The sequence below is a fragment of the Apodemus sylvaticus genome, chromosome 11 (genome assembly GCF_947179515.1).
Source record: "Apodemus sylvaticus chromosome 11, mApoSyl1.1, whole genome shotgun sequence".
Classification (NCBI taxonomy): Eukaryota; Metazoa; Chordata; class Mammalia; order Rodentia; family Muridae; genus Apodemus; species Apodemus sylvaticus.
The window spans coordinates 98,870,401-98,942,489 of NC_067482.1; the positions used below are offsets into that span (position 1 = coordinate 98,870,401).

Here is a 72,089-nt window from a genome sequence, read left to right on the forward strand (position 1 = left end):
GCTTTGGGGACCATTGCTTCAGGAATTGGTGGCCACAGGGATTCCACAGAGTGCAACGTCTCAGAGTCTCTTTATTACTGGCAGGGTGCCCGTGCTCTCTGTGCCTACCCTGAGTCTGGGAGTGCCCAGGCTCTGCGGCTGGCCCAGGCTTCAGGGTTCAGGCTCCCGCCCTCCCCTGCACCATCCCCGCAAGCCTATGCTTTGTAAATGTTACTGCAGCTGGGAAGTTTAGTTTTCCAACGCTGGTGTGAAGGAAATAACACTCTTCTTGACTGTAAGTCAACTTCAGTCTGACACTGAGCTGGCAGGAAATTAATCTCAGAAATTGTTGAATATCCTCCTGTTGTAGCTTCTTTTCTTGTTGCTGAGACTAAATATCTGACCAAAACAACAACAACAACAACAAAAAAACCCAAAACATCCCAACCCAACCCAAGCCCCGCGTAAGGACGGGTCTATTTTGACTTCCGAGCAGACAGGGTAGCAGGAGTTTGGGATGGCTGCTAGCTCTGTTGCCTCGACATCAGGAAGCAGGGTGGTGGCCCCTGGTGCTCAGCCAGCTCGGTCTTCACTCACTCCCTGGGGTTACCCAGGCTACCATATCCAGGGTGGGTCTCCCCTCTTCAGTTAAACTGTTTGGAAGCGCGTTCACAGGCACACTCGGGTCTGCTTTCATGGTGATACTAAGTCCAGTCGGGGCTGATGACGAAGATTTACCATTATACCTCCTTTGGCCAGAAGTGTGCCAAGGCTCCCTCTGGGATCCCTGCTAGGCAAAGCTCTGGTTCTCACTAAGGGCTGCAAAGATGTCCCCTGGTCCAGCTGAGTCCAGTTCAAGGGTCAATATCCTTGAATATTAGAGCAAAGGCATTTTCTGCGTGCCCCTGGGTGGCTCGCCTAACTGTGTCTATCACTGTGCTCTTGAAGGCTGCAGTGACACAGTAGCACCTGGACCCCAGCCCTTGGACACTTGGCTGATATTTTCGCTGTCAGCTCCAGGGGCAAGTGTCTCCGTCCACGCAACAATAGCTGCTGCTTTGACCTTGTGTTGTAACCAATCCAGAAAGGACAGCACAGGCCTGGCCACCTGCTCAGAATGCAGAGGGAGAGAGTACAGCAAATTAGCATATGCAAATGTGGGGGTGGGTGGGTGGGTAGTGATCTGGTGATCAGGACTTTAACTTTTCTTTTCTGCCCCTCAGTTTGTAGGAGGCAAAGATCCACATGCAGCTACTGACATAGACTTGATCAGAGACGTGATTTTGGGTCGGCTTCAGCTGGGCTTGCTCCACAGTCCAGCCCATCTAGCAAGTCCAGAGAAGGTTCTGAGGGTGTGGCGGGAAGGATCTGAGGAGAAAGACCAGGGGCAGGTCTGTGTGGGCTCCACTGTCATCTCCAAGATGGCCAATTAGGTAAACCCACTTTGGCTTTGGGTTGCAGTGAGGGTTCAACCAGCCAAGAGTTTTTTTTTTTTTTTTTTTTTTTTTTAAAGAACCGCTTTCCTAGAGCTGGGATTCCTGCCCCATCCCCAGTGATCTGGAAGGGTGGTGACTGGTGGTGAAATCTAGAGGCTCTGGACCAGCATTTCTCCTGATCTGTCACGTGTTACCACATGGGGGCGCCAGACAGTGCTGATTAAACACCAGGGATCTGAAGTCAGGAGCCTCTGTTCCCAGCCTCCTCTGGTCTTCTCAGAGTTGCTTAGTGATGTCAGTGTTTGCCTCAGAAAGGCACGCATCATCTTCTACTCTTCCCCTCAAGTATTTTGGAGGCAGTGCCCATCCCCTGCCCCCCAAAAAAGGGCTTCTCAAAACTTGGCTTGGCTTCCTCTTCCATCTCTTAGGTGGCTCACAACAGCAACCTCATCTCTTGGCCTCTCTTTCCGTCCAGCATCCATGGAAACTGGAGCTCTGATTACTTTCCCAGCCAAACACATCCAGTACTTTCAACTGGTCCTTCCAATGCTATCTAGTTTCCAGAACATTCATCCTAAACATATATGGAACAAGTAGGCTGGTGACTGCTGAATTCCCTCTGGCTGCAGCGGCACAGCCTTCTCAAACCTCTGGTCCCTTTTCCCTTCCTCCTTCCCCCCACCCCCTCACCTGCTGACCGAGGTACACTGACTGGTTGCTGAACTGACAGGGAGTTTAGTGGTGCTTTCCTCTGGGCGTTCAGCTGGAGGCAGGCCGTGAGTGGGCCTTGCTGGAGGAGCCACTGTTGGTGCGACCTCAGGGCCTCCTGCAAATCAGACTTGATCGCCTTCATTTCCTGTGCTCTGGGAGATTAGATACTGCCTAAACAAGGTCGATTTTTTTCTTTTCTTAATATTTGAAACTACTAAATACCAGTTACCATCCAAGTGGGTGGTGTTCAGAAATCCCCACTTTTCTGATGTTTGACTTGTTGGTGAGTTTCAAGAAACCAACCTATTTGGAAAGAACCTGAACTTAGTTCTTTGAACTGCTAAAAAGCTCTAGCAGGAAGTACGCTGGAAACAGGGTTAGACAGTCTTGCCCCATGCCCAGGAGAGGCAGGAGGAGGGAAATACAGGTGCAGCTGGTATGGGTGTAGCCTTACGCTGTGGCACCCTCCCTATGTATAACTGCTTACAGATCAGTTGGATCAGAAGTGGGGATGTCAACATACAGATGTTTACATCACAAAATGTTATACTCTGGTGGAGCATCGGCTCAGCCAGATGTTCTGGGTTCTGTGCTGGGTGGTACAGGTGGGTTTGCTAAGTTCTCTAACCTGCTGTAGTATATATATGAACTTTGTAATAATTCATGAGTTCTACTTTTTCCCCTACAAATACAGCAGCTGTTTTCTGAAAGGCTTGGTGACAAGGTGTTCAGGAGTATCCTCCAGGCTCAACGTCAGCACCTGCATGAGTTCAGCTGTGCCTGCTTGGCAAAGATCATCACAGCTGGGCCTGTTGATTGTTGCTCCCATGTAGAAGATTGGGGGGATGGTCGTGGAATCCTTACCAACAAATTGTTTACAATTACTCCCCAATTGCATGTGGCCTCAGGGAGGTGCCGGGAAGGACTAGGGAGAGGGGCTTCAAGTCTGCAGCATGGCTGGAGAGTCATGCACACTTGCTGCGTGGATTCCAGTATGGCTGTCTTAACATCACCTACTCTCCTGTTTGTAACACCTTACTCTGTTTATAAGTCTAATAAATGGTCAGTTCTCCCAGAGTGGATCTTGGTGGAGCTCTGCCCTAGTTTGTCACTGGAACCTTGTGAGATGGAGAGGAAGTAGATGTTGGCTAGTTCCCCACCTCCGATTCGCCAGGGAAAATTCTCACAAAGCAAGAGCATCTCATGGGAGGTGGCACTCTATCCAGGCCGGCTGGGGAGACGGATGTTGGCCTTGTTTCTTGACTCTTGGGCTGGATTTCTTGGAGAGGAGCTGTCACTGTCAATCAAGTGCCATGTTATTCCATGTGTCTCCAGAGTGATTTGTTGAATTCTGCTACATGCCAGAACTGTTAGATTTCTTCTTTTGATTTATTGAGCTACTTTTTGAAGTGGTGGCCTTTTATTATAACCACCATTTTTAGAAGAGAAGACAGAGACATGAGAGATGAAGTAGCTTGTACAGTACTTCATAGTAAACAAGTGGATCTGGGTCTGCGATCCAGGGCTGGATCTGGGCCATGGCCGAGCAGCTACAAAGTATAGTGGCATACTGCTCTCATTTCAGAAAGGTATTGTTTCCCACTGTACAGTTTAGTAAACTACAGCCATCTCAAATGCACTGGTGTGCTGGCATTAGACACATGATGCTGCTACAACTGTTGTGATGTGGGTTTTGGGATTTGAACTCAGACCCTTACACTTGTGCAGCAAGTGCTTTACCCACTGAGCCATCTTACCGGCTTCAGAACCTAGTCCATTATGGAAAACACAAGCAAGCATACCTACCAATTAGCATGCAAATTTGCATTCAATCTTTAATAAATGGTAAAATTGCATGTGTATCAAGAGTTGTTTAAAAATACATTTATGATTATCAGTAAATGTTTTATATGTATACTTATTTTATAGGCATATATAAATGACACAGGGTCTTGCTATATAGTCTGCTGGTTTTGAACCAGATCTTCCTGTCTTCTGAGTGTGAATACAGATGTGCCCTTCTAAATGGCATGTGTATACTCTTGTGTACTGTAGCTTTAGATGGGTTCTGATTTTATTACCACAGATGAGGTGTTCACTCACATGCAGTCCTCCTTCATTTGAGGACAGTTCAGTATTTTATTTACATTAAGATTGTCAGGATGGCTTAGCTGGTAAAGCCTGAAGACACAAGTTCCATTCCTGGGACACACATACGCATGGTTATCTGGAAGGATCTGAGGAACTAATATTATTACATAATAATTTTTACTGCTGGAGCCCTATAATCTAGCCCACTTGAGCAAATCTTCACACAGCATTGTTCTTCAGGTCAACCCTGCCCCACTCTGAGCACTGATGCACTCTGACCAATATTAAAATGTCTCAAGTTAATGATTTTTTTGTTGCATATTGGCTTTTATTTGGAAGCATCAAAGTCACACAGCTCTTAGTGGAGAGCAGGCACAGCACACCACCATTGGTCCTGACCAGGATCCTGTAGGGCAGTGTAGTGTCATTAGGACTTGACAGACACTTCTAGCTTTCTTCCTAACTTGGAGATACTTCTGGAGTGTGCTTCTGAATAGTTAGCATTTGGAGATGGTCAAATTGTCTCATCAGGACTTAGTTTTCTCATTTGTAACACAGTTAGTTATCATAGAATAAGGGTTGTCAGTGTTGTAAAGGGCCCATTAAAAATGCTTAATCAATGACAGTTATAAAGTTGAGAACTAATATTATTACATAATAATTTTTACTGCTGGAGCCCTATAATCTAGTTTCTGGACTTTGTGGGGGCATATGAGACATGGGTACAATGGGATTTTGAGTGAGTTTCTTGTCTCTCACATAAGCAATACTGTAATAATTTATTTATGTACATTTGTGGTTTGTCTGCATGTGCATGTAAGAGGATTTGGATCCTCTGGAGTTGCAGAGAGTTGTGAACTGCCATGTGGGTGCTGGAAATTGAACCAGGGTCCTCCGGAACAGCAGCCAGTGCTCTTAACCACTGGCTGGAGCCATCTCTCCAGCCCACTTGAGCAAATCTTCACACAGCATTGTTCTTCAGGTCAACCCTGCCCCACTCTGAGCACTGATGCACTCTGACCAATATTAAAATGTCTCAAGTTAATGATTTTTTTGTTGCATATTGGCTTTTATTTGTTTTGTTTTTTTGAGAGTTTCTCTATACAGCCTTCGCTGTTCTGGAACTACTCTGTAGACCAGCCTGGTGTGTGTCACCACCAGCACCCTAGGACTTTTAAAAATATAGGAAATAAAAATAACTGGTATCACAATAGTAAGGAAAGCGATTTCTCCAGCCTAAGACATTCTTACACACACACACACACACACACACACACACACACACACACACACACACACACACAATTTCATATGCACATATATCCACATATGTGTATACACAGCCATTAATATTTGAAATGTACTTCTAAGGTTACTATTAGAGAAGCACATTTTCATGGCCTCTAAGTTTTGTTTGCTTTCTTGCATCTTAGTCCATGAAGTCTTTCTTTAAAGTAATTGTATTGACACTAAGCAAACTCTGCTTCTCTCTTTGGAGGGCAGCCATTTTACAAAAGCAAAGACGCATGTGTTTTCTTCTTCACTGTCCTCTTACGTTTTCTCTGAGGGAGGTTATTGTTTTTTCCATGAGACAAGGATGTAGCCCAGGCTGGCCTGGAACTATATAGCCAAGGATAACTTTCAACTTCTGATCCTTCCTAGTGATTGGATTGTAGGTGTGTGGCACCAGGATGAAACCCAAGGCTTCCTGCATGATAGGCACGTACTCCATCAACTGGGGGGCATCCCTAGCCAACCTCTATAGAGAGATTCTCAAATAAAGGCCACGTGTTAGCTTGCTTTCTATTGCAGTGATAAACAACATAATTATTGGGTAAGGGTAAACAAATACATGAACTGAGTGTTACACAAGTTTGAATCATTTAAGTGTTAAGAGGTACAATAGAGATATACTTACTGTCAATTTTTACCAAGGGAGATGTAAGAACATATAAAGTCCTTATGTAACTTGTGATTCTAGGTCTGGTACCAAGGCTGATTACTGACACTTGTGTTTTCACTTGGAGGCTTCTGGTTTCCAGAGTGACAGCATCTTCAACACTTGACAGATACCTCAAGGATTCCCTTGATGAAAGTACACACAAGGCCGCACAAAAGGACAAGAAGCTGGTACTTCTTTAAATTTAGATATTTGCAAATTATTACAGTTTGCTACTAAATATTGCTAATACGTGATTGTGTATGAGATAAACTGAGTCTGAGCTTTGCTTTCCTGTTAAGTAGCTAGGAAATACCATTTTTTACCATAAACAACCTGAGTCGTAAATGACTCTCGATTGATGTCAGTTTAAGAAATAAGTAGACAGTCTCCTAGCAGTTCTGAAATACTCTCAAATAATATCAAACATCGCCTATTTATCAAAAAAGTTTATTAGATTACTTATTCCAGACAAATGAAGCTCATGTGTACAATTATAAAATAAGACAAAACTAACATGTACCACACAACTATGGAGAAAAGAGCAGCAGCAGCAACCATTCTGTGAACACTCTGACGAGATGTAGCACCTTGTACATTAAAGATATTCTCTGTGGGTCTTTTCAAAAGTCAGTTTAAAAGGCTGTTGGGATGGCTCAGCAGGGGGGAATCTGGCTGCTCTTCCAGAGGACCTAAGTTTGGTCCCCAGCACCAGAATTGGGCAGCTGACAACAGCCTATTACTGCAGCGTCAGGGGCTCTTCAGGTGCCCTCTTCTGGCCTCTGTGGGCACTGCACTCACATTACACACCCACAATCACATAGTCAAAAATAAGTCTTTAAAAATTTTTAACAAATTTGATAATCTTGTGTTCACTTACCTTCAAATTCAAAATTATTAGATTATTTCAAAAATAGAAAATGTGGAAAGGACCTTATATAATTCCCGTAGAAAATCCTAAGGAAAAGTTGTCATTGCTGAGACTGATTTCCTTCAATCATTTGCACAAATCCTAAGTTTTGTATGATTTACTAGGTAGTAATTGATTTAAACATAAATTTGTTTATACAAAATACATATGTAAAAAAATCCAATGCATTTATATTTATTGGTAAGTTTAGTGTGTTCTGGCCTAAAGAACAAACTTGGAGGAGCAAGTGAAAACATCAATGCATGGGACGCAACGAATTCTGCTCTCTATTTTTCTATCACCTTTCAGGATCATTCTAAGGTATTCTATTCTGAGTGACCTTGATAATGAATCTAAGTTAGCATAGGAAAGTTGATGGTAAACAGCCTTCTAAATACCAACCACATTAAGTTCCACCCAGGGTATATAAACTACCTAATGAATACGGTATTTCTGAGGCCCCTCATAGCCCACCTTGCATCTAGAAATCTACTGCAGCAAAATCAAAATAAAATCTTCTAAGACTGTTCAATCCTGGTGGTCTCAACCCTTGGCCTCCTTTTTTAGGGCATGGACTAGTCCGAGAAAGCTAACTTCCCTTGCCTGGAAAAATACACAAAACCTTATACACAAGTCCAAAGGACTGTCTGGTACTCCTGACCCTCAAGCTAGAAATTCCCATTTTCAGACCAAGAAACAAGCCAGGTGCTGAGGAAGGAGAATTGCCCAAAGCTGTAAGCTGGCAGGATCTAAACAGCGGGGTTCAGGCCAGCGAAGGTTACAGAGGGGATCTTAGGGGATGCTGTGGAAAAAATGTTGGCCTGTTAGACACTGTCCATTTTCACTTAACTGCAAAATTAGTAAGCTTTTACTAGCATTACTGAATGGCTGTCTTCAGACAAAATTAGATTTATTTTAAGCATCAGTAAACTTTAAAAATTAATTCTTCTCCCAGTTTTACATGATGTTAAACCAAGTACTTTCGCCCGGGTAGTGGTGGCTTTAGTCCCAGCACTTGAGAGGCAGAGGCAGGCGGATTTCTGAGTTCGAGGCCAGCCTGGTCTACAGAGTGAGTTCCGGGATGTCCAGGGCTACACAGAAAAACTCTGTCTGGAAAACCAAAACCAAAACCAAACCAAAAAAAAAAAAAAAAATTCCAAGTACTTTCAACATGAAATGGGTAAATTTCTCAAAGCTGAAGCTTCCAGGTGTGTTCTCCTTTGTTAGTCTCCAGAGCAGTCACGGAGAAATGAGCACGTCAAAGCCCGGGTCCGTAGGAAAATGAACATTTGTCTAAGTGCTGCAGGTCATTTGGCTTGGTAGAAAAATTTCTAGCTATAGCTACATACTTGCGAACAGCCAGCAACGATTCCACTGAGTCCCATACTTTTTACTTACCTGGCAGCGGTCCACACAACTCCCACAATGTAAGGAAATGTACGAAGTCCTCCCTACCGTCAGGGTGCGTTCACTTGTGAACAGCCCACCATATCAGATCATCTAATTCCTCAACTGCCAGACTGGCTGATGCAATAACTCCCTCTCTACAGAGTCTGGTGCTGACCTACTGACCATGCTGAATGGACCCTTGACCTACTACAGTGCTGGCTACGCTTCTTTCTCAGACCTAAAATCTAACTAGGCCTCCTACCAAGTCATCTTCGTAGGCTCAGGCCGGGTGACAGTCCTTCATAATCATCCAGCTTCATGCTCCAGAGTATCTGAAGAACAAATCCCAAACATTTAGCTTTGCCAGGGAAGCTGAGACTCCCTGTGGCCTTTGATGGAGAATGTGTGTAGCAGAATGGCCCTTCTTTTTCAGACCTTGCTGGTTGCTTTCAGCAAGGTTTTTCCATTTTTCTTTTGTATACATTAAACACTAGAGCCTGCCTTTCACACACCCATAGATCAGAAGAGGGAGGAAACAGAACTCTGACAATCTAAACTTAGGAATTTAAAATGGGTGGTAAAGGTTTGCAGGTGAAACTGGAGTGCTATTCCTCCACTGACTCTGTGGCTTCCCATGTGTCCTACGGAATCCGCGGCCATGTTACTTCTCCTGCAGACTCAGTGTACCCCTCCCCTCCCCTCCCTGCCTGCCCTCCTCCCGCCCCTTGCCTCTGCACAGCAGAGTGAAAGCAGGAGGCACAGTACTCCTGATACGCTTCTGTGTTCCAGTTTAAATCTATTAATCAGGTGTATTTAAAAAATTAAAGACAGACAGTAAAGGTTTTAAAGTTTCTCTTTGAAAAGATGATATGTACAGTACATACAAAAATACTCTGAAAATACATACGACTTCATTTACAAAACACGGAGTCAACAGATTACAAGAATTACATGGTTGTGGATTTTAATAAACTGAGCATGCATTCATGAAACTTAAAAAATATTAAGAAATGCACTGAAAAAAGCAGTGTAAAAAAAGGCAACTCATAGTTAAATAAAAACTACAAAGATCCTGAGCCAATTAATGGATGGTAACAATGTCATTCAAAAATGCCTTAAGGTTTCAATAAAATCCACTGCTTATTTCTGCATGCCTAATCCATGAAGAAACTGCTGGCAACTGTGGGATGTTATGGTGAGGGATTATCATGCTGAGTTACTTTTATACTTCAAAAATACAAGTCTGCTATATTTAACGGGATCTTATCATTGATGGTGGAATGACTTCTTCCTCTGTAAAAAATACCAATCAACTAACAAGAATGTCATGAGATAGTAAGATATGTAACAATTTCACCATTCATATACTGACTTTCAGTATCCTGGTTATAGTTTGATTTTTAATAAAGATGCATTTTGAAGGCCTCCATGGGAGGCAGAACATTTATGGTGCCCACCTCTTGTGTAGTCACTGGACTGATCCTCCCCGGTAACTATGCAACATTTGGACAAAAGCACAAAAAATAGTTTAAATATTTATGTGCCAGTTTGGAAAAAATAATTTAAATAAACAAAATAGATATCTACACAAATGAAGGAAGCAGAAAAGATATCTCACATTCATTAATCTCGGGTTTTACAAAGTGGCTTCAATGCTAAAGTAAACACATAAACATTTGGAAAATTACAAGACGGGTTTTTTTTTTGTTTGTTTTTAACTTTTTCAGCTCTATACAATGATTACACATAAGACTTAAAAAAAGAAAAAAAGAAAAAAACAGTTCAGGACTTGTTTTTATCAGAGTCCAAGGCCAAGAACTGGTTCCCATAACAGAGAAACAAACATCAAAAGTTAAGGCAGTAAAACCTCAAAATGCAAAGCCATAATATTGTAGGTGACGTTTACTAGCAGGTATCCTCAGAGTGTCGCAGCAATCAGTGAGAGAATGCTACGTCATCTCAGGGTTCGAGTGTCAGAGTTCAAAAAACACTCCAAGGTCATTAGGCTGCTGACTGTCCCTGTCACCTATCTGTGTGGCAGCTGGCTCCACTCTGAAGAGCGGCCGCCATCGGTGCACTGCAAGATGCATGCTCACCTGAGGCAAGAGGTGCTGCCATTACCGATTAAGGGTCAGGCGGATGGAGTTTTTGATGACTCGGATGTTGTTCGCTGGAACTGGAGATGATGCATCTGGCAGTTCTTTACTGGGTAGTCTCTGTTAGAAAGAAAGAGACAAAGAAGTGTGTACATGCCCATGCACTACAACGCTCATGCGCACTCCCCACACTCCCACGTGTGCCCGACATCTCCTTCCTCTTCCCCTAGTCATTCTAAGTACACTTTTGCTCTTGGGCATTTTTTCAGACAGTCAGAACTGAGGAGCAGAGGAGTAGGAAGAGTAGAAGCGGCAGCAGTGTGAGGAGGACCCTGGAGAAGAGAGCTTGGCTAGCTCAGTCTCCACTGAGAAATGCATAAACGACTCAGCCTTCTCACAGCTGGGCAGTGACACTGAGCAAGTCATGGTGACAGCCGAGGAAAGCCTTGATAATCTCAAGTAAAACTGAGGATTCAAAGGACGATCTGCTTCCCGAGAGCTATGTCCTCACTTAGCATCTGGACTGTAAGAGAAACAATCGAAACCTTGTCCATAGTCGGTGTGCAGAGGATTCAGTCAGGGGTGGACCACTTGTGAGGCATGCATGAAGTTCTGGGTTTCACCCAGCACCATAAATAAATAAGTAAACAACTGGTAAAAAGTTCAGGCATACAAAAATTTTTTTTGTAGGGCAATAAAATGTCTCTAGCATAAGCAAACCTGATACTTGCAATTCTGCTCACTCACACTTTATCCTTCAATGTTTTTGGTTTGGTTTGAACATGATTTTCTCTATGTAGCTCTGGCTGGTCTGGAACTCAGGCTGGGAGTAAAAGCATGGCCTCTGACCAGACTTGAGATACTTTAAAGCAGTCATGCCATTCACTGTTCTGCATTTTAATATCCACTCCAATACTTTCTTGGATTTTCATATTTAATATATATTTGTGTAACAGTTTTATAGTGAGAGTTGTGTAATTGAAACTGCCCATAGAGATATTACCGTGTTTTCAAAGGCCTGACAGGGCCAAAGTTGATTATAAAGAAATGCACTTTGCTCTTTCGAGGAGAGAAAATACAGTCTCAGAGAAGAACTTCCCATATCTTATACAAAGCTCCTTTCTTGGTTTTCTATGCGTAATAATATTCTATTTATTAGTTTTAATGGTAATTCTTCAAAGAGTAAATTTTAAAATTCAATGCTAGAATCTATTTTTTTTAAAGATTTATTTTATGTATATGAGTATACTATTGCTATCTTCATACACATTAGAAGAGGGCATTGGGTCCCATTACAGACGGTTGTGAGCCACCATGTGGTTGCTGGGAATTGCACTCAGGACCTCTAGAAGAACAGTGTACTCTAAACCTCTGAACCATCTTTCCAGCCCCAATATGTTGGATTTCTAATAACTTAAAATTTGAAAGTCATGTATATAAAAAAACTATCTCTGGTATTAGTAAGAAACTCCTGTGTTGAGTCAACAACTGTTCATAGATAAATAAGACAGATTTAAATCTAAGAAAGTCAGGAGCTTTCTTAACCCATTTTCTCTTTTCTAGACTTTTGAGGAATGCCCACCAGAACTGTAAGCTACTTGTCATCTGTAGTCCTAACAAACCACACTGCCTGTCTCAAAGATTAAGGACATAGTCACACCCCTTTCTGATCCTAGGATTTGTTTCTCTGAGACACGGTTTTACTCTGTAGCTCAGGCTAGATTTAATCTTGAAGTGATCCACCTGCCTCAGTCTTCTAAATACTTGGATTTAGTTTTAGTTTCTTAATACATTTTTTGTACTTGTTTTTACCTATAAAGATATTACCTATCATATCATCTATTACCTTTTTGCGTGATGTATCAATAGTTGGAATAGGCATAGATTCTCCACCAATCGAATCCTAAAAACAGAAGAATTAAAAATACAGGTTTAAATTTTCTTTCTGTATACAACACTTACTCCTACTTAGAAACTCAAGCCCTGAAGACTGAGACGCTTCCTCCGCACTTTTCCCACCACAGCTCTTTAGCTCTCGTCTGAGCCAAAGCCAACTCATTACCATTGGTTTTCTTTTCCTATCCTCGGCAGCACGGGACTCCTTAAATGCCGTCTCAAGTCGGATGAACTAAAACAGAAATAATAAAAAGTGAGTTGCTATTTCGTATCTGCAAAGATCATACAAATCTATATAAATCATGAAACACATTAGTCTATCATCAGAAACTACAATAATTAAAGACTTCAATTAACTACAACTAAATTGAGACTGAGTTCAACTGCTACCTTTAATTTTTGCAACTGAAGTGATCTTTTTGGTTAAATCAATTCAGATTCTAACAAAATGTATTTTATTAGCATCTGCTGGAAGCAGAGAAGAGCATGCGTAACAGCAGAAACAGTATGAACACCATGGTCATCACTAACCTCCTCAGCTTTTGTGTAAATCACGAAATGTAAAGCAATCAAGCAGTCTTTTAGGCCTCAGTGATTTGAATTTGAGGTGAACAATTACTGTTTCTTAAGGGTTTTAAATACTCTTAAACAGAACAAATTGTCAGCTTCTTTACTATTATCTTAACTTATAAAAATAAAACAAAACAAAAGGCGTGATCATCACTGAAGGCATAATGTTACCTTTTCTATGTCTTTCAGTCTCTTAGAAGTCCCATCTGTAGGTGGTGAATGGGATCTTTTGGGTGTAACATTCTTAGTAATATTTGATATCCCATTTAGATGTGGTTGTCCCTGGACAGGGTTGTGGGGTGTTGTGAGTCTAGGAATAACATTCCGTCCTACTACAGTAGGAATGGTGCATACAGCAGGGGAGGATACAGCTTTCACTGTAGGGTCAACCTCTGAAAAGACAAAACCAAGTTTAGTAGTCAAGGACTTAGGTAGTGGAAGTGTCAGCGGGTGGCAGGAGCTGTGATACCTACTTGCACCAATGACAGGAATGGACAGCCCCTGAGCTGGGGGGACACTTGGCAGCCTCTCCACAGTCACAGCCACAGGCTCAGCACTACTCCTAGTAAAAGTGTAAAGTTATCCGCATTAATTTCTTTCCTCTTACGGATTTAAAGCTCTCACCTTTAACATTTTAACATTACTTCTTTCTAGTATTTCAACCTTACTCACTAGAAGAACAGAGAAAGTCAGATAAGGTAGTGAAGCAGACAATCTGTGCATCCATTTATACAGCACAACTCCATTAAGTCCTTAATCATGGGGCAACTCCTGCAGTACTACACACATTGTCAAGCATTAACTAGTAGCTACCAAGAGTAGAAAAATCTCTGAATGATGAGAACAGGTCTTTTAGGAAAGGGACAGAAAAGTTCTCATCATCCTTTAGTAAACAGACTGAGAGGACCTACCTTCCTGCTTCTCCTGTGGGGCTCTCTGGGTTGGAAGGCTTGTTTGCAGACACTGGAGAGTTCAAAGGTGTTCCACTGTCAGTGTCTCTGGAGCTGTCCAGACAACTGCTATCCAGAGATAATCTTTTGGACTGAAGGCCCCCTACACTCCGACTTACATCAGAAAGACTCTGCCAAAGGAGAGAAAGGCTGTTAGGGTTTCAGAGACAAATGGGACTACAAGACTACCTTCAGTTCTGAAGAACACAAAAGCAAATTATCTTTGTGATAAAAGAGACTTCAGACCTATTGTCTACACCCTCTTTCCAAATAGGTTTAGAAGAGGTTTAAAGTTCAAATGTGGCTTCAAGATCAACTGTCTCAAAGGAACCATACTGGAGACTTAGGATAACAGACACACCTTTTTTTTCTTCTGAAGAATCTCTGATGGTAGGTAATGATGAAGCTGTTTTTTCTTTACATGAGTTGCTTCAATTTTCATTCCATCCTTTAGCATATTTATATTGTTTGCCTGCCTGTACACTGTAAAAATGTTAGTATGATAAATGAGACATTTCTTTCTTAACCACAAGTTGTTTTCCTTTTCTGAAATATATAGACCATCTATGCCCCACTAAAACCACACCCTCTTGTGGGAACAGATATTTCTAAAATACTTGCATTGTGTTACAAATAAGAATTGATTGATTTTATGTGTATATCTTCTAAAAGCTTTCTTATAGACAACCCTTATTAACAAAATAAATATGCAGCAGATTATTTTCCCCCCAAATCTTGTTTGATATTTTCAAAAAGGCAATCTTTCTTCTAATTACTTGTATGAGTCTAAGATAATTTTTTTCTTTTACACACACACACACACACACACACACACACACACACACACACACACACACACGTACGTACGTATGTATGTACGTACGTACATGCTGGGGTACCAAGCCTTAGGCTCCTGGGAGAGCAGGCAGAACTCTGAATATCTACAACTCCAAATGCAACTCAAGTTCTCCTTCTATCCTGAGCCTGTTTTATTAGTGTAGCCCACATTAGATATAGAACATGGGAGTTCAGAACAATCTGCAAATCTATCTTAAGTATATAGGTGGAACATTTGTCTTAGAAAGCCTGGAAAACCTTGACTGCATCCCAAGACATGTGGCTCTAGATTTCTGTTCTAGTGTTTTTCAAAACTGGTAAAGACTAGTTGTATTACCAAAATTAAGGTAGCTTGTGTCTAGCCAATTAGATTTTAAGTCCACTGAAGACAGGGAGAGAAGGGCTATTTCTCAATGCAAATACTATGACATTTGGCATGAATGTGCACATGTGGAAAAGAATATTTGAAAAATCTTAGAATATCTCAGCCTTCTCCTTTTTAAGACATATGATCCCAATTTATACTCATAATTTCATTGAAGACTGCTTATGGTTATCAGGAGTCCGTGTTCAAATTGCAGATTCTAGGGTTCCTTCCTCAGAGTGTTATTTAGTGGTTTGAAGGTGAAGAAGAGCAATCTGCACTACTCTGATAAACATGAGGACTAGCTGAAGAGAACTTAGAAAACTCATATGTGCTAAGAATAGTAACAACATGAATGTGCAGACTACTACAGACCAGTACTAGCCCAATTTATAATGGACATTCCAGAGAGATGTGGTTGGGGCTAGTTATGAAGGACAATTTTTTTCTATTACTCTTGAAACATTTTCAGCATTTTCTGTATCTTCAGAAACATTTTCAAAAACATTTCTGTATCTTCTGATAATTATTTAAGATGAAAAACATAAAAAATACAGACTGCAATTATAAACTTTGGATGAATAAACAAGAAAGTCACCTGAGGAGCTTAGTTTTATTTTAAAATAGAAAATACACTAAGACGGTACAACATGTAGCTGATTTAGGAGTGTGTAGGGTCTTCTCACTACTGTCCCTAGGCACACTGGTTGGTTCCCAGACCAAGCAACCAGCAGTGCCTTAAAAAGAAAAAATCCTGCCAGAGATATCCTCTGCATTTGTAAGTTTGTTAAGTACCCTCTGTAAGATACTCTGCAATGTTGAAAACTGCTTAGTTATTTCTTTCCTTTTCCTAAACAGCAGCATTAATTTCTACAACAGGGGTACCATTTAATTTGACTAAATTAGGAACTAGAGAGTATCTCCAGCTAGACCCTGAATAGAGGAAGCTGAGTTACAGTCAGGGTTGAGAATCATTGCCCCACGATTGCAAAGTCTTACCTGTATCAGTAAATGACTGTATATCATATGTCAAGTCTATGTTAACACTTTCTGCATTTTCTACTCTCCGAAAAATTATCCCGAGGAACCACATTGATACGTAATTGTTGCTATAAAGTAAAATTTAAAAATTTCCATTAATTTTTTCCATCTAACAAATGCTACTGGACAATTAAACTTGGTTTCTATTTCTCTACCTTATTAATAGATTTCAAAGATGTGACCAAATTCTTAAAACTACATCGGTGAGAACATTGGTGTAGCTGCTTAATAATGTTTTAAAAGAAGATTAAGTCATACTGAAGAGTGACTTGTTGACCATTAAGATGATGTTCCAAAAACTAATATGGAGTTTTTGCTGAAGTTTACTGACTACTGCAGTGTATACTTATAAATAATAAATATATGTAATAAATACATAAATATACAAATATATAAATGATAAGTACATGATCACTCATATTTGAAACATACATCATTCTTTCACCAATGCCTGTTAAGGACAGTCTTGAAACTTATTTGAAACAATGCATATGTCAAATCATATTTAAAAAATTTATTTAGGGACAACTTACGCTTTATGATGTTCTTTATTTCCTGGGAATGACTGGGGATTCACATGAGCAAGAGTAATAAATTCATTCCGTTCCAAGTTTCCAACAAGAACGCGGATTTTAGACTCTACTAATCCAACCCTGAGATGTACAACAAGATTTCTATGAAGTCATATAGAGTCTGACAAACTATTCTGAAGTCAACCAAGTAGTGCATCAGCTATGAGGCTTTCCATGTTCACTTAAGAAGACAGTCTAATTATAGTAGGGATCTTTACAGATACCAAATGGGGCAGCAGTGTGGCTCATAATGGGTCAAAGCATTTGCCACGCAGGCCTGACAACCCGAACTGAGCCCTGGAGTCACGAGGAAGGAAAGAGCTGTCTCATGGTCTCCATACACATGCTGGGGCATGAACACACTCTCTCACACACAGTAATAGTGATAATAATAATAAAGGAAGATATCAATCAGGAAAATGTCAAATTTAAGTTGACTTTCTGCTTAAAAGGTACTGATCTAAATTTCATGCATTTCTGACTCTAACAATACCCAGTCTTGGTTAAGACTAATAGCTGGGACTTGATCATAAACAAAAGCTGTTATTTAATGTGGTCTTTAATATTTTCTAGTTTCATATCTTGACATGTAAACGCTAAGACTAAGCTACCTTTAAATAATATGAACAAGAACAGCTAATGTAGGCACACAACTCCTGAAAGAAGTTCAGGACTGATTTTTCACAAAATACCAGATTTTGCATTTCAAAAAGTCACTAAATTTATATAAGCTATTACAAAAACATAAAGGTTTTGCCAGATTTCTACAACTTAATTTTCTCTCACTTAAAATATATAACTGTCAGCTATGTATTTATTAGTGACTGTAAATCAGAATAATTTCAAGAATACTTTTAAATATTTTCACTTATAAAGGCTGACATTATAATTGTGTTTCAAGAGGAGATGCATGAAAATCTAAATGAGAAGTAGGTAGCAATTTTCTATTATGTACCAAACAGTGGTTTTGAGTGGTATAGTCTTTGTGCAACTATTTACTTTGCTATATAGCAAATAGTAACATTTAGCAACGTTTAATGAAGGATTTCCCTGTCCTAGTAAGATCTCATTACAAGTGGTGTTCTGAATTTGTCATAGGCTGTAGTTTCCTGACTCCTCACCCAGACACATAGTTCAACAATAAAACAAATTACCAGAGAAATAAAAGCTCTTGCAACAAGTCAGATTGGAAGAAATTATAAGTAGCACACCTCCTGCCCAGTGGGCCCAGGAATGTGACTATACTGGCTGTAGAGAGGATGAATTTACACGCACTCGAAGATACCAAAAGTACTGCTAGTGTCAGAAGATCTAAAATCCGAAACATGTGCCACCTCCTAGGTTAAGAAGGTACATAAAGTGCCTTCTTCCCTTTTGAGTTTGATGAGGTACAATAATAGTGAACTGCAGAGTACTTCAAAAGTTTGATTAAATTTGACTCTGAAAAATAGCAAGAAAAATCTGCTTCCTCTGCCTTCTATCACTGGCAGGCTGAAGTCAATGACATAACCCTGTGCTCCATCACGTACATCAGTCACTGATAAAATACACTGATTTTGAAAGCCAAGCAAGACGCTATTTTATAACTGGTGTGGCACTGTGTAACCATTGTTTTCAACAGACATAAGAGAAGAGAATGTGAAACATAAGTCTTACCATTCTAGATGGTTCTCTTCTGTTGATGCACTGGCAGTCAGTACTATATAATGTCTACACAGGATTTGCAGCATGATCAAGGAGGAAAACAGCCAGAAACATCTGTTAGTCTGAGGGTTTTTTTTTTTATTGTTTCCTTTCTTCTTTACAAAGAACTAAATAATACAACTACACAGTTTCTGAAAGTAACAGATTCTATTTTCACAAAACTATATACTCCACAATTAAGAAATAGCTCACTTTAACAACTATCACTGATGCTAGACTAGCCACTGCTAGAATGAAGGCTCCCAACTCAATATTTCTCCTGCCTATTCTCCTCCTTGTTTAAGAAATGTGAGTAACACTGTCATCTATCGTAATTTGCTTTCTATATTTAAAGCCCTATTGGACATGTGCTAGCTCACACCTAAAATCCTACCACTCATGAGGCAGGAGAATCACCCTAAGTTCCAAGTAAGTTTGAGGTCAGCCTGGAATATAGTGAGCCTTTGCTCAAAAACAAAGCAAGGGTCCTGCAGGATGTGTTAGCAGGTAAAGGCACTTGTTACCAGGTCTCAGGACCTGAGTTTGATCCCTAACACCCACACACTATACAGAAGGCAGATCTAACTTCTCCAAGTTGTCCTCTGTCCTCCACTCGGGTATTACAGCATGCATGCCCACAGGCGTACACAACCTAACCCTCTTAACAAAAGATGTAAAGCATACAAACAAAAATAATAAACACGAAAAAAGTTAAATATTTTTTACCCAGATACAAATATACCAAGATTATGAAAGTTTAAATACCTGTATTTTTGAAAGAAATTTGGTGGCTCTAATAGTTTGGACCAATCTGATTTCCCTTGAAGAATTTCATCTGTAACTGCAAGACCTAAACAAAAAGAAAAAACAAAGGGTTTTTAGAAACTAGGCCTGATTTTGAAAAATGCCCAGCTCTTGTGTCATCTACCTAACCATCTAAGCCAGCAAATGCCTCACTCCGAAGTGCAAATACACTATGCTGTTTCTGAGAACACAAAGGTCAAAGTCCACCATATTGAACTGGTTCAAATTCTGGCCTTAATATTAAGTATTTTGGAAAGCATTTGAAGTTTTACAAAGAATTAAGGGTTCCAGAATTCTAACTGACAATCAATAGCTACCAATATAGACTAAAACTGTCTACTAAAATCTTGGGAATATGTAAGGGACAAAAGGGCCAAGCATATTTACCTTGTTTGAATTCTTCTACCATTACTGTTCGAGTTGATGTAGACACATTATATGTAGAATTCTGTTGTGGGTAGGCAGGGGTAATTATTGGCATAAGGTGATACCTGTCTGACGGATTTACCTGTGAAATTAGAAGCAGAATAATTAATTACCTATTCTTCTATTTAGTAGTCCTCACTTTATTTCCCCCTAATTATGAAGAATATGAAATATAAATTTAATACTAAATTTATTTCTCTCTCAATTCTAGGAAGTATATTTATCTTCTGAACAGCATTTCTTCCTGAAGTCAGACATATTTAGTTTTTAGAATCCTACAGAAGTTAATTTCTCCTCAGTAAAGTTATTAAATGATGCATCTTGTAAGCAATACTTTTTCAGAATTATTGAAATAGCTACAGAAATATTATCTTCAATGTTATATAGAAATGAGTGCCTACTTTTATTAAATTGGAAGCTATGTGAGAATTATGAATCTGCTTTAAGCTGTACTACAAAGTATTACTTTTATATATTTCAGTACTTTATTATAAGCAACTTCTTGTGAGACAATTTTTTTTACCATGGATTTTGATACTGTTTGATACAACCATTTATCTGGTCTTATATGAACAATTTTTTAATGATATAACCTTTGAACTATGATTTAAAGAAAGGTCCTACTCCTAAATGATTGAATAAAATTCCATAATAAATTCCCTTACCCGAGGATCCCAGACAGGCAAATTTAAGTTGCTTTCTTCTGGTTGCTTCAATAGCACAGGATTTGGCCATTCCCTAACATGAATAAAGTAAATTAATTCACAAACACTTCAGATGCCATATAAAATTATTAAAAGTAATAAGTTGTCCCAATCTTCACATGGCAGCATATGATGTACAAGGAAGAGTCTGTTTATTTCCTCAGAAATATCACCAGTCCTTTGTTTCCTTCTCATCTGCCTTCAGACTGGATTCTGATGACACAGTAATGCAATAACTAACATTTGTGACAATACCAGCACATGAATGATGCAGCTGTGATTATCATCTCCGTTCTCCTAGGTGAGCTTTATGTAGGAAGCCCACATCTATAGGAATGGTACTCTCTTAAGATGAGGCTCATTCACAAACTCAAGTGCTGCCTTGCTGATTTACTTAAGAGAGTTATGAGCATTGAGTGTCAGAGAGCATAATGGGACAGACCTAGGCTCTCTGCACATATGTAGCAGATGTGCAGCTGGGTCTCCATGTGGGACTTATAATAGCAGAAGCTACTGCCTGCCTTTGGATCCTTTTTCCTAACGTGACTGACTTGTCTGGCCTTAACAGAAGATGTGCTAGTTCTACTCCAACTTGACATTGCCAAGGCTGGTTGAGATCCAGGGGAGGCTTCCCCTTTTCTAAGGAGAAAAGGAGGCATGGATGGGAGGTGAGAGGAAGGACAGGGAGGAGAGGAAGCTGTGATCAGGATGTAAAGTAAATAAATAACTTAATAATAAAAAAATACAACTAAAAACACCACAACAAAACAAAACAAAGCACCCAGAGCACTGATTGCTTATCCAGAGGACCCAGGCTCAATTCCAGCATCCACAATTGTAACTCTGTTGTTCCAGGGGACTTGATGTCCTCTTCTGACCTCTACAGGTACCAGGCACACAAGTGGTGAACAGACACACTTAGGCAAAACACTACACTCATATACATAATATAAAATCAAAAAAGAAAAAGAGAGTCAAAACAGATGTGTGGTTCCACTATTTGGAAGGCTGAAGCAAGAGGAATTCAAGTCGTATATAAGCCTGGGCTACAAAGTTAAGCCCTTTTTCCAAAACACTGGTGGGGAGTGGAGGTGCGGGGAGGGACAGTCAAGAGAACCACAACAAAATCATGTCATCTGTGATAACATGGATGGTATCGGAGGCCACTGCATTAACTGAAATAAACAAGGCATAGGAATTTTCCTTCACTCAGTAGAGGAATCTGAAATGTTGGCCTCACAGAAGGTGGAAGTAGACTAGTAGCTAGCAGAATGTCATCTGGATATCCCATTCTCAGATAAATACATTTTAAAGCTTTTAATGAATATAAAACAACACAAATATCTATGCATAGGTTTGTTTTCCTAATGATCTCTCTCTATAGCCAGTACTAAAATAGACTATGGAGCCCAGGCTGTCCTTAAACTCAAGGCAATAGTCCTATTTAAATCTCTCAAGTGCTAGGATTACAGGCAACTATGCCTGCCTGGCTATAGTTCTTAAAATTTCAAAACAATTTTTTACACATTCATAGGAGTTAACAATTAATCAAAATATATATGCTTACCATTTGGAAAAAACTAAAAAAAACTTGTGAACTAAAGTTGAAGCTGCTGCGTTCGGATACAGTTGGCAAGTTCTGGCAACCAGCATTGCCCAGGAGACTCCACCAAGGAATCCCAGCATGTTGGAATAAATACCACGGCCTAGAAATACGAACATTTGTTAATTATTCAGATCTATTATGCTTGAAATACAACTGAGCACAAAACTGAAATGAGTAGCAGATCCTAACCACTAGGCTCAGTCGGTCAGCAAACTTTGGTTTTGACTTCTGACTCTCTGCTTTGTCCCCTAATGTACATACAAGGACCTCAGGTCCCTGCTTTATTGACAACTATCCTGAATAAGTCTACTGAGATTATTCCTAAATCCTCCTCCCCCCGCCTCTCAGAAATATCTGGAGTTAAAGAGAGAAATAAATGGAAGGAAAGACATCTGGAGGTAAGTATGTAAGAAAGAATATTTCACTAACAATCATATACATGAGGTGTATTTTAAAACCGAGCATAAAATTGGCAACAAACATCAGTATTTCATAGAAACTGGATAAGTTTCCATTGTGAATGATATTAGACTCACCTGTGAAATGACATTTTTATAGAAATTTTATATTTCTATGGAAAACTATTACCATATCTCATTAAGCCTAATATTAATATGTTCTTATTATCCAATGTGCTATTATATCCCACATAGAGAGGGGGGAAATCCTATAAAAATGACATTTAAACAAAAAAACTATGCATGTAAAAACTGAAAAATACAGTGTTTGGTTTATAAAGAGAGAAAAAATTTTCATGCTATTCTTTCAATACAAATTACATTATCCTATTTAAGACAATAGGCAAAAATCACCTGCTTAAACTCATTTAAGTCTGCCACTGTTCAATATGGTAGCCACAAGCAACACATGACTATCTGCCCTCACCCCGTCCCCTGCAAACGTCACACACCATAAAACTGATTCATTTAAATTATACAATTCAGAGTTGTGCAACCCCACAACCATGTCTAGGATAGTTTATCATCTCCAAAGAAACTTAAACATACCACACCCTTCTCTGGACCTGGAGACCTAAGCAACCACTCACCTACTCTCTGTCTCATACATCTGTCCTAATTATGGACATTTCCATATAAATCAAAGTCTATGTTGACTTTTGGGTAACTTCTGTCACACTTAAAGTGGTGTCAACATTCATTTATGTTGTATCATTTGCACCAGTACTGTGTCCCATTTTATTGCAAAGTAGTATCTGACAGTAAGGATATACCATGTTTTTATATTCATTTATCAGAGTATGAAGATGTGACTTGTGTTTACTCTTTGGCTATTAGGAATGATAATACAATATATGTGACAAGATTTTTAGATGAACATTATTTCACCTTTCTTGGGAATCATTTAATTTTAATAACAATGAAATAAAACACAAATTTAAAAATTCAGTTCCTTAGTTGGACATTTCATGTGTCTCATTAAGTCAGAGTTAACTGGATTTGACAATGCCATATAAAACATTTCCATAATCAAAGTTATATGGAGAGATCTGTTTTAGGGTTTGTGAACCTGGTACTTTAGTACAGCACTGCTTCAGTGTAGTCACAAGCCAAATAATGATGCCAGTCAAGGAACAACCACATACACAATGGCAATCCCTTAAAATTAATTATAATGAAGATGGAAAAAAAGGTATAGCTGAAGAGGAGATAAGAGAAAAGCAAACACCAGAAAAAAAAATCAAGAAAATTGAGAGCAATTTTGGACTGGAAAGGAAGCTGGCTTCCCACTCCTGAGCTACTCTAGGGCCCATCCTCAGCATTTCAAGTACCTGGGAACACTGGTGGGAGCCATCACTGCCTGCACAAATAGGTTTTGTTTTTTAAGACAAAGTTTTGCTGGCTTGAATATGTGACCCTCCAACTTCAGCTCACTGGACAATGGAATTACTGGTGTGCCACCATGCCCAATTTGTGTTATTACAAAGGAATTAAAAAACTTTAAAAATTTAAGTTTAAAAAATTATAATAAGTTAAATATATTGAAGAAAGAAAAAGCTTTTTATAAGTTAGTGAGTCATAAAGCTACAATAGTGGATATTAATGTCCCAGGCATTTGCAATCATTCACTGACTCATTCAGATCAACTTTTGGTTTCAGTTAATTTCCATTTATCATATGTATCTCATCCAGATCATACTTTGTGTTTTTGCTGTATGTTGTTATATCTAGGTATCTTCTATATGAAAGTACTTAGCACTGTGTTACAAAGGCCTACATTATTCAGGTAAAAGGCTATATAACGATTTTCAGTTTAGGATCAATAGCTTTCCACAAACCCCAGATAAATGGTAGGCTGTACCAACTACGTTTATGTGAACATATTCTATTTTGTTTACACAGGCATGAAATCATCTAATGATTCATTTTTCACATCATATCATCATTCTTATTTTACTTTTAAGATCGTGTATGTGTGTGTGTGTGTGTGTGTGTGTGTGTATGTGTGTGTGTGTGTGTTTATGTAGTATTCTTGAACATGTGTGTACAGGTACATGGACATGTAGGGCAGAGGAGGCCTCTGGGCATCTTGTTCTAAATCTCCCTAACTGATTCCCTTGAGCTTTACCTCAGTGAACCTGAAGCTAGGGTATCAGGCAGGCAGCGAGCGTTAGAGACCATCCTGCTCCTAGCTTTCCAGTGCTGAGGTGAGGGATACAGGCACACACAGCCATGCCTCATCTTTTGCACGTGTGCTGGGGATTCAAACTCAGACCATGCACCAGGTGCTCTTACCATTGAGACATTGCTTCAGCCCTCATCTCCCCATTGTTAAGCACTGTCTCACTATAGTTATAAACAATACAGAATGTCCTATATCAGATCAGAACTAGGCAAAGGGCATTTTATGAGTTATACACAAACAGACCCACACTCTCTCATATATACACATGCATGCAAACAGAGAGAGACACACACAACACTACACCTGAGAAATAGCTTGTCTGAGTTTACAGACCATCAACCCTCAACAACATCAATAAGGTCAGAGTTTCCATACGTGTTTTAATTACTAGTAACAGAAAATTTAAAAAGACACATAAAGACTTGAGATACTTACGCTTTGCCCATAATTTGACAGCTCTTAGGGTGAGTCTAAAAGTTTCTTTATTTGGCACTAAGTGCAAAATTTCATCAGTTACTCTACATCCTGAAAAAGATAAAACATTAATTTTTCACTAAGGAGTAAAACTCAGTTAATTCAAATGATCTCCTAACCTTCAGACTCTCAAATGAAGAACAGACAGGTCTCTTCTATATTTGATTTAATCATAATGTCTTCAAGTTATAAAACTTTCTTAATAGAAACCTTTCCACAAAGAGGAGAAATTTACTATCACATTAAATAAAACAAAATAAGCTGGACATGGTGGTGCTTGACTTTAATCTCAGCACTCTTGAGGTAGAGGCAGATACATCTCTAAGTTTGAGGCCAGCCTGGTCTAAGAGTATGTTCCATAGAAAAAAACATGTTTCAAACAAACAAACAAACAAACAAACAAACAAACGTGTAAGGAAAGGAGAATATACATCAGTGGCTCTTAAACCTTTAGGAGCAGTGAGGTTAAACCTACTTTTTAAGAGGCCTCATCTTTCCTTACCATTTTCACAGTGTGCTAACATTTGCATGGATGGAGCACCAGCAACCACAGTGTTAGAGGCCAAACAAGGCACTGGCAGCAAAGTATACAAGTGTACAACACACTTCACTACTCTCACTGGCTCCCGGTTAAACAAAAGCAACCAAAATGAAAGAGGTGCGTCATCATTTCAGCAGTATGCTAAAATAGCCTTATTTTCAACTGGGTTGCTTGAAATTATGACCAAAGATTAAAAAAAAGGTTACACAACTGGGTATTCAGTAGTCTCTGAAAAATAAACTAAATACCTTGCCTCAAGGAAAACAATGATACTATTTATTGTGGATAAGAGGTAAGCTTTCAAGTTAAATTAGTTATAAATCATTTTTATCTACTATTGTTAACCTGACAGCTTATAATACTTTAAAGACTCTCATGACAGAACTGGTACTAATATTAATTAATCAATATAATTTAAAACCCATTTTATAATGAAATCTGTGTTAACATTTGGAAGATTAAAAACAACTTTGTGAACTAACATTTTCCAAATGGCCAGAGTGTGACAGTTAAAAACAAACACCCAAAAAACAAAAATACAACAACAACAACAAACCACAATAAACCAGACAAAGGCAAAAAGGTACATTTAAAGGACAAGAGAGGGTACTAGATATTCATGTGATAGAATAATTTCATTTCTTTTTATATTTTAACAAAAGCAAGGTATTAGATAATACATTAACTATAGAAGCAGATAGGGTAATCTGAAAAAAGGTCCATTTGATATATAAAATTATTAATTTACAATTGCTTTTTATTTCTAGTGGATTATAAAATATTCTAAACATTTTTATTCATAATATGATAAATATTGACATATAATCCAGATGAAAAAATATTTTGGGGTTCTCAATAAATCTTATAGGTTTACAGGCCTCCTGATACCAATGTTTATGAATCACAATTCTAAATATAATCTTTCAAGAATATTTAAAAATAATTATTTATGCTATTTTTATAAAGAAAACCATGGCTTTAAAATCTCTGGGGTTGGTGGTAGAATGCAAGATCTTTCCCACTAAGCCTGTGCTCCAACACTGAGCTATGCTCCATTCTGCTCTAGATTTTTAGTTTGCTCAAGTCTTTAAAATAGTCCATTAACAATTCTGCAAAAGTACTTTTGTTTTGGATTTGGTTTAATGCTTATATTATGTTAAAATTGCACAAGAATCCCACACGTAAGATGCTGAGGGTCTCTGCCCCCAGTTGGTTCTGATTGGTGAATAAAGCTGCAGGGCCAATGGCTGGGCAGGGAGACAGAGGTGAGACTTTAGGATTCCCAGGCAAGGGGATGGAGAGGGAAGAAAGGACATGACTGGGAAGCAGAAAGATCAGGCCTGAGAAGTGCAGGAGAGAGACAGCCAACATCTGTAGCCCTGGAGGGCTGCAGGCCAGAGCAGCCAGAACAGAATTTAGGTTTAGTAAGTAATAATTCAGGAATATCAAAGGGGAGAGTGTGTTAGCCTGTGGAGCTTTGGGAGTGGTCCCACCATTGAGCTGCTTTAGAGCATATTAAAATAGAAAGCTGTGTTTGTGTCTTTCATTCGGGAATCCAGACTGTTGGGGCAGGTAGTGAGGAACTCCCGCTGCTGCTGCTGCCAGGGCAATCTTTAGAGCACATTAATCAATTAATCATCTACAACTACAGGCTCTATTTACCAAGTTATTTTCAAGCAGGTATCTAAGATTTCTTTATAGAAACTTACCATTTAAACTTCTAATGCACCGTATATCAAGGCTTCTCAGGCGAGAGTCATCTCTTAGATCTAAATTATCTGATATGGTTTGTATTGCCAATCTTGCAAAGACTAGATCAATCTTTGGAAAAAGATAAAAAAGAAAAGAAACTGATCTTACTTTTCCTGGTCCATTCTCCCCAATCCCAACTCCAAACATAAAAAGTTCTAATTATTAGTTTGGGACAGTCTACTAAAACATCAGGAGACCTATGTAGGTGACCAAATGTGGGACAATCACTGCATATCTTAAAATAAAGATGGAAGGTACTTTTACTTCCTCTTGAAACTCAACTGAGATACTGGGAAAAGTTTTGGCTTTGGTTTAGTTTTCTTTGAGTTTATGGCATAACTCGCTAGGAAACTGAGACAATAGAAACATTAGCAAAGGTCATGGAGGCAGGAGAGCAGGCGAGCTGATGCTAACAGACCCAGTGATGTAAGGAAACAGATTTAAGCATTTTATTTGGGGAATAAACACAGGTAGCTATGAATAAATACATAGATAAATTTCACATATAATACATAGATAAATTGGTATTTTAGAAATTAAAAACAGGACAATAGATATTACTACAAAGCTTGAAAGACAGGAAAAAAAACAAGAATAATAAAATATTAAGAGGTGGTTAATTAGCCGGGCGCTGGTGGCGCATACCTTTAACCCCAGCAGTTGGGAGGCAGAGGCAGGCAGATTTCTGGGTTGAAGGCCAGCCTGGTCTACACAGTGAGTTCCAGGACAGCTAGGGCTACACAGAGAAACCCTGTCTTGGGGGTGGGGTGGGATGGAGAAAGATGTGGAAAGGAGAATTGTGTGTGCTTTTATTTATTTTTAAAGAAAGCTGTTCTCTGGAGACTCAACACACAAATTTTAGGGTTCCATGAAAAAAGACCTGTGTGTAAATAAAGGTAGGAAACCCAAAAGAACTCAGTGAAAGTTCCAAGAACTGAAGGCCTTTCCATTCTAAAAGAAGACTATTGAATGCCAAGCACATCAGTTAAAAACATGAACCAAAGCATATCATCATCATGAATTCTACAAGTATGAAGACAAAATAAAACCAAAACAACTAAATAAAACAAGAGACAAAACTGACCATACACACACACACACACACACACACACACAGACACATACACACACACAAAGAAAGAGTCAAAACAGTAATATACTTTTCCACAGTAGAGGCCACAAGACAGCACAGGCCTTAGCAGATGCAAACAATCATTCCCTATCTAGATTCAGGCCCTCAGCAAACCTATGAATTCAGTGCTTTTTAAGCATGCAGGATAAAAAGAAAACAAATTCTTATTTAGGCATCCAATAGTCGAGCTCCAGTAAAATGGTAGTGTATCAAGAAAGAAGGAAACTCTCAAGGAGGGAGAGAAAGTCCCATGAGGACCACACTGAGATCGACAGTATGACAGCTGAGAATAGGGCGAAGACCCAAAGGATGTTCCCTCAAGATGCTGATGACTCTTAGCTTAAAGGAGGTTATGATAACCATAGGAGACTGGGTTTAAGTTAGACATATGCATAACAACCAAGCAGAACTGAATAGTCACTCACATCTCCTGAGGGAAAACCCCGTTATAGACAAAGGAATTGTAATAAGTCAGAAAACTCAGTACTAAGCTTCGGAAACTGTTCTTAAGATGATAATGTAAATAGAACACTGCTCCAAACAAAATTATAATAGTGCAATTATTTTTGATGATTATAGGAATGAGAAAGGTTGTGTACAAAAAGCATGAGGAAAGAAATGGAGGTTTGCAAGTCTTCCACGATGAGTGGTCAAGAAACATAAGAAGAAGGTGAAAAGACTACTATTAAATTCTTTAAATTGTGGTTAGTACCAGGCAAGCATTCAGAAGACCAGCTAGAGTTACACAGTGAGATTATTTCAAAACTCAAACCCAAAACTAAACCAAATAAAACGTGCCTATGCGAAGTCTGATTTTGAAACAAAACTTACAAGTTAATTATTTCACTTGTAAAATTAAAAATATATTAAACACTTACTTCAATACCATCAAATTCAAATTTTATAACAGGTACAAACGCATCTTCTACAGCCTATAAAAGAGGAAGACAAAAAAAATAATACATGGGTCAGCCTTTTTTCTGGCCACACAGGTCTTGCCTCCTACTTAACTTATGCTATTAAGAATATCTGTCAGAGCTGGGCGGTGGTGGCGCACGCCTGTAATCCCAGCACTCTGGGAGGCAGAGGCAGGCAGATTTCTGAGTTTGAGGCCAGCCTGGTCTACAGAGTGAGTTCCAGGACAGCCAGGGCTACACAGAGAAACCCTCTCTTGAAAACCTCCCCCCCAAAAAGAAGAATATCTGTCAGAAACTGGAAAGCAGAACTACTGTTATCTTGATATTATTTCTAGAGTTGTAACTGAAAATTGATTATTTACAGAAAGTATTAAGTACAAAATATATGGTGACCCACACCTATAGTCCTGGTACTAAGGAGACAGATCAACAGTTCAAGGCCATCGTTAGCTACAAAATGAGTTTGAACCTAGGATGCCTGCATCTCTTAAAAAATTTACAAAAAGCATTAGTGTAAAATTAAAAAAAATATATTTATCAAACACGTGTGCTCAGGGCTGGCTCAGTACCTGACCTGCAGACATGAGACAAGAGTTCAATCCACAGATCTTAATGCTGGGCACAAGGGTGCATTAGGAAGGAAGCAGGAGGATCCCTACGGCTTATTGACCAGTAAAAGTGATTCTAGGCCAGTGAGAGGCTCTGTCTGACAGAAGGTAGACAATGTCTTGAGGATGATACCTAAAATTATCCTGTGGCCTCCATAAGCACACACACCCAAGTGTATGATGACCTCCATACATTTATAAATATGTACATACAAAATTATACTGTTAGAACTGAGGCCAGTGTTTTATAGTTTGCTAGAATGGAAATGTTACTTGTCAAATGAAGGGCTAGATATACTCATTAACTGAACCTCACACATATCACTCACAATTGGCTATACATCAATCACTTAGCAGATATTACAGTAAGAGGTCTGATTCTCAAAACTAGCTTATGAATGCTATCACCAATTCTCTTCTTTGGAGATGGAAAACCAAGCTCAGACAGATCACTGCTTGACTGAGATCTCAGAGCTACAAGTGTGTCTGTAGAGCTATAAAATCCGTGTTCTGATTCTTATGCATGATATTAACAAGATACAGCAACTTAAGAGACATGTCAATGATTCTAAGTCTTTGCTTTTATAGCTGTTTCTAAGTTGAAAATATTAGATGCCAAAAGATACTTACTCTTAAGTTTCTAATGCCATCTTGATGTTTCAATTTTTCAAAAAAGGACTGAAAAAAATCTGATCTCTCCACATGTCTTGGAGCTACACAAAGTGCATCAATATCAGCTCCTACAAAAATAAAATTATTTCTTATTAAGAATGATAAACTATATTTTCATTAAAGTTCACATAAATATAAATACAGAACTAGGTATGAAAGATGAGTATAAGATAATGCTATCAATGTTTACTAATGGTAGTAAGATATGGGAACTATGTTCAGTACTAACTGTGAGCAAATAAAATGGTTTCCTAAAAATTCTTATCACATAACTAAAAACATAACTAAACTAAACATAACTAAACTAAAAAGCAGTTACCTTTGGTATGTACTCCAAGCCTGTAAGATCCAAATGTGAAAATTTTACCACCAACAGTAGCCACAACAGAAGGTGGGAGATTCTGAAATAAAGCAAAAGGCATTCAATCATTTAAGTTATTTTGCATAAATAAAGAGCACTTAAGTTTGCAGTCTTTTACTGTGCAAGTGATACGCGGTACATTTGCCAATCCTGTTGAAGAGATGTGGAAAAATACTTTAAGGCTTCTCTAAGGAACTCAAATATCAATAAACTGCAGCTCTTTCAAGTAAAAGTCTCAGCCAATCCCCGTCTCCATTTTAGTTTTTGTTACATGCATGTTTAATTGTTTGATTTTAGCTTTTAAGCCTTCTTTGAGAGTGAGGTCATTCTTGATGGGAACATTTTATGAAGACAAATGGAAAGACTTCACTTTTATTTCTTTGATTGTATCATCATTATAAAGCTACTTTTTAACATCTTTCCAGGGCCAATTCCAGTGCCTATTAGATACATTGTTTTTTATTCTCATTTACTTAATATCTATGCTTTAAGCATTCTTCTATGGTAAAAGCCAGAGAGCCCTTCTAACTCATTATTTCTGTTCCCCAATGGTGTTACTGTCCCAATGAATCATCATTAATCTTTTATGGGTGACTTTTCTGAGTCTGAGATAGACTGGCTTCAAGTAAACTTCTAACATTCCAGTCTCTACTTCCCAAGTGCTGGGATCACAGGCCAGCACTACCACAGCCAGCTTCATTTACAAACTTCTAGTTTACATTCCGCACGTGTGTTGCTTCCCTTCTCCACTCCTATTCCCGTTATTCTCAAGTTTATAGTAGTCATTATCCTAAATTACACACTTGCCCTAGTCTTCTCTTACTGTTGTAAATACTCATCTATTCTATTTTATGAGTCACCTGCATAAAGCCAACCACCAGTGCATCCTTCCTCAACTACGAAGTAACAATTCTTGGGATTGCTCCTAAAAATCTCCACACTGTGCTCTTATGGCCTTCTTTCCTCAAGTTTAAACTGCCAATTTATTTCATGGCCTAACCTCCTTCCACATCACTTGTCACTGTCTCTCCCTTGAATGCTCACTTTCTTCTCCCATCAGGACCTTCATACTATCCACTTTTTTCTTTATTCATTTTTATTTTATTTTACCCAAACATACGTATGTCTGTTAGACATGTATGTGCCTGGTCCCTGTGGAGGTCAAAAAAGAGCATCAGCTCCTATAGGAGTTACAGGCAGGCGGCTGTGAGCCACTGAGTGGGTGCTAGGAATCGAGCCGGGGTCCTCTGCAAGAGCAGCCAGTGTTCCTAACTACCTATCTTTCAAAGTTCATTTTAAGTTTCATTTCCTTCTATGAAGCGTTCCCTGATTATCTTCAACTCTATTATAAGCTTCTTCTTTTGTGTTCCTTTGCTATTACAATCTTTAATTTATTTTACACATTTACTTCTTGTGTGTGTGTGTTCTTGTGTGAGTAACGAAGGTCAGAGGTAAAGTCAAGTGTATTTGTTGATCACTCTTCACTTTTTTTTTTTTGACAGGGTCTCTCACTGACCCTGTAGCTGAGGTTAAGGAGTATGGTGTCATACTCAGATGTCTATTTTTCTTTTCTTTTCTTTTCTTTTCTCTACCTACCTACCTACCTACCTAGCTACCTACCTAATCTGTCTTGTCTGCCTATCTATCTGTCTGTCTTTTTTTTCTTTGTTTCTACCTACCTAACTTATCTATTTTTCTTTTGTTTCTACCTACCTACCTACCTACCTACCTACCTACTCTGTCTATGTATGTATGTATGTATGTATGTATGTATGTATGTATGTATGTATCCATGTATCCATCCATCCATCCATCCATCCATCCATCCATCCATCTATCTATCTATCTATCTATCTATCTATCTATCTATCTATCTATCTATCTATCTATCTAGATATCTATCCATCCTACCTACCTACCTACCTACCTACTTATTCTATTTATGTACCTACCTATCTGTTTTGTTTGTTTGTACTTATTTGAGATAAGGTTTCTCTGTGTCCCGGTTATCCTTTGTAGCTTTGTAGACCAGGCCAGCCTTGAAGTTACAGAGCTTCACCTACTTCTGCCTCCCAAGTCCTGGGATTAACAGCAAGTACCACCATGCCCACGCCTTACCTATTTATTTTAAATCAGGTTCTGGGGATTTGAACTCAGGTCCCCATGCTAGTGTGGCAAGCACTCTATCAACCGAGCTGTCTTTCCAGAGATATCTTTCTTTCTTTTTTTTTTTTCTAAATTTATTTATTTATTATATGTAAGTACACTGTAGCTCTTTAGACTCCAGAAGAGGGCATCAGATCTCATTACAAATGGTTGTGATCTACCATGTGGGTACTGGGATTTGAACTCAGGTCCTTTGGAAGAGCAGTCAGTGCCCTTAACCGCTGAGCCATCTCTCCAGCCCCAGAGATATCTTTCTAATATATAACTCTCAGCTTTTCTATACTTAAACTTGTCAGAGGTGAGAACTGGATCTGCTACTCTTCTTTATCTCCCCATCCACAGTTCCAGATTACTGGTGACTAACCTGAAAAAAAATTACCTGTACAACAAGACACAGTTATTTCCTCTGTTTAATGTGAGTAGTGTTTCAAGAGTCTCACAATTTGTTTAATGCATAGTAATGTCTCAAGAGTCTTCACAATAGGAAGGAGCTAATAAATTAAGACATTTTATTATTAATAACATAAATAGGCCAGACCATTAGAAAAAACATCATTTTACTTTCTATGTTGAAAAAAAAATCCTTGCTGGGTGTGGTGGTGGTGGTGAATGCCTTTAATCCTAGCACTTGGAAGGGTTTCAAGTCACAGGAGATGTCTGTGAGTTTATGGCCAGCATAGTCTACAATAGAGAGTTTTGTAACAGAGTGACATAATGAGACCATGCCTTTTTTTTTTAAAGTATGATCCCAGCAGTTTTTATGAGAAGTGCTATCATAGGATATAATATTTTTTATATAGCTTCAGAATTTAAGATAACTTTATCTGTGAAAAATACTAGAGTATCTCAACAATTATCAAATGATCTATGATTTAGCTTAAATCCTTTAGTTATTTATTTCCCAAATTAGAATATTCATAAATGACAGTACATCAATTCAATAACTGGTTACTTTATATACTCGATAGCTATTATATTTGAATTTTTGATTACTCATTACTAGCATTTTATCTCCAGAGTCTATTGTATCCAACAACCTTAGCTATTGACATAACCTTTCCTGACAGATCAGAAATGAGCCAGATACCCTTTGGCAACAAAAGTAAATAACATAAAGATTAGATTAAATTTAATGACTACAGTCTAAGTCTTTAGTAGCTCTAACAGAATATACTGAGATACTTACTTTAAACTTAGCACTGTTAAGGGAAGAGATGAGAGTACTGTATGAACAAACAAAACTGCTTAAATTGCACTTGATGAATGGACAAATGGTTTAATATGAGTAGTGTTTCCTCAAGGGTCCATGGTGACAGGCTTGGTCCTGGGATGGCAGTATGGACCTTAAGAGGCTAGGTGACTGGGACTAGGATGTGGAGGATTTTAGGTCACTGGAGTATGTCCTCAAAGGGGATGATGTTGGAGTCACTGGTTATTTCCTAGGTGAAGTGTGACATTTGCTCTGACTCTCACTCCACTCCTGTAAAGGCCTCTGTTGCCCCTGCCTCTGACTACCATCCCAACTCGGAGCTGTCTGAACTTGGACCTGAACCTCCAATGCTGTTTGCTGGCTTAATCTTTTCTTTCTAACTAGTCTATCTCAGGAATTAGTTATAGGGATAAGAAGCTGACTAATAAAAACTTTTACTACCTAGTTGAACATGCCCAACCTCATCCTAGTACAGTCAGTAAAATCCTCATGCAACAATAATGAAAACTCACAATCCAAAAACCTTGTAAAAAGGCAGAAAACTAGGTAAGATCCATGAGGAAAATACTGCATAATTATGAACTAGAACTTGCAAACTTCTATGTCTGAGGGGCCAAGCAACTGTAATTAACACAAATAAATGGCAGTCACCATGTCACAGAAAACAGAGATCCTGAGGGCTATGAGGCACTGGAGAACAGGAACCTGATCTCATTCAAGCCTCTTTGTGCTGTGCTCAAAAGCAAGCCCAGTGCTGTCAGGTGGGATATGTTGTACAGTTAAAGTCTGGCTTTTTAAGTAAAATCTCCTGAAGCTGAAAACCCTGGCCTGGTACATAGGAGTCAAACTAGACATTTTTATAGACTTGTTGCTACAATTGGCTATCTCTTAGATAATTAGATAATATCTCTTAGAAATCCAGCTGTCTAGATCACTTATTCCAAAATATGTCAGAGAACCTGTTTTTGTTGTTAGTGATGTTCAGTTTCAAAGCCAGTAGCTAGTTTATTGTAAACCAAAATGGAGAGCTACAAAATTATATACCTATCTAAAATATTTCTATATAGATTTTGATATAATTGTAAGATATGACAGTCAAAATTAATGGACTGAACCTGTATTTCATTTGCTCATAACCTGACACATATACTATTCTGCAAAAAGACAATCACAACAAAGGAAAAGAAAACTGCCCTTTGCAAGCAAGGCAAAAAGCATCCTTCTAAAGATACTAAAGTAGACAGCTATATACTGTATAAGGTTATATTATTAAGAAATGATGAGTCTATTTTGAAGTATTTCAGATAATTTGACTCTTACATGTCACTGCTAGGATGAATGACTGAAATATTAAACAGTGAATTAATTCTATGCAGTTTCAATCTTACCTTACTTTCACTGATGTCAGAAATCCATTCTTTTACTAAATTATTCAATTTACCAAGAACAACCAGCCTATAATAAAAAGATGAGAACTTTAAACTTTTAAGACAAAAACAAAAACTAGTCAACATTAAAGAAGTAAACACACAGGTAGAAACTTTATGTTGACGCTACATTAAATCCATATTACATGTATGCTCATGCTCTCACACCTGTTGACACACTCTACATCTAAGAGATTGGGGTGCCAGACATGATAAATGTGATAACAGTTTGGTCTTTGCATTGTCTTCAAAAATTAAAAAACCTAATATAAATCACCAAGTTACCTTCAATCAGGCTACAGAGGCAAACTGAATTGTCAACTCTGCTTTACAACAGAATTACATCAATTCATTGTGATACTAGAGACTAGCATTCTTTCTCACTATACTCATGGGGTTTTGTATAATTAAAATATGTAAGTTAATTACTGGTTAATTTTTATGAAATAGTACTTAACTAATGCAGTTTGATATTATTAAACTTAAAACTAATAGTATAAACACATTAAAAAAATAATAATAACGAGAGATGAGTTTAGGCATCCTCTAAATGGAAAACTATTTCCTGATTCTTCCAAACTTGCTTCTGTCTCAGTCTTCCCCAGAAAATGGAATTCCATCCAGTTAGATGCAGGTACTGAGAATCTTGGACTCATCTTTGGAAACTGCCTCGATTTGTCATAAAAGAACCCTACCTATAATACATCTAGGCTACACTATTATTTCCACTGCCATCCTCAGGTTTCAGGTATCATTATTTCCAACCTGGGCTGTTATAACGATCTTTTAACTTCTTCTGCTCTTGTCCTCCAACCCCTCTTCCCTTTTATACTATTCCCAACAAAATGGCCAGAGTAACTGCTAAAACAGGAGTCAGATCATGCCAATTTCCCTCTCAAAATCCTACCAAGTTCAATTTCCAAAATTTCATAGTGCCTTACAAGGTGCCCTTGTCCTAAGCTCCTTCCCACCCCTCAAATACACCAATACTCGTGCTAGTTTCTGCCCGCACACACTCCTTTAAACAGCCACATGGCTCCCTTCCTTGCAATGAGGTCTTCTGTAAAGACTTCTACCCTCAAATTTATTTTTCCTACCAGTACTTAGTCATGCTTAACACTGTACTTATTTGACAGCCAGTCTCCTTTTCTAATCCGTATTAAAAATTTAAGTTCCAAGAGAGCTAAGCTTTTTCTTTTTGGGGAGCATATTTATACACCTAGGCAGTGATCACTGGGCATTCAATATGTATGAGTTAATGATTAAATAGTATATTGTAAAAATATTTTATAGTTTCAATGACATACCTGTGGTTCAATTCTTCCTCATCTTCAAATACTCCAAATGGTTTCATGGCATCAATTAATTTCTGTGTATAAATATGATCAATTTCTTTAGGACATGCCAAACTAATTGGAGAGGTAATTCCATAATGCTTTTGTTGACGCTGGCTGTCCAGCATAGTGTTTCTGTTTAAGAAAAAAGAAATAGTTAAAAAATTTAAAGTATCATTTCATATGGACACAGTGAACCTCTTAAGTTATTTGAGCCACCTTAAAAGTTTGTGGAACATTACTAAAGAAGTCATTTTTTTTTTAAAAAAAAAAGAAAAAGTGAAAAAAAAAAAGGAAAGGTGGGTATTTTGTCTTTATGAAGTGTTTTTCATACAGCTTCCAGGCTCCACAGTCAGGATGTCTTTTCAAGCCCAAAGCAGTATGTGTTGGCATCAAGACAACTGTATCAACACCACTCAGTTCAAATGCAAAGCTCCTGAATGGGCTCTATGCCAGGGCTCCCCCACTATTCTCTGCAGGCTGAGTCAAGTACCATCTAGGTTATGGAATCTTTGAAAAGCAGTCAAATACTTCAAAGACACTATTAATAAAACAATGTCTTCCTACAAGTAAGGGAACAAAACATCACATCATATGGTCCTTCCGACATAATCTAGCCTTAAAAAGAAATCTCAACTAGTCCCTGGGAAACAACATCTTTTCCTGGAACCAGAGTTCACAGTTTTAACATTTTGTGACTGTACTTAGTATTCTTCATTTTAGACTGGAATTCATACCATTTTCACAGTGAATAATTGTCAAATTCTTTACATTAAACAGTGAATTTTGAAGGAGTCAAGTGACCCTTAATTGCCCTTTGCCAGTAGAAAATTACAATCCTGAATAAAGCACCACAGAATTCTGACTACATCTATGACTAAAAGATGTGGGGTAAATTTTGTTGCAAAAGTAAAAATGAGTACATACTCTCAACCTAACCACCTTTCTTCATATTTGCATAAAGAACTATTCATAACAGTAAGAATATAATCTCAAAACAAAAGGCAGTATTTTAATGAGTAAATTAGCTCTTTTAAAAAATAACAGGAAGAAAGGAGGGAGGTTAAATGAGACAGGCACAGTGGCCCATGGCTCTATTCCCTTCATTCAGAAGGCTGAAGTAGAAGAATCTTGTGTTCAAAGTCTGAGCTACATAGCAACACCTTCTCACCAAAGAAAGTATAGATAGTAGGATTTCCTTCTTTCTTCTTGAGACAAGGTCTCACTATGTAACTCTGTCCTGGAACTTACCAGGCTGGCCTTGAACTCAGACATCTGCCTGCCTGTGCTTCATGGGGTTAGGATTAAAGGTCTGTGTTAGGCCTGGCTCTATGATTAATTCTAATATTCTATAGCACAGTAGGATAACCCTGATAAATAATTATTAATTACAGTATTCATATTTATATAAGTAATTGGTAAATGTGATAGACAAGCCAATACTTTAAACTAATCACTGTATAAGTTATGGACAAGTGTATGAATTTAAATTTTAAACACCCCAAAATTACAACAGTAGTTAATTCTTTTTGATTTTAACTGCTTAAAAATTGGTTTGGGGTTGGAAACATACCTCAGTGACAGACTGTTTCATGTATAATGAATGCCCTGAGTTACATCTCTGAACCAAAAACAAACCAAAACATGTTTTTCAGCTGGAGGTTTTATGGGATGGGGAGAAAGAAAGGATAATACAGAAGATAAGAGTTTAGCCAGGTTTGATGACACAAGGTCTAACCCTAGCCAGAGGCAGAGACAGAAGCAGTGGGCCAGTCTGGGCCATGTGAAACCTCATCTCAACAAATAGCCTATATACCTTTGAAATGACTTAATGAAATATAAGGGAGTATTAAAAAAAACCCCTTTAATTTCTCTCACATTTTTATCTTGCTGTAGAATAAACAAAACAATTATTTCAAGTTGTATCCTTAGATCTCTCTCTCTCTCTCTCCCTACCTACCTACCTACCTACCTACCTATCTATCTACCTACCTACCTACCTTAGAGAGATAAGGTTGTTTGATCTATCTATCTGTCTGTCTGTCTAAGAGAGATAAGGTTGTCTGAGTAGATTTGTGTGTGATAAATACATGCCACAGACAGATTTTTCACAAAATCAATCTAAACAGGAACTCTGAGAAGTAGGTCTCAGAAAAGTGCTATGAATTTTGCTTATAAGGAAAAACCTTACAGAAATGTTACTGCAGGTACAAAATAGGTAAATAGAATGTTCAATGACATTCTATAAAAAACTTTCAAATAACTCAAAATAGTCACTAAAAGTACTACACTGGGCTGTGTTTATAAACTGAATACATTACTTAATAAAAATAACTAGAAATGAAAATATTAACATAGAGAAAGGTCAGAGAGATCATGTTCTAAAGAACCAGTCTGCAGAGTAGTTAATACCCTAAAAAGTTTAAAACAGGTACACTGGGTTATGGACACAGGAATATGTAGTATCAACATTAAAAACGCAGCAAGAAGAAACACCAAATTCAGTACTCCGGGGCCTTAGAAGAGCGTCGTGAATGGAACCAGTGAAGGGATAGGCGAGTCCTCAGATGTATTGGAATGCTTGACTTCTTTTAAAGAAAGAGTAAAGATTACAGAGCTAAGAACACACCCCATGTTAGTCTTGGGGAAAAATGGATGGTGGCTACACAAATGGTGTTTTTGTTTTTCTGTGCGTTTTTCTGTATGTTGAAATTATTTCCGGATAAAGTGAAAGGTAAGAAATGCTAATAAATTCTTGGCGAGTACAGAAACTGCTTCTGACTTATCGAAGTGTGTGTGAGCAGGGGTAGCACAGCCCGGTGGGTGTTGGGGGTCGGTGGGGAGCAATGGGGCAGCTAGCGGGTTTAGCCTTCCTCCTAGAGCAGCAGCAAAGCCACGGGCTCCGCGGGGTCAGTCCCTCTCCCTCTCCGAAGGACCTGAGACGGCGGGGCCGGCCGGCCGGGAGGAGGGGAGGCAGGGGGATGGTATTTGCGCCAATGCAGGCAGACAGGAGCAGACGGGCTCGGACGCGGCTGAGGCAGGAGAGTGACCGACCGTTTTTCTCCTCAGCCACACGCGCCTTTGCCCTCATCCCGGTCTGGGGGCGTCCTCAGGGGCGGGCGGCGGCGAGCCGGCGGCGGCTCCCGACTCCCCGCAGGGCGGCCAGCTGAGCCGCGGCTAGGGGAGGTGCCCTTGCGGAGTGGCGGGCAGCGGGCAGCAGAGGTCCCGGCCGGCTGCGCAGGGTGCCAGGCGCGGGGCTGGAAGCCGCGGCTGCCCACCTCAGCGCACCTCTCTCCACCTCGCCCTCAACCGCCGCCCCCACTTACGCAGACATCTCTTTCATCGCTTCCTGCGTCTCTCGCCAGCGAGTGTCTTTCGCTTTGGGGTCCTGTTCTTGCCCTCTCTTCCTTCCTCTGTCCACTTCCCTTCGCTCGCTTGTAGCTCGCTTGCTCGCTCACTTCCCCACTCTCTACAGCCGAGGCATTCAACCGAGTAGTGAAAACACCACAAACCGGCTCTATTTATGACAATACAGCGCGGCCGCCGCCAATATGGCGCTGCTTCCCAGACTGCCTCTCGCTCTCCGCGGCCCCGCCCCCGGAGCCTTGGCTCCACCCCCAGCCACACCCCCAGCCTTGAGCTCCCAGGGCCCGCCCACCTCAAGTGTGCACCCTTGCAGCAAACGAGTCTGTCAGAGTGTCAGGCCGCCCGGATCTGTGGGAATTGTCAATTCCGGCAAACCTCTAGGAAGGTTCTTTGTCAATTTCCCCTTGTTTCTGCAATAAAGGCATTTAGAAAAGACCACCGCTTTCCCTAACACCGTTTTAACTCTTCCGCTATCCCGCATCTTAAAGTCATAGACGTAATCAGTACACATTGAGGAAGATTTTTCTCTCCGACTGTCACACCCAAGAAGGTGCGACTTTAACACAACCATTCCAGGAAAGAACGCTTATAAATAAATTAGCCTAATTTGTATCCTTTTCCCTCACAGTACCACCTCCAGGCCCCGATTTATGACTCTGTGGCATTTAGCTGAGATGCTGAAGATAATTGCTACTAGCTAGCCATAGGATAAAGCCAAGGATTTCCATCCCTCTTACCCGCAAACCTTGCACTTTCAAATAATGAAAATCATACTCTGTGTGATTATTGATGGTGAAAATGAGGGAGAAAATGACCAATGTTTAAATGTTAAAGGATAAAATTAATTTCAAACCATGTCTTTTCCCTCCGGGAGTCAAGCACACTTGTTTGGGGAATGTGACTCTGTCACAGGAAAGGAGGTTACTTATTGAATTATTCATTTATTCACTCAAAGTATTTATTGAAAATCTGATCTATCAGTTTGTTTTTGCTCCATGCTTGATGCATAAAAGCAGATCTGTTGTTTGACCTTAGCAAGTTAAGAGTTTCCCCATCAAAGGGTGGAGAACAACTTCAAATATGACTGATATTCTTCTGCTGCAGAACTATGTATCATACACTGAAGAAGCTAGATCCTCAAGAGTTTATTGTCTAGTGGATGAGAACATACATACATGGACCATTTTAATACACATGGGGTCTAATTGTCACTGGGGGACCAAAAGAGGACCATCTAAACATGGTGGAAAACCACTAATGGCTTCCTAACAGAGGGGATTCTGTATGATAGCAGGATTTGGGAGTAGAGATTTTGGTAAGTTATGAGAAGACAAAATCAAGTTAGGAGGTATAGAGTGGTTGCTAGAATGGGATTTGATTCAAAATAGACCCATGTTTGTTATTTGCTAGCTTTGTAACCTCTAGAACTTTAAAATAAAATTTAGGCTAATCTTGAACTTTTTCTTTAAGAAAATATTTAAATTTCATTTACTGTAGCCTGCAGGGGGATAGTCAGAGGATGACTTCTGCGTGTCTGTTCTCCCTTCTCACCATCTAAGTCTCAGGGGTCAAACTTAGTTCCTCAGATTTGGCAACAAACAGCTTTATCTACGGAGCCTTATTCATAGCTCCAATTTTAAAATTTTAAAGTATTTTGATATGCATATCTAATAAGAACACTTGCTACGCATCCATAATATTACTGTGCTCCGGCACCGTTGCTAGTCTCGGGGGAGGGAGGGACACCCAAGCCTTGCAATTCTTAAAAGCCACTTACCTCACTTCCTCTCAACTCCCTCTTCATCGTGAGTTTTGGAGGATGCTTTTCAGCATCTCCTGCCTTCACCCAGTTTACTGTCTCCTCAAAGAGGAAAGATTGCCTTCTGTGCTTCAGTTTTATTTTACAACCCACTTCATTCAGCACTGAATTTTAGCAAATGTCTCTGATTTCTAATGTAAAGTTGCTGTTGATGGTAGAGCTATAGTCAATTTTCCAGATCCACCAACTATATCTTCAGACTCAACCAACCTTGTATTTTAATTATTCAAGACAAAATTCTGTCCACACTTCAGTGGATAGATCTACACACCTTTTTCTTATCATTCTCAAAACTTTTTTTTTTTAAAAAAAGACACATCCTACTCTGTAGCTCAGAACTCACTATGTAGACCAGATCGGCCTTGAACTCACCCAGCACTCAGAAGGCCTGTCTTTGCCTTCTAAGTGCTGGGACTAAAAGTATGTGCAACTATGTCCTGCTCCCCTGAATTATTTCCATTGTTTGAAGTATTATTAATAATCTAGAAATTATTTAAAATGTGCAGGAGTATATCCATAGGTTATATGCAATATGTTAGATTTTTGGCATTATTCTCTATTTACATAGATTTTATATCCCATTAAGCTTTATAATTAATCTATAGATAATTTAAAGTATGTGGTATGAAGTTTGTAGGTTATATGCAAATATAGTGCCATTTTATAGAGGGAATTTGAACACCTCTTAGTGTTAGTGTTGGAACCAGTAAGAGGTTCTCAAACTAGCTCCTTAATACTAAGGGATGACTGTTTTCACACAATTTTCCACTTTTTAAAAAGTGAAGTTGGTACAGAGGAAGGAGGACAGGAGTCTATTTACCTTCCTGAGCCTAGAACATAGGAAATTAAGAACATAATTTGAACAATTGAAGAGCCCATTGTGTTTTGCTTTGTACACTTATTTTTGCCTTTGTTTATGCCTATCCATGTGTGTCTGGGTGAGGGTATATGCACATGTGTGCAGGAGCCCGTGGAGGCCAGAAGAGAGCATAGAACACCCTGGAGTTTCAAGTGGATGTGAGCTGCCCCATATAGAAACTAGGAATTCCTCTCTGATTAGTCCATGCTTTAAAACACTGAGCTATCTCTCCTGCTAGCCCACACTGATTAAAGAAAATAATATGTTTATAGAAAATATTGCAAATAATGAAAAATAAGTGAAAAGTTACTTATTATTAGTGTATGTCCATGTGTGGTGGTCAGAGGATAACTCTGTTGAGTGGAGCCTCTCCTGCTGGCTTTGTATGGGTTCCAGAATAGAACTCAGGTCCAGCACTTTCACCTGCTACGCCATCTTGGCAGCCTTCAAAAGCCTGTTGTTTTAATGAGGTAGATATTTAAAAGATTTCCAATGTCAAATCTCTGGGTTTTGAGGTAAGTCTCCAGGCATCTCTAAGTAATATTTTATTTTTTTATTTTTTATTTATTTATTTATTTTTGTTTTTCGAGACGGTTTCTCCGTGTAGCCCTGGCTGTCCTGGAACTCACTCTGTACACCAGGCTGGCCTCGAACTCAGAAATCTGTCTGCCTCTGCCTCCCAAGTGCTGGGATTACAGGCGTGCGCCACCACACCCGGCTTTCTTTCTTTCTTTCTTTCTTTCTTTCTTTCTTTCTTTCTTTCTTTCTTTCTTTCTTTCTTTCTTTCTTTCTTTCTTCCTTCCTTCCTTCCTTCCTCCTTCCTTCCTTCCTTCCTTTCTTTCTTTCTTTCTTTCTTTCTTTCTTTCTTTCTTTCTTTCTTTCTTTCTTTCTTTCTTTCTTTCTTTCTTTCTTTTGTAATTTTTTTTTTAATTAAAAAAGAAACTTGCTAGCATTTAGGAATAATGATGCATGCCTATAATTCCAGTACTTAGGAGTAAGAGGCAGGAGGACCAGAAGTTCTATGTCTTCCTTGTTTCCATTATATTTAAGGCCAGACCAGAATACATGAAACTGTTTAAAGGAAAACCAAACCAAACCAAACCAAACCAAACCAAACCAAACCAAACCAAATCAAACCAAACCAAACCAAACCAAACCAAACCAAAACCATGTTTCATTAGCAGAGGCTTTGCTCTGTATGTTGAGATGTGAGATCACCAAAGCAAGCAAGGTTTCCAAGGAGGCATCTAAGCAGCCTTCAGTTAGGGAGCTCAGCATCCCCGCCCAGCTCCTTGTTTCCCCCTCATGTGTTTGGAAGAACAGAAAAGTCTCTCCATCAATTAAAAAAACTCCCCCCCCCCAGGAACTCAGGGGATTAACATATAAATTCAAAGGACACTGAGGTATATCTCTTGCTTCTTTCCAAATAGAAGACAAGATCACTTAAGCGATTTACCTGTTCCTGAAACAGGTTGCATAATACACACTATACACACTGTGCCCTACCTGAGGCAGCCTTGGCCCCACAATTCTAAGCAATCTCACTGGCTCTGATCAACTTATTCTTTTTCAGCAGGCCAGAAAGGTAGGTACTTGGTTCACAATCATGTTAATTTTGCTTTTTGTTTGTCCTAAGCAGTTGGAGATTAATGAGTAAAAAAGGATTTAAGGATATCAAGCAGCCTTTTTCTGAGCACTTGACTGCATTATCTCTGGCAGTTTCAACACTCTGATTTCCTGAGCCAATCAGGTACACAGTTGCTTTTTCTAATATAACCTATATTAGAAAGACAAACCTCCAAAGTAATTCAGCTACCACTGTGGATCTGACAAAAGCTATTGTGAAAATACTCCATTACATATTTTAGTTGACATTTTAAATAAGTCAGACATTTCTAAAGTGTTTTACAAAGACTATTGCTTTGCCCACTTGGGTGTGACTTAAGCATCTGAGACTCATACTCAGCCCTCAGTGACCACCAACTCCAACAAGGCCATACCAACTCCAACAAGGCCATACCAACTCTGACAAGGCCACACCTCCTAATACTGCCACTCCCTGTGAGGCTATGGTGGCCATTTCCTTTTAAACCATCACAGATAGAACATGATCTGAGATGTTCATTGTTATCTGACTTTATCACATGGTACCAGATTGTATTAATAGTACCTAAAAGGCTCAAAATCACTAGATAACTTAAAAGTAAGATGCTTTTGAGAGAAGCCAATTGCAGCCAAATAGAGTGGAGCCTCATCAGAAACTGAAGGGCACTGCCCAACTGGGCAGGACAGAGGAATTTTAATCCAGCAACATGACTACTCTGGCAAGGGATACCATCCAAAGACCTTGGTCTGTGTGAACTGGATGAAATACTGATGCAACCTTAGTATATACCTTTAACACTCTGGCTGGAATTTGACACCCCCTTAGCACATACCCTTAATCCCTATGGCTGGAATACAGACACATCTTTAGCACACACCTTTACTCCCAAACATTGACATCTAACTGAGGCGCAGACAAAGTGACAAATCGGAGAAAGATCTGACAGGATGAGTGAGAGATAGGATATGCCCAGCTCTCATGAGGACACACAGGAAAGAGAGGCTACTTCAGAGCAGAGCAGGGAGAAGTGGAGTTGAGTTCAGCTGAGTTCATGCAGTTCTGTTCAGTTCAGTTCTTGTACAGTCAGTGCAGTTCAGAGACAGTTTTTTTCTTTTTTCTTTTTCTTTTCTTTTATTTTCTATATTCTTTGTTTACATTCTGAATGCTTTCCCCTTTCCCGGTTCCCCCCTCCCCATCGGTCTCATAAGCCCTCTTCCCTCCGGCCTTTTCCCAATCACCCCCCTCCCATTTCCCTGTCCCTGTATTCCCCTATAATGCTGGATCAACTCTTAGTTTTTTCAAGCAGAGCAATTCAGCCACAAGCCAAGAGAAACCAATTTGAATCCATCAGCTAGAAAGGAGTTTGAGCCTGGCAGTGTTGGCGCACACCTGTAATCCCAGCACTTTGGGAGGCAGAGGCAGGTGGATTTCTGAGTTCGAGGCCAGCCTGGTCTATAGAGTGAGCTCCAGGACAGCCAGGGCTATACAGAGAAACCCTGTCTTGAAAAAAAAACAAGTCAAAAAAAAAAAAAAAAAAGAAAAAGAAAAAGAAAAAAAAGAAAGGAGTTTGAGCCAGAACAGCTGAGTTGAAGCAGCCAGCCACAGTTCAGAAAGAACTAGAAAAAAAAATGTTTATTCAGCAATAAATCTAGAAGGTTGAAAAATTCTAGGCCTAGGTTAGCAGATGGGGACTGGAAACTGAAGCCATCAAGATCTGGCTTTGCAGAAGATCAGACTTACAGAGCCTAGCGCTTCCAGGCCGAGGCCTAGGGATAGATAGAATAGAGAAAGAAGCACTTGGGGCTCTGCCCAGGCTGTGTATTCCCACGGGTTGGGTACGGCTCTCATCTCACCCCTTCTTCTGAGGAAGTCAAAGCAGCATTTACAGGGCAGCTCCAGAGTTAATTATTGACTCACAGGACAAAGAGGAAAGGAAGACTTCTTATTTTCTAGACTCCTCACTGTTGGGAGATATGTTATGGAATCATTGTGTTTGGGAAAGGGAAAGGGGCTGGGAGCAAAGCTGGCTGCTACCTGGACCATGGAGCTCAAAGCCTTACCACTGAGCGTTACTAGGACTTACGCATAGATCAAGACTGCTCCTCTAAGCTGAAGGGGCTTACAGCCCCATGGGAGGAACAATGACTTCGGACACCCAGACACCCCAAGACTCCCGGGGACTGAACCATCACCCAAGCGGTACACATGGTTCCAGCCAAAAATGTGGCAGAGGACTGCCTTGTTGGTCATCAGTGGGAGGAATGGTCCTTGGTCAGGTAAAGGCTCAATAGAGGCCCCGACAAAGGGAAATGGACAGGGGTGGGGCGTGGGGGTGGGGGGAGGTGGGAGTGTGTTGGGTAGAGGGACATATACATGGAGGCAGGGGGTGGGAGGAGGGGTAGGGAATCTTTGGGGAGGGGGGCTTTTGGGAGGGGGGAAATTGGGAAAAGTTTTACCATTAGCAATGTAAATGAAAAAGATACTCAAAACATATGTAAAATGGCAAAGAATCAATTTTATCTTTTAAATATGAAAGTAACAAAGGATCTATTGGGGGGGGGAAGTGGAACTAGTGGAAAGTAAGGGGCCAATAGGGAGTGGTAGGTGTAAATATTATTTAAGTACATTACGTATGATGTTGTTATGAAACCTATTATTTTGAATAAATAATCTATTCTAAACAAATAGATTTTTACAGTATAAAAAAAAAGACTGCTCCTCTAGTAGTTATACATGACTGAACAATGTTTATCCAAGAAGTTCAAGATTGGATCAATATTGAAGAGTCTGTAAAAATAATTCGTACCTGTATAGAACAAAAGCAGACTCAGTATGAACGACATGCAGCCAGGATGCTGGAAACAGCCAGTATCCAGGGACAAAAACATTTTTCATTAAAATTGATTCTAAAAATCTATAGAGAATATATTAAGTAGTAAATTATCACAACTTTTCTCCATAAAGCTGGTGATGAGACAAGGACATCCACTATTGTCATGAGTATTTAATATTGTCCCAGCAAGTACAAGAGACAAGACAACAAAATAAAATGTGTAAAGCATGAGACAGGAAGGAATAAAAAGTAAATATTTTAAAATAATTCAAATGCTTGAACAATAGCTAAAATAATAACAATTAAGACATCTAGCCAACCATGTTAATATTATAATCAATTTAATTTCTACATATTATTAATAAACAAAAATGAAACTTAAAACATACTACTGAGTTTGATAAGAAAAACTATCATTAACATTAAAGAACCTCCACTAGGCATAGTGCCTCTGTATTAGTCAGAGGTTGCTAAAGAAACAGAAAGAATAACTGGAGACGTAATAAACAGAGATTTAGAATATCGGCTTACAGGATGCAATCTGATGATGTCTTGGAGAGGCCAAGATTCTGACGCAGTCCACAGGGCTGGATGTGTCACCCATCCAGATCTGGTGTTCAAGACCTGAGATGCTATAAAATCTCTACAGTCTTCAGACTCCATTGGAATCCTGGAGAAATTGCTTCTAAGATCTGTAAAGGAAGAAAGCAAGGAGCCAAGTGTGAGGTTTGCATTTCTTCTCTTCACTGCTGTGGGTAGCACCGCCTACATTCAGGGTGGGCCTTTCATCTTCAAATATTTGGTTAAGGAAATCCCTCACAGGAGTGGCTACTAGCTTGTGTTTCATTTTTAGTGGATATGATCAAGTTGACAACCAGGATGAACCACTAAGCACTTCATGCCTGTAATTCCCACATTAGTTCACAAAAAATTTCAGTCCTAGCCTGGCTTATAGGATTAGACATTGTCTCAGAAGGCAAAACCAAACAACTTCAGAGCATAACAAACACAAATAAATAGCTTTGTAGTTGAGAAGCCTGGAAGATCCTACCACCTTAACTAAATTATTAAAATTTATATTACTAGCCTAATATAGTGGCATATACCTTATAATCCTGCCACTCAAGAGGCTGAGACAGGGGCATTGAGAATTGGAAGCTAGGCTACATAGCAAGAACCTGTCTGAAAAAATTAGTTGGTCTTAAGTGTAAAAGGAAAAGTTGACATTATCTGTTTCATGATATCATGCACCAAGAAACACATAATGTCACTTCTGTGGGGTTTCTTCATTCTGAAAATGCACAACCTGGATTTAAGTATAGGAGAATGTAAGATTAGTACATCAAGGATATTCTTTTTCATAACTGACTCCATTTTTAAGTAATGTCAAGACAAGACTGAAGAACTATTCTAGATTGGGGAAGACCAAATGGATATGAACTGGAATAATACGAAATATATTTGGCTTTTCTATTGTTTCTACCATAGAACTCCTAAAATAGTCCAAATTTTCCTGAGTGGTAGGCACATCTTTTGTTAGTAATGATGCCACCTTTCAGATATAATACATGAATTTATGCTAAATAGGAGACTTGGGGTGCTATCAGGAATCCTTAGGATGGGGACAGTTACTAGATAGACCAGGTGACTAGAGGGTGAGATGTTGGATATCTCAGCCACATCTAACAACCTCTGGAAAGGGGCTAGGACAGAAGACCAAGCATTATAAAAACTCTACAGATTTGATGAGCTTCTGGTTTGCTAAACATGAGGGGATGCTGGGAGAACAGCAGGCTCAGAGAGGGATTAGCCCCTCTATTTCCCACACTTTCACCATAGCTGTCTTGAACTGCCTTCATCTACTTGTTCATTTGTGTCTATTATGGTAATCAAGGTTCTCTAGAACAGTGGTTCTCAACCTTTCTAATGTTGCAACCCTTTAATACAGTTAGTTCCTCATGTTGTGGTGACCCACAACCATAACGTTATTTTTGTTGCTACTTTATGACTGTAATTTTGCTACTGAGCAGTGTCTCAGTTCCTAAGACCACCAGAAATAAGAGCTTTTTCCAAATCACAAGTTGAGAACTGCTGCTCTAGAGTAATAGAACTCATGGAATGAATCTCCCTCTGTGTCTCTCTGCCTGTCTCTCTTTCTGTGTCTCTCTGTGTCTCTTTCTGTCTCTGTCTTCTGTTTCTGTCTCTGTCTGTCTGTCTCTCTCTCTCTATATATATATATAGAGAGAGAGAGTCTGAGCGGGGTTGCAGGGGAAACCCCACACATTTGGTAGATGGAGCTCACAGGAGTATTTGTATTGACTGTGAGGCCAGAAGAGAAATGGTTTGTGTTAAACTTGTTACAGATCAGTGCAATATGTGATTCTGGATTTTATATTGGGTCCTGAACCAGAAAAATAAACATGTAAACATTTTTTCTGCAGGATGTTTCTGAGAAAAGTGGTGAAATTTTAATGAGGTCATTACGGTTTAAATATCAATGTTCCCAAAAAGGCTCTTGCATGCAAACAATACCTGATTACTTATGATTCAGAAGCGACATTCTGGAAAATGAACTAGTCAGTCTCTAACCCCATTAGTGGATTAACCCAATGAGGGGCTCATAATTGGGCTGATTATTGAGAGGTGGTAGAAACTATGGGAGCTGAGGCTTCACTGGAGGAAGTAGTTCTTGTGGGCGTGCCCGGAGACAATTTAACCTTTCCCCTGACCACACCTTGTTGCCTCTTCCTCTGTCTGCACTCTGGCTGTCCTGAGGTGAGCGCAGTTCCTCTCTCATAATCTCCTTCCACAGGTCCAGAAACAAGAGAACCAAGTAACCACACTCTGAAAATACATATCTGTTTGTTCAAGTTGTCTTTCTCAGACATTTTGGAAAACCTGTAGTTACAGTTTGGATATGAAGTATTCTCCTCAATAGGGTTTATGTCTTGTTAACTGGGTTCTGGGCCAGTGGCAATATTAAGAAACGATTGGATCATGTGAGTGTTTACTTCATCAATAGGCTATTAGGATATAGGAACTAGCTAGGAAAAAAGAGGTCAGCACCCAATTAAATATACACCTAGCCAGCCATTTCATCACTACAGCCCAAAGTCATCCATTTTACCACCACAGTCCTCAAGCCAGCCATTTCACCACCAGGGTGTGGCCGGAAGATTTATGGATGCTCATAAATACCAAAAGGCACACAGAGGTGTTCTTCACAATCTCCCCAGACTAGATACAACTCCAATAATTTCTCCAGACTAGATACAACTACAAAAAAGAATGGATAAAATTACTTCTTAAAAAAATATGGCATAGGCCACAACAGCACAAACAAAACAAAACAAAAACCCTGTGGCATAGTCATATAGTTGAACATTAGTACCAATAAAAAAATTAATGATTTTTCAACTATAGTCAAAAACATAGTTGAATTTCCCAAACAATATTGAGTGAGATACAAAAAAAAAAGAAAAGAAAAATATGTTGCATACATTTGCATACACTTCAAAACCAGAAAACATTAACTTATTTTTAAAAAAATTAAGCCAGGAGGTAGTGGAGCACATCTTTAATCCTAGTACTCAGGAGGCATAGACAGATGGATTTCTAAGTTCTGAAGCCAATGTGGTCTACAGAATGAGTTCCATGACAGCCAGGGCTACTCAGGGAAACCCTGTCTTGAAAAACAAACAGGTAAGTAAACAAACATACAAGCAAACATTTTATTTTTATGTGTATGCATGTTTTGCCTACATGTATGTATCTGCACCACCTGAATGTCCTGGTGTTCTCTAAAAAGAGAATAGGCTGTCAGATCTCCTGGAATTGGAGTTAGGGGTGATTGTGAGCCATCATGTGGGTAACTGAGATTCAATTCTGGGCCCTCTGCAAGAGCTTCTAGTACTCTTACCCACTAAAAATGTTTTTAATTGAATTATGACAGATAGAACAAAAGGCAAGAATCTTAAATGTTCAGAATTTTACTCCAGACATCTCCCACTCAGGTAAAATGTGGAACATTTGATCATCTCATCAGATTTATCCCTCTCCTAGATTATAACTTTAAAACCCAGAAAAAGGAGTCAGCCCTGCAACACCCAGGGAATCCTCCACTCCCAAGAGCTCTAAAACACCCAGGATCAGAGGATCAGAGGTGAGGAGGACTTAACATCTGTCCCAACACAACTGGGAATAACTGGGACCAGCAGGACCCAAGGATGCAGAAACCCCACCCGACCAGTGGCATGGGTTCCTTCAGGTTTGGACTGGTTTACCCTGGGAGCAATCTCCCCAGTCAGTCCCACAACCCTCTAGAGGAACCACCAATTCCAGGCGCTCTAATGCTCTTAGAAGCCCAGGATTCCAGGATCCCAGGAGCTTTGTCACACCAAGATCCCAGGGCCCTAGAGGCAGCTTGACTCCCAAGAGCTCTGATATACCCAGGATCTCAGGACCACAGGATTCAGGAATCACAGGACTACAGAGACAACTGGACTTTGAGGAGTTCTGAGGCAACCAGGATCACAGGAAGGACAGGCTACAGTCACATATAGTGAGGGCAGGTAGCATTAGAGATAATCAGATGGCAGGAGGCAAGGCTTAAGAACATAAGTAACAGAAACCAAGGGAACATGGCATCATCAGAATCCAATTTTCCCACCATAGCAAGTCCTGGATACACCATCACACCAGAAAAGCAACATTCAGATCTAAAAATCACTTCTCATGATGATGTTAGAGGACTTTAAGAAGGATATAAATAACTCCCTTAAATAAATACAGGAAAACACGGGTAAACAGGTAGAAGCCCTTAAAGAGGAAACATGAAAATCCCTTAAATAATCACAGGAAAATACAAATAGGCAAAGGAAGTGAACAAAACTATTCAAGATCTAAAAATGAAAATAGAAACTATAAAGAAATCACAAAGGGAGACAACCCTGGAGTTAGAAAACCTAGGAAAAGGATCTTTGGTGTGACAAAGATCTATGCAAGCATCAACAACAGAATACAAGAGATAGAAAAGAGAATCTCAGATGCAGAAGATACCATAGAAAACATTGACACAACAGTCAAAGAAAATGCAAAATGCAAAAAACTCCTAACCCAAAACCTCCAGGAAACCCAGGACACAATGAGAAGACCAAACCTAAAGATAATAGGTATAGAAGAGAGTGAAGATACCCAGCTTAAAGGGTCAGTAAATATCTTCAACAAAATTATAGAAGAAAACTTCCCTAACCTAAAGAAAGAGATGCCCATGAACATACAAGAAACCTTCAGAACTCCAAACAGACTGGACCAGAACAGAAACTCCTCCCGACACATAATAATCAAAACATCAAATGCACTAAACAAAGAATATTAAAAGCAGTAAAGGAAAAAGGTTAAGTAACATATAAAGGCAGACCTATCAGAATTACACCAGACTTCTCACCAGAGACTAGGAAAGCCAGAAGATCCTGGGCAGATGTCATACAGACCCTAAGGGAACACAAATGCCAACCCAGGTGTATTAGTCAGGGTTCTCTAGAGTCACAGAATGTATGTGTAGTCTCTATGTAATTAGGAAATTTGTCGATGACTTACAGCTTGTAGTCCAACTCCCCAACAATGGTCAGCAGCAGCTGTGGATGGAAGTCTAAGGATCTAGCAGCTTGCAGTCCCATGAGACAAGCAGGCAAGGAAGAGTGAGCTAGTCTTCCTTCTTCCAAGGTCCTTATATAGGTCTCCAGCAGAGGGTGTGCCCCAGAAAAAAGGCTGTACTTCTTCAGCAGAGGGTGTGGCCAAGATTAAAGTCATGTGCCTCCACGCCTTTAATCCCAGATGACCTTGAATTTGGAGATCTCCTTTTCTTAATTTTCTGGAATTCATAGTCACTGCTTCAAGATCTCCAATGCCAAGAGCCAGGTTAGAAGCTTGTATTTCTGAACCTCCAGATTAGGATCATAGGTGAATCTTCCAATTCTTGATTGTAGTTCATTCCAGATATAGTCAAGTTGACAACCAGGAATAGCCACTACACCAGGCTACTATACCCAGCAAAACTCTTAATTACCATAGATGGAGAAACCAAGGTATTCCATGACAAAACCAAATTTATACAATATCTTTTCACAAATCCAGCCCTTAAAAGGTTAATGAATGGAAAACACCAACAAAAGAAGGGAAACTAAACACTAGAAAAAGAAAGAAATTAATTTTCTTTTAACAAACCAAAAAGAAGAGAGTCACACAGACAAACTCCATCTCTAATAGCAAAAATAACAGGGAGCAGCAATCACGTCTCCTTAATATCTCTTAATACCAATGAACTCAATTCCCCAACAAAAAGACAAAGACTAACAGACTGGATACATAAACAGGACCCAACATTTTGCTTCATACAGGAAACTCACCTCAGGCACAAAGACAAACACTACCTCAGAGTAAAAGGCTGGAAAACAATTTCCTAGGCAAATGTTCCCAAGAAAATAGCTGGTGTAGCCATTCTAATATCGAATAAAATCAACTTTCAACCTAAAGTAATTAAAAAAGATAAGGAAGGACATTTCATACTCATCAAAGAAAAAAATCCACCAAGATGAACTCTCAATTCTGAACATATATGGTCCAAATACAAGGGTACCCATATTCATAAAAGAAACTTTACTAAAGCTCAAAGCACACATTGCACCCCACACAATAATAGTGGGAGATTTCAACATCCCATTCTCATCAATGGACAGGTCAGGGAAACACAAACTAAACAGAGAAACAGTGAAACTAACAGAAGTTATGAATCAAGTAAGTTTAACAGATATCTATAGAACATTTTTTCCTAAAACAAAAGAGTATACCTTCTCAGCACTTCACAGTACCTTCTCCAAAACTGACCATATACTCAGTCACAAAACAGACCTTAGCAGATATAAGAAGATTGACAAAAATCCCATGCATTCTATCAGATCACCATGGACTAAGGCTGGTCTTCAATAACAACAAAAATAACAGAAATGACACATACACCTGGAATCTGAACAACATTCTACTCAACAATAACTTGGTCAAGGAAGAAATAAAGAAATGAATTAAAGACTTTCTAGATTTTAATGAAAACAAAGGCACCACATACCCAAACTTATGGAACACAATGAAAGCAGTGCTAAGAGGAAAACTCATAACTCTGAGTGCCTCCAAAAAGAAACTGGAAAGAGCATAAATTAACAGCTTGACAGCACAGCTGAAGGCTCTAGAACAAAAAGAAGCAAATACACCCAAGAAGAGTAGATGGCAGGAAATAATCAAACTCAGGGCTGAAATCAACCAAATAGAAACAAAAAGAACTATACAAAAAAAAAAATCATCCAAACCAGGATCTGGTTCTTTGAAAAACCAACAAGACAGATAAATCAAATCCTTAGCCCAACTAACCAGAGGGCACAGAGACAGTATCCAAATCAGCAAAATCAGAAATGTAAAGAGAGACATAACAACAGATACTGAGGAAATCCAAAAAATCATCAGAACCTACTACAAAAGTCTATACTCAACAAAAGTGGAAAATCTAGATGAAATGGGCAATTATCTAGACAGATACCACATACCAAAGTTAAATCAGGATCAGATAAATGATCAAAACAATCCTATAACTCCTAAAGAAATAGAAGCATTCATTAAGTCTCCCAACCAATAAAAAGCCCAGGACCAGATGGGTTCAATGCAGAGTTCTATCAGACCTTCAAAGAACTAACCACTACTCTTCAAACTGTTCCACAAAATAGAAACAGATGGAACACTACCCAATTTGTTTTATGAAGCCACATTTACTCTGATACCTAAACCATACAAAGACCCAACAAAGAGAACTTTATTTCTTTGAATTTCTTTCAATTTCCCTTATGAATATTGATGCAAAAATACTCAATAAAATTCTTGCCAACTGAATCCAAGAACACATCAAAACAATCATCTACCATTGTAAGACCCCCAAAAACCGAGGGCGCCCCAGCACCCCACCTCGGAAGGCGACACCCAAATCACTCGTGAGAAACGGTCTCGATGCAGTAACATGAGGATTTCTTTATTCCAGAATTCTGGGTTCCACAGCCGTACACTGCGCAGGGGTAGAGGACTGTGGACCCCGAATGCCGAATTGCAACAGCTTTTATAAGTTTACAACAAATCCTGCAAATCACAAACCAATCATTTCTTAGCATGGAGAGCCCATGAAATTCGAGCCAATTGATTTGTACCACTCCATAGTTTTTAGGCCAATCAGCTTAAATTATTGGAGCCTGCGCTCAGTGGACCAATTAGTTTCCTATTTTCTTGGAGTCTATAGCTGCGTGAACTCCTGGATAGGGGTAATGGCGTAAGCAGTTTACAGAAGCAAGATAAGCTTAGCTCGTTTCCAGTTATCTTGTGGGACCAGGATCACCTATTCAAGGCTTTTTTGCCTAGCTCTGAACAAAGGGCGGTCTCTGGAATGTGACCTTTTACCTAGTTTCTAACAAAGAGCACAAAGAGTGGGCTCTGGAATATGAAGTGTTTGGGGCTCCTTAGAAAGCTAGAGTTAGGTTGTATTTTCTATTCTTTCACCATGATCAAGTAGGCTTCATCCCAGTGATTCAGTGATGGTTCAATATACAGAAATCCATCAATGTAATCAAACTCAAAGAAAAAAAAAACACATGATCATTTCATTAGATGCTGAGAAAGCATTTGACAAAATTCAACACCTCTTCATGATAAAAGTCTTGGAAAGATCAGGAATTCAAGAAAAGCAATATACAGCAAACCATTAGCCAGCATCAAACTAAATGGACAGACTTGAAGCAATCCCACTGAAATCAGGAAGTAGACAAGGCTGTCCACTCTCTCCCTACCTGTTCAATATAGTACTTGAAGTTCTAGCCAGAGCAGTTAGACAACAAAAGGAGGTCAAAGGGATTCAACTTGGAAAGGAAGAAGCCAAAGTATCACTATTTACGGATGGCATGATAGTATACTTAAGTGTGCCCCAAAATTCCACCAGAGAACTCTTAAGCCTGATAAACAACTTCAACAAAGTGGCTGGATATAAAATTAACTCAAACAAATCCGTAGCCTTCCTATACTCAAAGAATAAACAGGCTGAGAAAGAAATTAGGGAAGTGACACCCTTCATAATAGTCACAAATAATATTACATACCTTGGTGTGACTCTAACCAAGCAAGTGAAAGATCTGTATGACAGGAACTTCAAGTCTTTAAAGAAAGAAATTGAAGATCTCAGAAGATGGAAAGATCTCCCATGCTCATGAATTGGCAGGGTTAATATAGTAAAAATGGCCATCTTGCCAAAAGCAATCTACAGATTCAATGCAATCCCCATCAAAATTGCAAATCAACTCTTTGTAGAGTTAGAAAGAGCAATTTGCAAATTCATTTAGAATAACAAAAAATCCATGATAGCAAAAACTGTTCTCAACAATAAAAGAACTTTGGGGGAATCACAATCCCTGACCTCAATCTGTATCACAGAGCAATAGTGACAAAAACTGTATGGTATTGGTATAGTGACTGGAAGGAAGATCATTAGAATAGAATTGAAGACTCAGAAATGAACCCTCACACCTATGGTCACTTAATCTTTGACAAAGAGCTAAAAACCATCCAGTGGAAAAAAAGACAGCATTTTAAACAAATGGTGCTGCTTCAACTGATAGTCAGCATGTAGAAAAATGCAAATCAACCCATTGTTATCTCCCTGTACAAAGCTCAAGTCCAAGTGGATCAAGGACCTCCACATAAAACCAGATACACTGAATCTAATAGAAGAGAAATCAGGGAAGAACATGAAGCACATGGGCACAGGGGGAAAGTTCCTGAACAGAACACCAATAGTTTATGCTCTAAGATCAAGAATTGACAACTGGGACCTCATAAAATTACAAAGCTTCTGTAAGGCAAAGGACACTGTCAATACGACAAAATGGCAACCAACAGATTGGGAAAAGATCTTTACCAATCCTATATCTGATGGAGGGCTAATATCCAATATATACAAAGAACTCAAGAAGTTAGACTCCAGAGAAACAAATAACCCTATTACAAAATGGAGTACAGAACTAAACAAAGAATTCTCAACTGAGGAATACCAAATGGCTGAGAAACACCTAAAGAAATGTTCAACATCCTTAATCATCAGGGAAATGTAAATCAAAACAAACCTGAGATTCCACCTCACACCAGTCAAAAGGCTGGCAAGGATATGGACAAAGAGGAACTAACTCTACCCCATTGCTAATGGGATTGCAAGCTGGTAAAACAACTCTGGAAATCAGAAAATTGGACCTGAGGACTCAGCTATACCACTCCTGGGCATATACCCAGAAGATGCTCCAACATGTAAGAAGGACACATGCTCCTCTATGTTCATAGCAGCCTTATTTATAGTAGCCAGAAGCTGGAAAGAACTCAGATGTCCCTCAACAGAGGAATTGATACAGAAAATGTGGTACATTTACACTGTGGAGTACTACTCAGCTATTGAAAACAATGAATTCATGAAATTCTTAGGCAAATCGATGGAACTAGAAAATATCAACCTAGCCAGGCGGTGGTGGTGCACACCTTTAATCCCAGCACTTGGGAGGCAGAGGCAGGCAGATTTCTGAGTTTGAGGCCAGCCTGGTCTACAGAGTAAGTTCCAGGACAGCCAGGGCTACACAGAGAAACCCTGTCTCAAAAAAGCCAAACAAACAAACAAACAAACAAACAAAAAACCATCCTGAGTGAGGTAGCACAATCACAAAAGAGCACACATGGTATGCACTCACTGATAAGTGGATATTAGCCTAAAACTCTGAATACCCAAGATACAACTCACAGACCACATGAAGCTCAAGAAGGAAGATCAAAGTGTGGATACTCTGATCCTTATTGGAAAGTCATCAAAATACCCATGGCTCACAGCCAACCAATAGAATGTGCATAGAGTCTCCAACGGTGCAGCTAGAAAAAGGACCCAAGGAGCTGAAGAGGTTTGCAGTGCTGCAGGAGGAACAATAATCTGTACTGACCAGTACCCCCAGAGCTCCCAGGGACTAAACCACCAACGAAAGAGTACACATGGAGGGACCCATGGCTCCAACTACATATGTAACAGAAGATGACCATTTCAGACATCAATGAGAGGAGAGGCCATTGGTCCCATGAAGGCTCGATTCCGCATTTTAGGAGAATGCAAGTCAGGAAATTGGGAGGGTGGTTGAGCAGGGGAGGGAGATTGTGATAGGAGGTTTTTGGAGGGGTAACGTGGAAAGGGAATACCACTTGAAATGTAAATAAAGCAAATGTCTAATTAAAAAAGAGAAAAGAAAACCAGATCCACATACACACAGCACATACGCTCTAAGATTTCTTTAGAGAAGAAATACCTTAAAAACAGGAGAGAGCACATCAAGAACCTGGATTTAATTCTAATTTTGTGTTTGTAGTTCTAGCCCAGAGTCACTATTTGTCAGAACACTCTAAAAACGTTGTTGTGTGAAAGGAATTATTCTTACTGCTTGTGAGAGGATGAAAGGTAGAAAATCCTGGGCAGATCTCATACAGACCCTAAGAGAACACAAATGCCAGCCCAGGCTACTACACTCAGCAAAACTCTCAAGTTACCTTAGATGGAGAAACCAAGATATTCCATGACAAAACCAAATTTACACAACATCTTTCCACAAATCCAGCCCTACAAAGGATACAAGGGTACAACACAAGGAGGGAAACTACACCCTAGAAAAAGCAAAAAAGTAATCTTTCAACAAATGCTCAGAAACACCACCTCTAACAACAAAAATAACAGGAAGTAACAATCACTTTTCCTTAGTATCTCTTAATATGAAAATTAATATTACCAACATATCCTAATCTATTGAAATTCAAAAATATGAGGAATTAGACATTTGTTGGCTCTCATCCAGTGGTCTCTCTAATTTGGTAATTGAAGAAATAGGTCCAATATTGTACAATCTGTATAGATTTTCTTCTTGCTTGCAGTGTTTTGCTGTGCACCACATAATGGTCTTCAAATCATGCTTCCTCTGTCTCAGCCTCTCTATTAGTATGATTGCTTATTTGATGATTTTACACTATACTATGGTTTTCAGAACAGCGTTTGTATTTCAAAATGATCTATACAGTCAAAAGAAACACAGACAATTAATTAGGGAGGTGGGTTGTAAGAGAACAACAAAGAGTGAGACTGCTTTGCTTGATATTTATAAATATTGTATCAATTTTGAAGATGAACTTATGTTACTCTTTTTCTGAGATGAATTCTTTTCAAAATCATCACAGTCAATCAAACAGAATCTTACCCTCACCTAATGTCTGTGCCACCCTCCAAGCAGAACCATTTTTCATTGAAACAGTTGATGAATGACTTCATGGACAGACCATCTTAATACACACACCGTTTCTTAAATGAATGTAACCTGCTCCCTGTGGGCTGAGAATGATGACAATCACTCAAGTCAAATAGCTTTGACCATAGCAGGAAATCTGTATCCAAATAATTGTGCCTACCATTCATTTATTGGCACAGCAGAACTGTCAACTCTTAGCTTGGCTACTATGGAGGTAAAATCCTTTGGTGAAGCGAGGGACATTGAAGTACAGCCTTATTACAATGAACTCCAATGTCTAAAAATTGTTCTTATTTTGGGTTTCTACCACAGTAAGAGCTAAGATTTTAAGCTCTACTGAAAACAAAATGAACAAACAAAAAGACTATCTTTTTATGTTCATTTAATAACATGCCCATCATTTTTATGATTGGTATAAAAATATATTGCGTTGAATATAATAAAAAATTTAAAAAAGAATTGTGTTTTAATTTTGATAAGAATTGTGTTGCATCTGTAGATTGCTTTTGATAAGATGGCCATTTTTATTATATTAATCCTACTAATCCATGAGCATGGGAGATCTTTCCATCTTCTGAGATCATCAATTTCCTTTTTCAAAGACTTGAAGTTCTTGTCATACAGATCTTTCATTTGCTTGATTGGAGTTACACCAAAATATTTTATATTATTTGTGGCTATTGTGAAGGGTCTTATTTCTCTAATTTATTTCTTAACCCACTTATATTTTTTATAAAGAAGGACTACTTTTTTTTAGTTAATTTTGTGCTCAGTCACTTTGATGAAGGGTTTTAACACACACATACACACACACACACTATAATGACATATATATATATATATAGTGTGTGTGTATGTGTGTGTGTGTGTGTATAAATTAAATGCATTCTGCTGCTTTAGAGAAACCTCACTAGAACATTCTAAAAGATACTCCAAAGAGGTGAGAAGACATTTACTAGAGATAAATAAATACATCTTCTTTGAATCCAGTGTCAACCTGAACACTCTCTCTTGTCAATCCTACTTAGATTACAATAATACTCAGTATTATTGTAAATATTACCAGAAATACCCTGGTGCATAATCTCTTCTTACATCTAATTCTATTTGTATCTAGTATGGATTTTGATTGGTTTTATGCTATACTATATATGTCAGTTGTTTTCTGAGGAAACTTACAGAAGTAATGAATATCAATGATTATTTAAATTGGAGTTTTATGTAGGAAGGGACTTTTCAGTATTTTAATGCTCTCCCTTATCCTACTTCCTCATTATGTGTAATATCAATTATCATAATATTAAGGACTAGTGAAATTGCTCAACAAGCCTGATGACTTGACCCATACAATAGAACGAGAAAACTGACACCACAAGCTGTCCACCAGCCCCCATACATGTGCCATGGTAGGTGTATACACACACACACACACACACACACACACACACACACACACACACGCACGCACACACGCACGCACACAAATATATATAATAAAAGTTAAAAAATAATTTCGAGTCATTGTGATGAGTAATTTTGAGAAATGTTATTAAATATTTTATTAGCTTATTTATTTGTGTTTGTGCAAAAGACAACTTTTGGGAGCTGGCTCTGAGCCTCCTTCATGTGCATTTCAGAGACTGGACACAGGTTATCAGGCTTGCAGCGATGCCTTTATCTTGATGAGCCATTCTGACAGCCACTGAAAGGCTCTTTATCTGAGTTAGTTTCAGTTTAATCTCCATTTTGTAAAGTTACTAAATGAATTGATAAATCTAAAAACTAATCACTTTCAGGAAATAATTAGCTTCAATACTGTAAACTCTGGTGAACATAAAATTGACCCCAGAAAATTCTCAGATCTAACTAAAGACGTTCAGGAAAGTAGCAGGACCCAGAACCAAAACTCAGTAGCATTTCAAAAGACCAACAATGAGTTCTTCAGGCAGAAAGGAGTTTCCATTTCCATTACCTTCAAAAACACCTAGGGATGAATCTGCCTAATGAGGAGAAAAACTTCTCCAACAGAAACTTTTTTTTTTTTTTTGTCACTTTCTTTTTTTTTTTATTATTATTATTCGATATAATTTATTTACATTTCAAATGATTTCCCCTTTTCTAGCCCCCCCACTCCCCGAAAGTCCCGCAAGCCCCCTTCTCTTCCCCTGTCCTCCCACCCACCCCTTCCCACTTCCCCGTTCTGGTTTTGCTGAATACTGTTTCACTGAGTCTTTCCAGAACCAGGGGCCACTCCTCCTTTCTTCTTGTACCTCATTTGATGTGTGGATTATGTTTTGGGTATTCCAGTTTTCTAGGTTAATATCCACTGAATATCATACTAAGTGAGGTAACCCAGACTCAAAAGGTGAATCATGGTATGCACTCAACAGAAACTTTTAAACACAGAAGAGAGACCTAAGTTGGATCCCAAGTCTCACATAAAACTGGAGCATTACCAGGTCCTTGGGAAGGACAGTCAGTACTCCAGCCTCTGGTGCCATAGCTCAACCCTTTGGGGGAAGTTTTGTGTTGAAATAACACACTCATCTACTATTTCCTCTTTATGCTGTCTTTGGCTTTGTATCAGAGCAATGTTACCCTTATGAAGCAAGCTGGGGAATATTCCATCTTGCTTTATCCTGTAGAAGAGTTTGAGTATATTTGGTGTTAATTCCTTAAACTTGTGGTTGAATTCTCCAGTGGAACCCTCTGGAATGGGTGACCTCCTTTCTCAGGAGTTTTTTAATAATCACAAATACTTTAAAGGCTCTGTATTAGTCAGGGTTCTCTAGAGTCACAGAACTTATGGATAGTGTATTATTCAGGGTTCTCTAGAGTCACAGAACTTGTGGGTAGTTTCTATATAGTAAGGGAATTTGTTGATGACTTACAGTCTGTAGTCCAACTCCCAACAATGATCAGCAGCAGCTGTGAATGGAAGTTCAAGGATCCAGCAGGTGCTCAGACCCACAAGACAAGTAGGTCAAGAAGAGCGAATCTTCCTTCTTCCAATATCCTTATGTAAGTCTTCAGCAGAAGGTGTGGCCCAGATTAAAAGTGTGTGCCACCATGCCTGGATCTGGGACTTGCTTTGTCCCAGATGACTTTGAACTCAGAGATCTCCCCGTCTTAATCTTCTGGGATTCATAGCCAGTATGCCTCAAGATCTCCATGCCAAGATCCAGATCAGAAACTTGTATCTCCCAGCCTCCAGATTAGGATCACAGGTGAGCCTTCCGATTCCGGATTGTAGCTCATTCCAGATATAGTTAAGTTGACAACCAGGAATAGCCACTACAGATAGTGTCTATATAGTAAGGGAATTTGTTATGATTACTTACAGTCTATAGTCCAACTCTCCAACAATGGTCAGTTGTGAAAGGGAAGCCCAAGGATCTAGTAGTTGCTCAGTCCCACAAAGCTAGTAGATTCCAACAGATGTGCTGGCAAGTGAGTGCAAGCAGTTGAGGAAGAGAGAATGTTCCTTCTTCCAGTGTCCTTATGTAGGTTTCCAGCAGAAGGTGTGGCCCAGAGTAAAGGTGTATAACATCACGCCTGGATCTGGGATTTGTTTTGTTTCAGGCTAATCTTGAACTCAGAGATCTCTTCAACTTAGTCTCCTGGGATTCATAGCCACTATGCCTCAAGATCTCTATGCCAAGATCCAGGTCAGAAACTTGTATCTGCCAGACTCAAGATCTGAATCACAGGTAAACCCTTCAATTCTGGACTGTAGTTCATTCTAGACATGGTCAAGTTGATCATCAGGAATAGCCACGACAGGCTCCAAGATGTCTTCAGTTGTTTATTTCTTCTTGATTAGGTCTTGGTAGTTTGTGTTTTAGTTTTTCTTCTCGTTCTCATCTCTTTTCTTTTCTTTTCTTTTTTCTCCCTCCCTCTCCATCCCACCCTCCCTTCCTTCCTCCTCATCCTCCTTCTTTTCTTCTTCTTCTTCTTCTTCTTCTTCTTCTTCTTCTTCTTCTTCTTCTTCTTCTTCTTCTTCTTCTTCTTCTTCTTCTTCTTCTTCTTCTTCTTCTTCTTCTTCCTCTCTCTCTCTCTCTCTCTCTCTCTCTCTCTCTCTCTCTCTCTCTCTCTCTCTCTCAAGACAGGTTCTCTAAGTAGCTCTTGCTGTCCTGGAACTCTCTACGTAGATCAGGCTGGCCTCAAAGTCAGAGAACTACGCACTACTACCTCCTGAGTGCTGGGATTAAAGGCATAAGCCAACACACCCTGCCAAGTTTTCAAGGTATGTATCCCCCTTTCTAAAATTTGTCAATTTTATTCATAAAGGTTTTCAGTAATCCTGTCTTATACCTTTGGCAGCTGTAGACTCTGTAATGGCGGTCCTGTTTCTATGATAAATTGTGCCCTCTCTCTTTATCATTGTGATTCCTGTTAGTGCCTTCCATTAGACTGATTGTTTTCAAAGCTTAAGCTGTTTAGTTAATTGATTTTTCTGGTGGGTTTTTTTCCTACTAAATTCCATTTATTTCTGTTCTTGATTTTCCCCCTACCTCTTTATGCTTTGAATTTATTTTTGTTTACTTTTTAAAATAGAATATCTTTTATGTATTCTTTGATGAAGAATGCTAACACTGCATCTTGATTCCATGCCCCCTAATTGTTCTCTCTCTTTTTTAAAAATATTTTTATTTTCTATATTCTTTGTTTACATTCCAAATGATTTCCCCTTTCCCAGATCCCCCCTTCCCATATGTCCCATAAACCTTCTTCTCTCCATCCATTCTCCAATCACCTCCCTCCTTTTTCTCTGTCCTTATATTCCCCTCCAATGCTAGATCAATCCTTACCAGGATCAGGACCCTCTCCATACTTCTTCATGGGAGTCATTTGTTATGCGATTTGTGCCTTGGGTATTCAGAGCTTCTGGGCTAATTAATATCCACTTATCAGAGATTGCATTCCATGTGTATTCTTTTGTGATTGGGTTACCTCACTTAGGATGATATTTTCCAGATCAAGCCATTTGCCTAAAAATTTTGTGAATTCAATGTTTCTAATTGCTGAGTAGTATTCCATTGTGCAAATATACCACATTTTCTGTATCCATTCTCTCTTTGAGGGACATCTGGGTTCTTTCCAGCTTCTGGCTATTATAAATAAGGCTGCTATGAACATAATGGAGCATGTGTCTTTATTGCATGCTGGGGAATTCTTTGGGTATATGCCCAGGAGAGGTATAGCAGGGTCCTCCGGAAGTGTCATGTCCAGTTTTCTGAGGAACCGCCAGACTGATTTCCAAAGTGGTTGTACCATCTTACAGCCCCACCAGCAGTGGAGCTTATGCTCTACGATCAAGAATTGACAAATGGGACCTCATAAAATTACAAAGTTTCTGTAAGGCAAAGGACACTGTTAAAAGGACAAAATGGCAACCAACAAATTGGGAAAGGATATTCACCAACCCTACATCTGATAGAGGGCTAATATCCAATATATACAAAGAACTCAAGAAGTTAGACCCCAGGGAACCAAATAACCCTATTAAAAATGGGGTACATATCTAAACAAAGAATATTTACCTGAAGAAATTCGGATGGCTGAGAGGCACCTTAAGAAGTGCTCAACATCATTAGTCATTAGGGAAATGCAAATCAAGACAACCCTGAGATTTCACCTTACACCAGTCAGAATGGCTAAGGTCAAAAACTCAGGAGACAGCAGGTGTTGGCGAGGATGTGGAGAAAGAGGAACACTCCTCCACTGCTGGTGGGGCTAATTGCTCTCTCTTACTCCTTGAAAGGATCCCAAACTCCTGCCTACTTTCCTAGGGTACCCCAGCAGTCCTCCTCCTGCTCTGTGGGCTCTCTACTGAACCAACCTGGTGCTGTCTACTTGATGCAGTAATCATAGATACAGTGAGCTCATGGGTGCAGTGGCCGTATCATGTCCCAAATGCAGCACTTCACAGCCCTCCTGACTGTCCCATGATTTCTACAGTCTTCCCTCTCTTCTTGCATGGCGTTCCTTGAGCACTGGGTAGGTTGCAGGGTGTTAATAGAGATGCCCCACTCAAGGCTGGGCTATCAACTACACTTACTCTCAGTTAAGAGTCTCTGTACTGATCATATCCAGAGGTTAGGCAAGGCCCCAGGTTGGGAGATAGGGCCACCTACTCATCTCCAAATTTTTAACCCATAATTGCTCCTGTCTAAAGGATATAAAGGGACAAAGTGTGGAGCAGAGGCTGAGGAAAGGCCACCCAGAGACTGCCCCACCTGGGGATCCACCCCATATTCAGACACCAAACCCAGGCACTATTGTAGATGGCAAGAAGTACTTGCTGACAGGAGCCTGATATAGCTGTCTGCTGAGAGGCCCTTCCAGAGCCTGACGAGTACAGAGGCGGATGCTCAAAGCCAACACTGGACTGAGCACCGGGTGTCCAATGGAGGAGTTAGAGAAAGGACTGAAGGAGCTGAAGGGGTTTGCAACCCCATAGGAAGAACAACAATATAGACAGACCAACCAGACCCACCAGAGCTCTCAGGGAGTTAACCATCGACCAAAAAGTGCATATGGAGGGACCTATGGCTCCAGCTGCATATGCAGCATAGGATGGCCATGTCAGGCATCAACGGGAGGAGACGCCCTTGGTCCTGTGAAGGCTCCATGCCCCAGTGTGGGGGAATGCCAGGGTGGGGAGGCAGGGTGGGTGGATGGGTAGGGGAGCACCCTCATAGAAGCAGGGGGTGAGCTGGAATGGGGGTTTCCAGAGGGGAAACCGGGAAAGGGGATAACATTTGAAATGTTATTAAAGAAAATATCCAGTTTTTTTTTTTTTTTAAATTGAGTCTCTGTATTGACTGTTAATCACTGCAGAGAACTTCTTTGGTCAAGCTGAGGAGAGTGCTAACCTAGAGGGAGAAGCAGAGCTGTTTGGATGGTAAATTGGCAACATGTTCTTTAACAGAACAGCAGTAGTTAGTTCCTCCCTAGGTGTGACCTCCTGAGCCATGGGCTTTACACCAGGTTGACATGCCAGGCCTGGATTACTTCCTTTGGAGGGAGGAAAGGGGCTTCAAATCCAATACAAACACAGTAAGTTCCTTCGTTCCCTGGTTGCAGGGGCGGCACATTTGCCTGGCAGCCAGCACTGCAGCATTCAGAGTTGGCTGCAAGATCCACTGCTGTCTTTTCTCCCCAAAAGACCCACATTATATTTTGTTTTTTTTCCCTAGATTTTAAGATACTGTCTTGAGATTTCTTTTTTCCAATATAGAATTTATCATTATAGACTTTCTTGTCTAAGCAGTGGTTTCCCTAAATCACGCATATCTAGATATATTGTGCTTTTATTTTCATTCAGTATATATATTTTTAATTTTTCTTGAGATTTCCTATTTTATTCATGCATTTCCTAGAAGTGCATTGTTTAATCTCTAAATATATGAATATTTTCCTATTGTCTTTCTGTTACTGATTTTCAGTTTAATTTCATTATGATCACCTCTTCCCCCCCCCCCAGACACCTCTTTTTTCCCAGTGCTGAGAATTGAACCCAGGGAACATAGTAGACATATGTTCTCCCACTAATCTATACCCAAATCCTGGTTTAACTTCTACATTTGTTGAGTTTTATTTGAAGGCCCAGGACTCAGTTTACCATGGTGAATATCTCCTTTGAGTGCTTGCCAGAAATGTGTATACCACTGGCTTTTCTGTTAGTTTGCTTGTGTTGGTGGCTGAGTTTTACCTCTATGGGCATTGTATTTATGCAACTCTTGCAGTTGTTGAGAATTGAGTGCTGAATTCCCCACTATAGCTGTGCATTTGTGTATTTATCCTAGCAGCAGGATCAGAGCTTGTTTCATGCATTTCGTCGTGGATGACGTATTTTATGTGCTTAGTGGTCTTAAATTCACTCTGACAACCCGTCCTTCAATAAGCATGTGTAGACCATCTACACAAAGTCAATGTTGAAATGTTTGCTGGATACTTTTATGTCAACTTGACCCAAGCTAGAGTCATCGGAAAGGAGAGAGTCTCAACTGAGAAAATGCCTCCTTAAGATCTGGCTGTAAGACATTTTCTTGATTGATGGGAGAGGACACAGCCCGTTGTGGGTGATGCCATCCCTGGGCTGGGCAGCCAGTGAGCAGGCTGAGCAGGCCAGCGAGTGCCTCTGCATCAGCTCCTGCCTCCAGGTTCATGCTCTGCTTGAGTTCCTGTTGTAGCTTTCTTCAGAAATGGATTACAATGTAGAAGTAAAAGCCAAATAAATCTTTCCTTCCCAAACTTTCTTTTGGTCATGGAGTTTCATCATAGCAATAGTGATCCTAACTAGGACAATATGTGTTGGCTTTTATGAAATATTTTGTTTTCTCTATTTATATTTCATCCAAGTCTCTCTTATTTCACTATTTTAAATAATTCCTTTTTTGTGGGTTTATGGTGTTTTAGGAGATATTGTTTGCATGAGTTTCTTCACAGTTACTTAGACCTCCCAATATACTCGCATAGCTATCCTCATTCATCATTATTTAAATATCAAACTTTCTATGTTAGCAACTGGCTGTACAAACACAACTCTTCTTCTTGTGGACTGGACATTTGAATACTTGTAATAATGGTATTTCACAGAAGCAACCTAACAATCTGAAGCTTTGTGTAGCTCTCAAAAGTGTGCCTTCTGAATATTTTCAGAGAGACTGAAGATTTTTGTCTTTACGTTCTTGCTTCTAATGTTTTAGCATCCACTTGCTAAATTATAGACTTTCTTGTCTAAGCAGTCTTTGTCTAAGCAGCTTTATATAATCATTCAAAAAATTTGAGAAGCTTTAACTCAAGAATGGGGCAGAGATGGAATGTAATTAAACTCTACAATGACCAAATAGTTTGAAATGAGACAGATGAAAACTGGTGTCCACTTATGTCTCAGTTGCTAGGTCATGCATGTCACTTCAGTGAAGTCATGACTGACACAGGATGACAGGTGGCTCTCAACAGCAGGTGTCATGTCGGAATGCCAATACTCAAATTTGCAAACTATGCCATCTTAGTTGTTTCTTCACTAGATTACAGCCCTTCTCTGCAAGCATCTCTTGACTACTCAGGCTTTTACCTTGGTGTTGTTTGCTGTGGGGCAAATTAATAAGGCCTTCTTTTTTTCCAAGTTGCTTGAAAGTATATAAGTCCTGTCTCATTCTATCTGAGTCTTTCCTAATAAGTAAGAGATAACTAAGGGAGCTCTCAAGTCTCTCGTGTTTTCCGTCATTTAACCCAGCTCCGGTAATGCCATCACAGTATGCTGTGCCTCAGCTATTTGGCTGAACACAAAACATCAATTGCCCTGACTCCTGCATCACTATCACACTTGTTCCATGCAATGTCACAGTGACAATTACATGACACCTATTTACTTTCTGTTCTATTACTGTTTCATTAACAAGATTCGCTGTGATATTAATTTTAGGGAGATCCAAAAGCCTCTTAGACACACCAAGAACAGCACATGATTTCATAATATAAAAACTGTAAACTTGAAGATGTCTTTTTTCCTGACATGCTCAAATGTGTAAACACACAACAGTCAATAAAAGCACTGCCTTTCTGCACACAGTAAGTGAAATTCAGAAAAAGGCCATTCAGTACCCTGTGTTCTAGAAAGAACTTAGTATCTAAGTTCAGAACTTGGGAAATAACAAAAGGCTTCCCCCCCTCGTGTATGGAACACATTAGAAGTTTGATGAAGTCAAATGCACCATGGAGACTATTTTCTTAAAAGTTCTTCTCTTTAATTGCTACTTGGATTACTTATTAAGTAAGTTTAAGTTAAAGACTAATTTTGTGAATATTGTGTATTTAATATGGTAGGGTTTGTTTTTGTTTTTGTTTTTTGTTTTGTTTTGTTTTGTTTGAGACAAGGTCTTTCTACAGCTTTCCAGTTCTCCTGGAACTCTTTGTGGACCAGGCTTGGCTTTGAACTCACAGAGGTCTGTCTCTGCCTCTCACATGCTAGGATTAAAGGCATGTGCCACATGCCCAGCAGGACTGTTAGCTTAATTGGACTGAACGGAATGTAGGTAGTTTATGAAGCACACCTCTGGGTGTGTCTAATTATCCAGAGATAATTAGATCAGGGGGCTCTGTCCATTGATGGATTTAAATATGTAAATAGATTATTCGGCTACAATGGAATGGGTGGGATCTAGTTGGAGAACCTGGGCCTTGAGGGCAGGGTGTGCTTCTGAGAACAATGCTGTAGTCCTAGTCTCTTTGCCGCACTTCTCTGCCTCTGTGCACAGTCATGCTCCACGTCTTTCTGTCATGATCTTTGCTTCACTATAGCCCCAGACACAAAGGAGCCAGCCAACTATGGCTAAACCTTTGCAACCATGAATCAACATAAATTGTTCCTCCTTTAAATAGGTATTCTTCATGGTGACAGACGATGGATCAGAACATTTTACATGATGTAAAAAATGCTCCAGAAATTGCTCTTTTCTTAAGAACCTCACAGCCAAAACTGAATTAAATAATTAACTTTAGTAATGTTAAGGCAGTTAGTCATTTAAAGCCAGTCTATCGGTAGATTCTGACTGAGTGCATGTCTAATAATATATTTATTGTATGACATGTCCTAATGTCATAATATATCATGCACATTATAATATGTATGAAAATTAAAAATTAAAGTATGGTATAAAGTTGCAATGTTTCCTTTACATAAATAGCTTAGCATAAAGGCCTGAAAAAATACTAAGCCATTTTTAAAAAATTTTTTTAACCTGTGCAAGAAATTTAGCAGTTTGGGTGAAAGGTTGGAGAGTTTTACACTGCGGATGACTAACAACATCAGATGTACCAGAATCCAGAGGTTCTTATCGGCACTGTGTGTTAGGGATGCAGTCTGCTTCACCAGCTGCCTCTACAATACTAGAGTCCTATTGTTTTTTCTATTTGTCTATTCTATTCTATTCTATTCTATTCTATTCTATTCTATTCTATTCTATTCTATATTTTCTATTATTTTTTAATAGCCCAGTTCTTCTTACTCTGCATTATATTATTATTTCACATTTCTTTTCCTCAACATAATAGTCTTATTAATTATTTTGGAATTTCATACAATGCACCCAATCATCCTTGCTTTCCATTCTTCTTAGGTACACCGTTCCACACCTGTACCAACCACCCCAAAAGAAAAGTTCGCCAAGCTCAGTTTGTGTTGTCAACTGCTCACTGAGGTGTGACCTAACTCCTACTGGTCAGCCTCTTAAAGAAAACGGAGTTCTTCCCGTCCTGCAGCAGACGCCATCAGTTCTGAAGAGCTTCTCTTCAGCATCTTTATCACGATCTTTAAGGACGCAGAATATATAATGCTCTTATCATAAACGCCCAGGCCTTATGCTAGGCTTGTTTCTCAGTGACTCATAACTCGATTATCTTGTTTATACTAATCTAAATTCTCGCACGGGGCTGGTTGCCTCTCCTCAGGGTCTCCTCTGAGTCTGGGAGGCGAATCTCCCTCCTCTGACTCTTTCCCAGAGTTTCTCTCTCTGCTGGATGTCCCACCTTACTATCCTTGCCTTTTGCTCTAGGACATAAAATTTTTATTTTAATCAATCAGAAGGTACCTTAGGGAGGCAAGGAAGGACAGAAACACATCCTCACACAGTGTATAAAAACATCACTCCAACACAGACCACAGACACCAACCTGGCGTCCAGTGGCAGCATTTATCATGGACATCAATATAGATGTCTACTGAAGCATGGACCATGAACGTGTTTGGAGGAGGCTCAGTCCAGAAGATTAACTGATCCTCGTCTTAATATCCTGCTGCTGCTCAGAGTCAGGGTGATTGGGGGGTTGGCCAGTGCTTTTGTGTACCTACACAAGCTCCAGGCTGCGGCAAACCACCCCATTTTCCTCTCGAGTCCATGAAATTATTTTTAAAAAGCATCTTCCCATAAAACCTGCCTTTCCCCCCAGTTGTTTCAGCCA

General features: G+C 39.4%; 1 protein-coding gene across 2 annotated transcripts; it reads right to left on the minus strand.

Annotated features, from left to right (window-relative positions):
* Nucleotides 1–6,605: 6,605 nt before the first annotated feature.
* Papolg (poly(A) polymerase gamma) lies at nucleotides 6,606–40,815 on the minus strand. Of its 2 annotated transcripts, XM_052198684.1 has the most exons (23): nucleotides 40,568–40,815; nucleotides 37,215–37,376; nucleotides 35,869–35,935; nucleotides 31,063–31,144; nucleotides 30,702–30,811; nucleotides 29,425–29,478; nucleotides 27,372–27,483; nucleotides 25,083–25,172; nucleotides 21,966–22,104; nucleotides 20,360–20,432; nucleotides 19,656–19,776; nucleotides 19,230–19,314; nucleotides 18,438–18,491; nucleotides 16,743–16,862; nucleotides 16,168–16,277; nucleotides 14,329–14,450; nucleotides 13,929–14,098; nucleotides 13,491–13,579; nucleotides 13,189–13,409; nucleotides 12,614–12,679; nucleotides 12,398–12,454; nucleotides 10,552–10,671; nucleotides 6,606–8,787 (listed from the first exon to the last, which is right to left on the minus strand). In XM_052198684.1, exons 1-22 carry the CDS (start codon nucleotides 40,582–40,584, stop codon nucleotides 10,573–10,575), a joined length of 2,220 nt encoding a protein of 739 aa, XP_052054644.1. In that variant the 5' UTR covers nucleotides 40,585–40,815; the 3' UTR covers nucleotides 6,606–8,787; nucleotides 10,552–10,572. The 2 variants fall into 2 exon arrangements, with proteins under 2 accessions (XP_052054644.1, XP_052054643.1); XM_052198683.1 differs by lacking the exon at nucleotides 6,606–8,787 and having other exon boundaries at nucleotides 9,291–10,671.
* Between the last annotated feature and the right edge of the window lie 31,274 nt (nucleotides 40,816–72,089).

What these genes read in the sequence shown, in the direction of transcription:
- Papolg (XM_052198684.1), bottom strand. An exon ending in GCTTGGAGTACATACCAAAG is followed by an intron (nt 30,812 to 31,062) that starts GTAACTGCTTTT and finishes TTATTTTTGTAG; the next exon opens with GAGCTGATATTGATGCACTT. An exon ending in ATAGGAAAAGAAAACCAATG is followed by an intron (nt 12,455 to 12,613) that starts GTAATGAGTTGG and finishes TTCTGTTTTTAG; the next exon opens with GATTCGATTGGTGGAGAATC.